A 72,089-nucleotide genomic window follows, 5' to 3' on the forward strand; every position below is an offset into this window, starting at 1 on the left:
TCTTTTTGTCTTCACGCACCAGGTGGAAAACTTGCTGTACAAAGTGCGTTGTCATATTTACACGCCTGCAGATTGTGGGCAGGAAAAACGGGCCCCGGCCTGGGCCAGAAACGCAGAGGTCGCTCTCCTCCACACTGTTGAATGCTTCTTCAAAAGATGCACACTTCTCAGAGTCTGATGCAACTGGGTTTATTGTTAGTAAATCAAAGATTACATACAATAACCCGGGCTGATCTGCGCAGTTCAGTACAATTAACAGTCACTCATAAGTAAAGATAATACATCAGATCATTCTCCAAGCATTCCCAAACCACACACCCAGAAAACACATAAGACGCACACACACACACAGACATACGAGACATACAAGACACACAAGACTGCTCAGAATCACAGTGCACTTAGACAAGACGGGTGCAGTAGGCAAGAGACAGACAATTTCTAATAAATAGTTTTATTAAAACATAGTAAGTAGTAAATATATTGTCGGTAATTTATCGAAAACCATGCTGGCTAGCTATATTGTTGTTGTGTTTTGATAAAAATATATATGACGTTATATTCCATTTGAAATTACGTCTTAAGTTAGTTTGGTTAGTTTGTACTCTTTTATACGGTCTATGGTTGTACTTTATAGATCCCTGAAAGGAAATCATGTTGTCATCACGACCGTACAATTATGATGTGAAATAAACAATATAACTTAATAGTAACAAATCTGTTATTTCCAGTAATTTTAAATTGAAATACGATATCGAAGTGACACTAGAAATAGAAGGGCGCAAGCGTGTTCCAGCTGAGCCGTTACGATATAAGCGTGCGTCGTGAGCACAGTACCGGTATGTGTAGTTCCTAAGCGTACTAAACGTACACAACGTTGTACCTTGTACTTCTCATGGGTCAATCGTGCTGCTGATATTACATTCCATGAGTCATATATGTCATGAGTACCGCATACCAATAGCTAACTGGTTCCCGACTTGTAACTAAAAATATCGCTTATTGAAAATTGCCCCATTCATTTTCCCATTGACAAATTTGCGGGAAAACGAGGGGAGTGGCTTGGTGACGTTTACACTTACCGTTTGCCTCTATTCAGGGTTCCCCCCAGAAATAACCACAACAGCCACAGACACTCAACCCTTAAAAACATTAAATTCTGTACATTCTGACCCCATTTCAACGGACAGATTTCATAAACAACTTCACATGTCCACACAATAAAGCCCCAAACTAAGGGGATTTTGCGTTTTCTCCTTCTTCTTCTTCTTCTTCTCATTCTTCTTCTCATTCTTATTTTTCCTGCCGCCTATCCCACTAATAACATGTCTCCCCATTGGACATTTTACCGACAACCGCCAAATCTTCACCTACACGACTCAATGAAAAACTTGCATACACACGCAAAATACCCATACCTTTTTACTCTGAAACATTTTCAGTACAAACAGCTAGTCCACCTATGGCCTAGTGGGTAAGGTTACAGTCTTGGCAACACAAGGTCCGATGTTCAAGCCCAGCTAGGAACGCGTTTCTTTAACCTGCTTTCACCCTCACTAATAATTGTCTACTACTTCTCAATTATTGCTTTTGCACCATATCTACCTGCCGTTCATCGAACGTATACACTGAATTATGACGTACCGTCTGCACGTTTCAAGCACAGAAGACTTGAAAGAATTGAGGAAATATTGGGTAGCATTGCTTTGAAATACATCTTATGTCATTTCGGTGAGGCAAGATAGCCTATATTGTTTGTAGTACCGTAACTTGGCGTCATTTTGATATCAATACTTTTGAGTAACTTGGCATTTTTGTACGTTGAAAACGTGTTTTTTATGAGATATTTTTTACAGTCTCTGGCGCAGCCACGTTGCCCGTTGCAACCAACGCAAGCGCAGTGGAGCGAAAGACGAGTCCACTACAGGAAAATCCACCCCCACTTCACATGGTAATTAGACACGCCCACATCTGGACAACAAGCGTGGCCTTGCAACCACAGAACCGTACTGTCATAATATTTCGAAAATGTTAATTGTGCAAGATACGTTTAGGGTTAAGATATTTACATAGAAAAATAGATAACTAGCTAGCTAGTTATATAGACAGATAGATAACAGAACTCTAGATAGCTAGACAGATATATCATGAGATAACTAGCTAGAAAGTTAGCTAGATAAACAGATAGATCGATAGCAAGACAGTAAGCTTGCTTCCCCTAGCTAAGTAAATCCTTGTTGAGGGCCCTGTGCTGCACTGTAATAGAGTGCATCCATGCAATGCTGTCATCCTGCGGCTCTGCAGAGGAGTGGGGAACAGAGCCTAGCTGCGCTAACAGGGAGCCCTGAGCTCAACCCTGCCTGTTAACTGAAAAGCATAGGCTCTGATTATGAATTTAAATGCATATTTCTGCAGCAGAATTTCTGTTTTCCAATATGAAATGCAGCTGGGACTATTCAAAAAAGTATGTGAAGAATGCCTTATGACCTTGTTTGGTAGAGAAAATTCTTTCCTATGAATAACCAGGCACAACAAGGTATATCATTTAAGAAATAGGATTTATTTCTGCAGAAAATAGTCTGGTACCTACACGCAAGAAGGTGGATAAAGCCGAACTGAAGAAAGCAGGGGCAGTCCCTGCTTTTATAAGCAAAAAGCGTTTTAACAATAACATGCATTCTTCTTTATCTGTTTGGTACATGGTTAATACATAAGCATATAGTAAGATATAACAAAGTAAATGATTGGCTGTGTCTAGTCATATAACAAAGTAAACGATTGGCTGTGTTTAGTCATATAGCATGAATACTAAATAATCACCTTGTGACTGCTTAGTCTAAACAGTCTTTGAATCAGACTTAATTGTATAGTCTTTTATCTATCAGTTGCTTTCAGAGTCCTGGGGAGCACGGCATCATAGCCAATTCCTCCCAGGCAGGATGGCAGGGGGAGAATAAGGAGGAAGTCCATGCTTGCCAATTTGGACTTATAGAAATGCATAAGAGACAGAGAAAGAAAACATGCACACTCATAGAGACACACGTGTATGCTATATTTTTAACTACTTCTTGTCCTCGGGAGGTTCGGTGCCTAGAGACGGAAGGTCCCTGCTGCAAGGCCTAGGAATTTAGTGATGTACAGACTTCAAGTTATACTAGAAAAAACTCCTCCCTTCAACTTGAAAAACTGCATGAAATTTTAAAAAATCACTTGAAGGAAAATGGCAGTTTACTCATAACTTGCTTACTTATTCATTCAAAAATTATACATACTTAAGGATTTCCTGAAACACATAAGTAGACATGGACAAAACAGCATAACAAATATAGGAAAACACTTGGGTGCCCAGGTGGTTGAAGTGAATAGCCCTGCCAGATGTTTAGACCATCAAAGTTTGCTTGGGGGATGTATTCACTAATGCTTTTCCTCCTCATTTCTATTTCCATCTGAAAGGGAAATGTTCAGTGTTTCTATGAACACTTCTATCAGCACATTGATATCATTGAATAGATACATTTAGCCTATTTCTACTTTTTAAAAGTGAGCAGTGGTATTGTACAGAGTAAATGCAGGTTTCCTATCAAGAAAAAGAGGACCTACCAAGTGTAAGTAAACACGCAGAATATTCCAGTGATTATCAACTCGATGGGTGACATCATTAGAATGCCAAATGAAAATGAAAAAATGGCACATGACATGTTGAAGTTTTCACTGTAACACAGGAAAGACAAAATGTTTCATTACAGTGTATTTGTTTTTTTGGTAATTTGCTGAAAATCAGAGCTTAAACCATAGCAAACAGTTCTTCATGCACATATCTTTTATTTGTGGATTTCCATTTTCGTCCAACATTCTTGCTCTTGTAATTAATCTAAAACAGAGAGCATTTATTGCTCTGCAATTTGGTTACACGCACGCAGTTAACAATAAACATGACTTTCTTGATCACCCGAAGTACCAAAATCAAAATTGATTTAGAAAGTAGACCACAAATAAATAATAAATTAATAAATACATACAATACATAAAAATGATTGTGTCCTGTAGGCTCACAACTGTGTGCTGAGAACCCATTTAAATTATTGAAATGTTTATCTACATTGTGGCACAATAGAAAAAGCTCTTGAGAAGAATTATTCTTTTATCATAGTATACTGTTCCTTGAATTGACAAGGTAAATACTCACATTCTCATGGTGTGCTGGATCAGTTTGTATTTTATATTTTATTCACACAGTCCTTGTGAAGACAATGTACAAGCTGTATTCCCTACTCTCTGTTTAGTATGAGGTTCAGATTTACTTTTTGTTTCATTATAACGTGTACTGACAATGACAAGAACGCTGAAAACACCTGACAGTGACACCTGTGGAATGTTTGACAATAATTACTAGATCCACCCAGAACTCGGCAGATATGCAGAGCAGTCACACCTGCTGCGTGCAGAAGTGACTTTTGCCACTTCCTGAACCTGTACTTGGTATGGACCATAGACCGTATAAAAATACGGACGAAGTGCTTCAGGACGTCACCCACTGATCTGCTGGCGCATGAAGCCCACATTTAATTGTGCAAGATACGTTTAGTGTTCAGATATTTACATAGAAAACTAGATAAAATAGATCACTAGCTAAATAGCTAGCTAGTTATATAGACAGATAGATAACAGAACTCTAGATAGCTAGACAGATATATCACGAGATAACTAACTAACAAGTTAGCTAGATAAACAGATAGATCGATAGCAAGACAGTAAGCTTGCTTCCCCTAGCTAAGGAAATCCCGCTAGCTTGTCTTCTTAAAGAAGCTTCAGAACTGCTTACAAATCTGATTTCAGAGAATCAATCAATTGAAACCCCGAAATGGTCAGAAATCGCGTTTTGACATAGAACCTTGTTTATCTGAAAATGTATTAACCGAAAGAACTGGAGAGAAGAATCCTTAGAATAGCGGTTAATACAGTTGAACGCAGTACACAACATTTTTGGACCTTTAACTTTTAAATGGTGAGATCGTATGTAGCTAGCTAATCGGAATAAAACGACACCGCATCACACCTGCCGCTGCAACACTGCCTGGCCCTATTTTTATGCGTTTCCGGGGAAATCCTTATATGCTCATACAGTAGTAGGACAAGACACATTGCACGCACTGAAATTAACCAAGATTTGGGAATTTGGGCGGAATTATTTTTAAAAATCAGACCCAAGGGAGATATTACAAGGGATTGGATTAACTAGTTAAACCATCATTTCTTGTGTAAAAAAATTATTGACTTTATATTTCCTCAGAGAAAATTGACGTCTTTTCAGGCTTTCCCCATTGACTTAACATTGGGTGGACGGGGTTTCAAGTTCTTTTTGCACCCAGGCGTTGCAGTTCACGCAGTAGCCACTGGGGTAAAGGGCTTCACTCATAGAGGCGAGTTGTTGCCCCTTGGTATGAACTTTTCTCTGCTTCACATCCCAGACAAGATATTCAGCGTAAGTGTATTCTAGCAATTAAGCTTTATAAGCTGGATCAGTTTGTGTTTTATATTTTATTCACACAGTCCCATTGTAGACTAATGTATAAGCTGTATCACCTCCCCTCTGTTTAATATGAGGTTCAGATTTGCTTTTAGTTTCATTATGACCTCCGCAGACAATGATGACAAACCTGACAGCAGCTGACAGTGACACATGTGGAATGTTTGACGCTAATTTGTGGATCCACCCAAAGCTCGGCAGATATGTGTAGCAGTCACACCTACTGCGTGCCTTTATATCAAGTGTGGCAATTTTCATCCACAGGTTTGGTACCTCAACGTATCATAAATCAATAACGGCTGCTATATTACTATATGAAGTATTTCAGAAATCAATCCATCCATTATTAAACCCACTGATTCCTGGTGAGGGTTGGGGTGTTGGGGGTTTTAAAGAACAGCAGCCTCTCACTAAGGTGGAGTTGCCTGCTGCCATTTGGGGAAACATCAGCATAGTCGTAAATATGGTAGACAGGGTTCTGCACTCTCGGTGCCAGGTGCTGGGGTGGGAGGGAGGGTCACTCTCTGACACAACGCACTGTAATGCAACGTATGACCTTAAGCTTATGCTGGGATGCTGGCCTTGCTTTAAATATACTTCTCAGTTTGCTGCACTCAGGGACATGTTATTATATTATTATTACTAGTGACATTTTATTGCCACTAATTTCTTACTCCCACTTTAATTAATTTTAGAAAAACTAAAAGTAAATCTTCTGTGCAAACTGTAATCAGTTAAAATGGTGAGTGCTGTGGATTGTGTTTTGTAATCGTACCACTTGAACAACATAATTAAGGGTCTGAATGATAGGTATGAGGAACATTTCTGGTTCTCTGGAAAAGTGTTTTGTCACTCACTGTCTCTGCGTGTATGACATTCAAACACATATTTTGCTGCAATATGTGCTTTTGGTCCATCTCCAGCAGTTTCGCCAATTTGTTGCTCTCCTCAAGATTTATCAAATTTGGGTATGTGTTTTTTAAACTCTTCAATAAAAAAAATCTTGCCCCTATTTTTCATATTTTTGGCATTTTAGAAAAACTCCTGCCTCAGTTTCAACCTCACCGGTCGTAGAGTGACCACATATTCTCAGTTCTTTTGGTAGCCAGGATTTTTTTATCCCTGCCCTTTTCAATGTCTAAGTTGTGGTTACTGAACCTGTACTTGGTATGTACTCCTCTCTGCTTCATATCCCAGACAGTAAGAAGATACTCAACTAATTTGTACTCTCGTTTTAGGGCCAGAGAGCAAGTAATCTTCTTTTATGTTTTGGTTTGGCTGTTCCTATGTTCCATCCATTATCTATACCCACTTATCCTGGTCAGGGTAACGGGGGGTGCTGGAGCCTATTGCATCATGCATTGGGCAAGATAAATGAATAAACACTGGACAGGTTGTCAATCTAATGTCCAATGTCTGGGGTCCAATGTTCCAGATAAGTAGTTTTATTTTGTTTAACAATTTGGTTTTTTATGATTTATGTTTGTTAAGCAGTACTGGTCTGAGATACGTTATTATTAGGTATAAGATGAATAGTGAGTTTCACTACCAGCTGACTTGGGGCTGAAGTGCATGAAACTGTAATGTTGTTTTGGGACTGAATAGGAGATGCATCCAGAATTTGAGGGCCCTTTTTTGCATGTTTATAGCTTATGGGAAGCGTCCATATGTAAAACTTTGTGTTGAAGGTAAATGTTGGATTTCACCTGAGTGGCCTGCATTCTTGCAATGTCTGTTGCTCATCCTTGGGTCAGCTTCTTTTTCAACCCCATCCTCTCCTCTCCTCTCCACTCCTCTCCTCTCCTCTCCGAACTCCAGAATGGGTCATCATATAATGGCAAAAACCAGAAGAGCGTTTTCCTTTGTGTCCTGTTATTTTTGTGCTCTTGTTTTTGTTATATTGATTTTCACCCTCTGTTTTTAAAAGTCTTTTAGCTTTTTCTATTGCTGAATTCATACCAGCATCATTGAATAAAAGTTTTTTTATGGTACATACCTGTCTGTGTATTTCACTGAGTACAATAAGTTATGTACAATAAGTATGTACAATATGTACAATAAGTGTCACTTTTATCTACAGAAGATAGTCCCAAGAAAGATGACATTGGCTCCTTTAAGTGAACTATCAATCTAGTGTAATTTTGGAATGGAACAGCGCTCCCTCACAGTGCAAGCAAATTTATATCTTTGTTGGAAAAAAAAGTCCCACAGATGTGTCAGGATCATAATTTCATTTCATTTATTTCCTGCAGTGCATGAACTGTGAGCTAAACATTGTGAAAGGATGCTGTTTGTTCACTCAACACTCTACATACCTGCCTAGATGCATGCATGTGACCTAATAGTTTAAAGGAGACGAGCTCCTTTGGACTGTCTTGTTTGGTGGCACTGCTGCTATCTGCCAATTTGTTGTTTTGCTCCCCTCCTACCAGCCACAGTCTGAAATGGAGGGCTTGTTGAGGGCCCTGTGCTGCACTGTAATAGAGTGCATCCATGCAATGCTGTCATCCTGCAGCTCTGCAGAGGAGTGGGGAACAGAGCCTAGCTGCGCTAACAGGGAGCCCTGCGCTCAACCCTGCCTGTTAACTGAAAAGCATAGGCTCTGATTCTGAATTTAAATGCATATTTCTGCAGCAGAATTTTCTGCAGCAGAGTTTTCCAATATGAAATGCAGCTGGGACTATTCAAAAAAGTATGTGAAGAATGCCTTATGACCTTGTTTGGTAGAGAAAATTCTTTCCTATGAATAACCAGGCACAACAAGGTATATCATTTAAGAAATAGGATTTATTTCTGCAGAAAATAGTCTGGTACCTACACGCAAGAAGGTGGATAAAGCCGAACTGAAGAAAGCAGGGGCGGTCCCTGCTTTTATAAGCAAAAAGCGTTTTAACAATAACATGCATTCTTCTTTATCTGTTTGGTACATGGTTAATACATAAGCATATAGTAAGATATAACAAAGTAAATGATTGGCTGTGTCTAGTCATATAACAAAGTAAACGATTGGCTGTGTTTAGTCATATAGCATGAATACTAAATAATCACCTTGTGACTGCTTAGTCTAAACAGTCTTTGAATCAGACTTAATTGTATAGTCTTTTATCTATCAGTTGCTTTCAGAGTCCTGGGGAGCACGGCATCATAGCCAATTCCTCCCAGGCAGGATGGCAGGGGGAGAATAAGGAGGAAGTCCATGCTTGCCAATTTGGACTTATAGAAATGCATAAGAGACAGAGAAAGAAAACATGCACACTCATAGAGACACACGTGTATGCTATATTTTTAACTACTTCTTGTCCTCGGGAGGTTCGGTGCCTAGAGACGGAAGGTCCCTGCTGCAAGGCCTAGGAATTTAGTGATGTACAGACTTCAAGTTATACTAGAAAAAACTCCTCCCTTCAACTTGAAAAACTGCATGAAATTTTAAAAAATCACTTGAAGGAAAATGGCAGTAAGAATAAGTAAGCAAGTTACTCATAACTTGCTTACTTATTCATTCAAAAATTATACATACTTAAGGATTTCCTGAAACACATAAGTAGACATGGACAAAACAGCATAACAAATATAGGAAAACACTTGGGTGCCCAGGTGGTTGAAGTGAATAGCCCTGCCAGATGTTTGGACCATCAGAGTTTGCTTGGGGGATGTATTCATGCCCACTTCTAATGCCTTTCCTCCTCATTTCTATTTCCATCTGAAAGGGAAAATGTTCAGTGTTTCTATGAACACTTCTAACAGCACATGGATATCATTGAATAGATACATTTAGCCTATTTCTACTTTTTAAAAGTGAGCAGTGGTATTGTACAGAGTAAATGCAGGTTTCCTATCAAGAAAAAGATGACCTACCGAGTGTAAGTAAACACGCAGAATATTCCAGTGATTATCAACTCGATGGGTGACATCATTAGAATGCCAAATGAAAATGAAAAAATGGCACATGACATGTTGAAGTTTTCACTGTAACACAGGAAAGACAAAATGTTTCATTACAGTGTATTTGTTTTTTTGGTAATTTGCTGAAAATCAGAGCTAAAACCATAGTTTTAGCACATATTCAGTTCTTCATGCACATATCTTTTATTTGTGGATTTCCATTTTCGTCCAACATTCTTGCTCTTGTAATTAATCTAAAACAGAGAGCATTTATTGCTCTGCAATTTGGTTACACGCACGCAGTTAACAATAAACATGACTTTCTTGATCACCCGAAGTACCAAAATCAAAATTGATTTAGAAAGTAGACCACAAATAAATAATAAATTAATAAATACATACAATACATAAAAATGATTGTGTCCTGTAGGCTCACAACTGTGTGCTGAGAACCCATTTAAATTATTGAAATGTTTATCTACATTGTGGCACAATAGAAAAGGCTCTTGAGAAGAATTATTCTTTTATCATAGTATACTGTTCCTTGAATTGACAAGGTAAATACTCACATTCTCATGGTGTGCTGGATCAGTTTGTATTTTATATTTTATTCACACAGTCCTTGTGAAGACAATGTACAAGCTGTATTCCCTACTCTCTGTTTAGTATGAGGTTCAGATTTTCTTTTTGTTTCATTATAACGTGCACTGACAATGACAAGAATGCTGAAAACACCTGACAGTGACACCTGTGGAATGTTTGACAATAATTACTAGATCCACTCAGAACTTGGCAGATATGCAGAGCAGTCACACCTGCTGCGTGACTTTTGCCACTTCCTGAACCTGTACTTGGTATGGACCATAGACCGTATAAAAATACGGACGAAGTGCTTCAGGACGTCACCCACTGATCTGCTGGCGCATGAAGCCCAAATTTAATTGTGCAAGATACGTTTAGTGTTCAGATATTTACATAGAAAACTAGATAAAATAGATCACTAGCTAAATAGCTAGCTAGTTATATAGACAGATAGATAACAGAACTCTAGATAGCTAGACAGATATATCACGAGATAACTAACTAACAAGTTAGCTAGATAAACAGATAGATCGATAGCAAGACAGTAAGCTTGCTTCCCCTAGCTAAGGAAATCCCGCTAGCTTGTCTTCTTAAAGAAGCTTCAGAACTGCTTACAAATCTGATTTCAGAGAATCAATCAATTGAAACCCCGAAATGGTCAGAAATCGCGTTTTGACATAGAACCTTGTTTATCTGAAAATGTATTAACCGAAAGAACTGGAGAGAAGAATCCTTAGAATAGCGGTTAATACAGTTGAACGCAGTACACAACATTTTTGGACCTTTAACTTTTAAATGGTGAGATCGTATGTAGCTAGCTAATCGGAATAAAACCATAAAGCATCACACCTGCCGCTTAAACACTGCCTGGCCCTATTTTTACACGGTCTATGGCCTGGCTGCGCTTACGGGGAAATCCTTATATGGTCATACAGTATTAGGACAAGCCACATTGCACGCACTGAAATTAACCAAGATTTGGGAATTTTGGCGGAATTATTTAAAAAAAATCAGACCCAGGGGAGACATTACAAGGGATTGGATTAACTAGTTAAACCATCATTTCTTGTGTAAAAAAATTATTGACTTTATATTTATTATATGTTTTCCTATGTACAAAGGTCTTAAAATATCTATATCACAAGGGAACATAATTGTTTTGACATAATACCTAGCAGCCACCACAAAACAATAGACAATAAGACAAGTTTGTTAAAAAGATGTGTAAATTTTAACATTAGTATAATTGGGCTTTTTCACTGTTGTGGATACCAAACACTGTTGATCCCTGTATAATGCGCATATTTTTATGGAATGTGAACCTTGATGCCACTCTCCATAGTTTTGTGTCAGATGCAGTTAAGCTACAAACTGTGAGCTTGACATCAACAGCATGATGTCATGGCAGTGCTATTTTAGCTGCTTATGTCATCAACTCCTTTGAAGTCTTAACATGAAATAAATGTTTCATATGAAAATGAGTTATACATTTATTACTATATATATATATACATATAGCAATATATTGCAATTTAGCCATTGAGCCAATTGGATCCCTCTTGTACGCACACTTGGCTTTGCGCTTGATCATGTTGTAAAGCTCATCTGAGGTAGCTTGACAATAATCAGTTTTAAATTTGTTTGTGCGTGTGTGTGTTAATGTGAAAGCATACTGGATGTCAGTTAAATAGGTCTTTCACTCAGAAAAACAGGTGTGTCATTTCTGTAATCAGGGCTGGATCCAGGAGCTCATGCTCATCCCTTTGGATCATGGATACTCAAATCTGGACCTCAAATCCAAATCCCTGTTTTTCTTTACCCCCAGGTAATTAACTGAACAATTAGTGCTACTGACTGGCCAGACAGTATTCTCACCTGACTCCCAGGTAAAAAGAGGGTGGGAAACCAGCAGTTTTAGGGCCATGATTTCAGTAACAGGGCTTTGTGTATAACTTAATGCATGACGGAATGATACTGCTCACTTAACCCAAAAATCCAGCTCAGGGCCTTTTCACTCAGATATTGAATAAAACCCATATAAACACAATTTAATTAGATAAACTATATATTGTAATCTCAGAATACTCTGTTATCTTGCTTGTGTTTCTATTTACATTGTCCTTCTGTGGAAGTTTAACAAATCATTTTAGGTAAAATGGAAACATATTAATGACTTAATGCATCAGAAATGAATCGGAACACAGAGCAGTGTATTAACAAAGGATTTTATGTGCATTGTTCAAAAACTTGTGCAACATAAAGTGTAAGCCTACGTACTTCCACATTTTGTTCAAACAAATATAGATATGGACAAAACATGCTACTTTTAAAAATAAGAAAGCGCTATTGTTTTCTTTGCTCCTTACATTCTTGGTGCTACCTGTGAGCTACAGGTAAACAGACACGAGTCAGGAAGGCAGGGACGTAATATTTAGGGAATGCATGACTGCCTCTTATGATTTTTGGGACCATTTCCTCCTAAAAGGAAAAATGCTTAGTGTTTCTGTTCTTGTTACAGCACTGGGATGTCAGAAATGTGAATACGCTATCACATAGTTTTGTCCAATAGTTTTGGGGACACAGACGGAATTTTTGAAAAGAGTGGAAATTCCCCAGTGGAAATTACGCCCCAGATAGGGTGTGTCCCAATACTCAATCCACCGGTCCGAATTCACCTCCTAAACATTCTTAAACACAGTTTACGGCTGCCCATGTTTCACGAACGTGGCCAAATATGCTTTATTACAAAACATTTAAAGTGTTTTTTTTTGTCACTAATTTGCTATAAAACAGCGTTATAACTGTTTGCAGACAAGCATACACAGTTTACACACATCTTTATAAGTAGTTTCTATTTCTGATCCCATTAACCTTATGGAACTTATTTTTACTTGCATTGTAGTACAACACAACAGGAACACACAAAAAAGAATTTTACTCATTTTGTAGTGTAGTACCGTTATGTTACTTGGCTAGATAAATACTCACAATGAGTCCTGAATCATCTTGAGTGTGATCAGTTTTATATTTTTTATTCACCCTGTCCTTATGTATATACAAGCATGCGTGCAGCTCCTATTAGTATGAGTTTTAGTTTTGTTTTCAGTGTTTAAGACCCCCGAGAGGTAACTTCCTCTGAAAGGGAATTTCCGGGAAACACCGCTGGCTGCCTCATTGAGAGAGAGAAAGCGTGCGCACCCACACAAACACAAAACAAAACAAACAAACATCTTCTCCCTTCCCCCTCATGGTTTCCGGGCAAAAACAATTAACTAAAACAACAAACTAAAACAACAAAGACAAAAGAAAGCAAAACAGAGCTGCAACTCTCCACCTTCTCTTCCCTCCTCATTCCTCCTCCACCCCCACCTCCCTCTTCCCTCTCCGCAGATGACTTTCTGGCCGCCTTTGAAGGAAAGGTGGCTACAATCCGGAACTCCTTCACCCATCCAGTGAGCCCCCCAACCCCCCAGGACAACCCCACAGCCACACTGACCTCCTTTGAAATGCTGGAGGACTCCGATGTATTACAACTCATCACCTCTCATCACGCAACCACCTGTCCACTTGACCCCATCCCATCTAAAGTTCTCCAATCTATCTCCAGCGAGCTCCTTCCCTATCTGTCTTCTATTGTTAATTCCTCTCTCTCCTCTGGTCATGTTCCCTCTGTTTTTAAGACGGCTCGTGTTACCCCACTACTCAAAAAACCCACCTTAGACCCCTCCGATGTAGCAAATTATCGACCCGTATCCCTTCTACCCTTTCTGTCCAAAACCCTCGAACGAGCAGTTCTTAAACAATTAACCTCTTTTCTCCATCAGAACAACCTGCTAGACCCTCACCAGTCTGGCTTCCGATCTGGGCACTCAACAGAGACTGCACTCCTAGCTGTGACGGAGGCACTTGCCACTGCAAGAGCCTCACGCCTTTCCTCTGTCCTGATCCTTCTTGACCTGTCTGCAGCTTTTGACACGGTCAACCATAAAATACTCCTCTCCACCTTGGCTGGGATGGGAATTGCCGGGACTGCCCTGTCTTGGTTCGCTTCCTATCTTGCAGATAGGACCTACCAGGTCACCTGGAAGGGGTCTGCCTCTGCTTCTCATCCACTTGTTACGGGAGTGCCGCAGGGATCTGTACTGGGTCCTCTGCTGTTCTCCTTATACACCAGATCTCTTGGTTCAGTCATTAATTCACATGGTTTTTCCTATCATTGTTATGCAGATGACACACAACTCTTCTTTTCTTTCCCCCCCTCGGCCACACTGGTCAATGATAAGATCTCTTCCTGCCTGGCTGACATCTCCATCTGGATGGCCAGCCACCATCTGAAGCTCAACCTCAACAAAACTGAGCTGCTCTTCTTCCCGCACAAGACCTCCTTGCTTCGTGAACTCTCAATCACAGTTGATGGCACCACAGTGACTGCCTCTCACTCTGCCAAGAGCTTGGGGGTGGTCCTGGATGACCAACTGGACCTCAAGGAGCACATCAAGGCAACATCAAGGTCCTGCAGATTCCTCCTATACAACATCAGGAGGATTCGACCATACCTGACGACGCACTCCACCCAGCTGCTCGTCCAGGCTACGGTGACCTCTCGCCTTGATTACTGCAACTCTCTCCTTGCAAACCTGCCAGCTTGTGCCATACAGCCACTACAGATGATTCAGAATGCCGCTGCCCGGCTCATCTACAACCTCCCCAAATTCTCCCACGTCACTCCTCTGCTGCGATCACTTCACTGGCTACCGGTCGCTGCCAGGATCCGATTCAAAGCCCTGACCCTTGCCTACACTGCCGCCAACAGGACAGCCCCCATCTACTTGCAGGACATGACTCAATTCTATGTGCCTGCTCGACCACTCCGCTCTGCAGCAGCAGGGCGTCTTGTAACCCCTCCCACCCGCCCAAAGGGATCACAGAGCTTCTCCACCCTAGCTCCCCAGTGGTGGAACGAACTCCCCGTCCCTCTCCGAACCTCCCCCTCACTATCCATCTTCCGCCGTGGCCTGAAGACTCATCTCTTCAGACTATACCTAGAATAACCACCACCATGCTGTATATATATATATTAAAAAAAAAAAAAAAAACCTTTTTTCCTGTCACTTGTTACATGTTGCCCCATCCCTGCACTTCTTGGTAAATTGTATTTGTCCTAATACTCTAGCTTAATCTTCTGCCTAGTTTGGCTTTGCAGATGTTAGACCAGGATAGTGTTCATTGTTCTCGGCTAGAAATACCACTCTAAGATACACAAATCTATTGCTAACCCCAGGCAACTGTTTTCAATTTTCTCCTCTCTCCTCAGTAAACCCTCACCTCCAACTCAGACCTCCCTTACTGCTGAAGACTTCGCAGCCTTCTTCGAAGCAAAGGTCACACTCATCCGCAGCTCCCTTGACCCTCCCGACTCCCCACCCTTCCCTCCCCCCATCCCCTCTATGACCCTCCCCACATTCTCCACCTTCTCCCCACTCTCTCTCCCTGATGTCTCCCAACTCTTGCTCTCCCACCGTCCCACCACCTGTGCCCTTGATCCCCTCCCCTCTACCCTCCTCCAGCTGATCTCACCAGAGATTATCCCCTTCATCGCCCACCTGATTAACTCCTCCCTGACTTCTGGCACCTTCCCGTCATCTTTCAAAAGAGCCCACATCACCCCCATTCTGAAGAAACCAACACTGGACCCCTGCCTCACCCAGAACTACAGACCGGTATCCCTTCTTCCATTCCTATCTAAAACTCTCGAACGTGCTGCGTCCAACCAACTTTCCTCTTTTCTTTCTAAACATAACCTCCAAGACCCTCAGCAGTCTGGTTTCAGACCCGGTCACTCGACGGAGACTGCCCTGCTCTCCGTCACTGAGTCTCTCCACGCAGCACACGCTGCATCCCGTTCATCTGTCCTAATTCTTCTTGACCTCTCAGCTGCCTTCGACACCGTTGACCATCCTACACTTCTGTCTTCCCTGACAGAATTGGGAATTTGCGGACCAGCCCTCAACTGGATTGCGTCCTATCTCACCGGCCGCTCCTTCCAGGTTGCCTGGGCCGGTGCAGTATCAGCTCCTCGTCCCCTCACAACTGGGGTCCCTCAGGGCTCTGTCCTTGGTCCCCTCCTCTTTTCTCTGTATACTAGGTCCCTTGGCCCTGTTATTGCCGCCCATGGCATGTCATATCATCTCTATGCAGATGATATTCAACTTTTCTACTCTTTCTCTCCCACAGACACTCAGGTCTCCGATCGCATATCCGCCTGCCTGAGTGACATCCAGAGCTGGATGACCAAACACCAGCTCATGCTCAACACAAGCAAAACGGAACTTCTCCATATTCCTTCTCTTACCTCTCCCACTTCTCATCTGCCCATTTCTTTAGGAGTCACTCCCCTACACCCTTCGCAGAGTGCCCGAAATCTTGGAGTTGTGCTGGACAACAGGCTGGCACTCTCTGAGAATATCGCGGCAACCACCCGGTCGTGCAGGTTCATCCTGTACAATATCCGCAGAATAAGACCACTCCTCACCAATTATTCCACACAGCTCCTGGTCCAGGCCATGATACTGTCACGTCTGGACTACTGCAACTCCCTCCTGGCTGGCCTCCCAGCATCAGCCACCAGACCCCTTCAGCTCATCCAGAATGCAGCAGCACGTCTGGTTTACAACCTCCCTCGTGACTCCCACGTCACTCCCTCCTCATCTCCCTCCACTGGCTACCAGTGCAAGCTCGCATCCGGTTTAAGACACTGGTGCTTGCTTTCCAAGCAGTCAAGGGGTCAGCTCCTGGTTATCTGCAGAAGATGATCAGACCCTACAAGCCGGCCAGATCGCTCCGATCGGCTACTACAGGGCGGCTGATTCCTCCCCCTACACGAGCAGCAACAAGGTCTCGACTCTTTGCAGTTCTGGCCCCACGATGGTGGAACGATCTTCCAGTGGAGGTCAGAACAGCAGAGTGTCTGAGCACCTTCAAACGGAAACTCAAGACGCACCTCTTCTCTGTATACCTCTCTCCTCTTCCCTAAACCCTCTCCCATAACTATTTAAAAAAAAAAAAAAAAAAAAAAAAAAAAATTTTTGGTTCAGACTATCTTGTGTCTCCTTACTGTATGCTACTATAGTAAAGGCTTTTTATCTACATTTTATTCAATGGACTTAAGTGGATCCTGAGTTTGGTTACACTGTTGTAAGTCGCTCTGGATAAGAGCGTCAGCTAAATGCCTATAATGTAATGTAATGTAATGTAATGAAATAGCTGTACAAAATAAGTAATTGTACCTTACTGAACCCGTGTTCAGCAGTTGTCTACGATCATGAAAATGCACTTCTTGTACGTCGCTTTGGATAAAAGCGTCTGCCAAATGAATGTAATGTAATGTAATGTAATGCAACTTTTCAATTCCCTGCTCGTAGCTGGCCAGATTTCCACCTGACCAGCTCCTCCAACTTTTCCGGGGCAGATTACTTTGTTACAAGAAACAGAAGTGAAATTAAACGAAACTCAAATGAAGAAACACACTCTCTGTGTGCACTCCCAGTCTTGACCCCGAACTGTGCAGCACACCTTTAAGCATCTGGGCTGATTAGCTAACGCAACCCAGGTGCGTGCGCTCTCTCCACCAGCCGGTCTTGTTTCTATGGCGTTGACAACTGCCCAATCAGAGACCCAATGTCTATCAGCCTGGAGGTAATGTTTGTCTGTCTGCCAGCTGCTAATTACTCTGCCAAATCTCCCCCGCTATCAAGGCCCCTGTGCACTGATCCCAGAATCAGGGACTCTGGCGTTTGGCCACGTAGTGACACCCTACCTCCTATCACACACCGGATGCTTCAGCCCCAACACCCTCTTCCACATTTCTGAGCCAAGCTAGGAGGGTAACGGCGAGACCGTGAGAGAGGCCAGACAGATCCTTTCAGATGCAGCACTGTAAAGCAATGCCAAAGTGCTAAATAGTTTAGATTTTTAAATCCTCTTCAGTGGCTGTTTTTGTCTCTGCTGTGCAATGGTGGCTATGCTAACACAGGGGATGCCTTTGGTCCTTCAGTCCATCAGCAGATGTGGCAGACCCTGGTGCTGTGCTGTCTGCGGCACTGTGCATGAGTTTGTAACAGATTGAGATTGCGAAGGGATAGCGAGGAACAGACCTCAGGATGTAGCCACACCACTGCGATAATTAGAAAAGCGAGGCTGTTCTTGGCAGGATCACCTGCCCCTACATCCTGACTTCAGAGGACCTGGGGTCTGCGCAGAAGTTCCGTTGATTCATTTCATGCCCACGTCGTCTTTTTTCAATTGAAAATCCTCTCTGTTCACATGAGTGCGTTCCATATCCACACAGGAACGCTCACAGGAAACGAGTTCAGACAGGAGCCATAACCTACCACCACGTTTGTCATTGATTGCTGATGACATGCTGTACAGAATCGGCAGGGTTCACTAAGTGATTAGGACAGAAATTAAATGAAAATTAGTTGCCGTAATGCTGAGATACTTGAGACATTGTGCAATAAATATTCATGTTTTAATTATTTACCGGAGGCCAGTTAGTCACACCTACTATAAAAGTTCGAAGGGGCCCAGTGGTTTACAGTGTACAGCTGGGTGGAGGCAGTTAGTGAGCGCCCCCTGCAGGTTGGCAGGGGAGAGGACGGAACAGATTGCGCGGGCCATTCGGACATGCTCAGCGTGCCTGCTGGAGAGAGCCCTGACCCCCGGACCCTCGCGGAGCCCCGTCTGCGCCCTCACCTCCGACCGGCTCTGAGATCGCAATCTGCTTCCTGGCCAGGAGCTGCAGCTGCGCTCACTGTTACTGCAGTGCTCAGAGTGCCACTCTGTGCCACTTTCACTGTCGTCTTGCTGGAGCCTGTTTACATTCATGCCATATTTCCACACCTCCTTTTTCTTGTGTTCATAAGACATCAAACCTAGTGTATAGCTCAAAACACATTTGTGAGTATTATTCTGGATCCAGGCAATCTGGATTAAAAAATCTTTAATTTGTCTCTGCTTTTTTCCCCGACTTTATTTTCTTTTGTGTCCTTCCGTCCCCTTGTTTGTCCTGTTTATTAGCTCTCCTCTGCACTGTATGTGCAGAATACTAAAATACTAGCAGTCAGTGGAGGCGCTCAGTGCAGAGAAAATGTGTGCATATGTGAAAATATGAGCATGCATGTTTGTGCGCATCAGTGTGTGTGTGTGTGTAAAATACTATCATGCATGCTTGTGTGTATGTGTGTGTGTGTGTAAAATACTAGCGTGCATGATTGTTCATATCAATGTGTGTGTGTGTGTGTGTGTGTAAAATACTAACGTGCATGATTGTGTGTATCAGTGTGTGTGTAAAATACTAGCATACATGGTTGTAGGTATCAGTGCACATGTTTTCTGTGTGTGTGCGTATGAGTGCATATGTTGTGTGCATGTTTTCCCTCTTGTCTTTATTAATACGGCAGTATGCAATCTTGAGAGCCCCGGAGGAGGCATGAGGGGCTAATTAAACAAGATGGAGATGATGGGCGCTGATGTGTGTGGCCTCCAGGCCGGCTGGCCTGGAGTTTGGCTCCATTCCTCCTCATCTTCCTCTCTCCCTCCCTACCACCTTCCTATTTTACTCCCTCTCTTTCCTTCCTGTCCCCATAGATGTCAGTGCTCCCTTCTCTCCTCGCCTTGCTAATGTCCTTCATCGTGAGGTCAGCTTCCTATTGTCTTTTATTTTGTTTAAAATCTTGGAGAAAAAAAGCCATGAATTCTCCTCTGTTCTCAGAGCCATGCACTGTGATTGATTCATACAGATCGGGCAGTTTTGAGGTGGCTGCACCAAGGCTGTGCCAGAAATGAATAATTCCCTGAAGTCTGATCGAGGCTGCCCTTGTCTTCCATATCTGCCTCTCTGTGCTTAATCCAACTCCGAGAAGGTCTTGCAGGAAGGGCACTTACCTGCTTTAAATGACATTCCAACTGTCTGCAATACTCTCACGTGACTGCACGCCATTTTGTGACCCGCCATGTTCTCCCATTACATGGTCACACTGTGCAGCATGTTGAACATGACTGACAGCCTATTGTGGAAACTTGCCTACAGGTACATCCATGGCAGTGGAAATGTGTTTAAGGACACTGTCGGTAAATCATGCGGATGGATGTGATGTCATCTAATTTTGGATCAAGGCAGAGCCGGAGAGGAAGATTCCTTGCAGCCTTGCATTTTGTGCTGTATTGGTTCATTTTTGCTGTGTTGTTTTAGTTTATTATTTTCAACTGGGATCCTGTGAGGGCGAAGAATGAAATTTTATTTATTTTGGCAAACAGCCTCCTTGCATGTTGTCTTTCTCTCAGTGCAAATAAATTTGCTGGTGAAATCCAGATAGACATCTCCCTGTGTCCAGCTGGTCCAGCCACTGTGTCTCCCCCAGTGGTATGTTCCAGCATGTGAAAAACCCTATTATGCAAACAATTTTGCCCATGGGAGAAGAGCCTCTGTTCTTCGAATGGATTCCTAATTAATTACAGCTTCATTAAAACGAGAATCTACAAATCACCAGGCCATCATTTACAGTGGGCCCCATCAGACGTGTGCCAGAAGTATGGATTTCTGCAGAGTCCTTGGGCCAGGGGCAGCCATTGTGTTTGGGTGAGTTGCATGAGGAGCATACAGTGGCATGAAAAAGTATTTACCCTCTTCCTGATTTCCTTTATTAGACAAAGGGAACCTGAGTAAGCACAAAACATATTTAAAATTATTATTTCAAACACCCATGTGAAAAGCAATTGCCCCCTAAAACTTAATAACTGCTTGCAACACCATTAGCAGAATAACTATATTATATTATATTACAGGCATTTAGCAGACGCTCTTACAACTTACTTACACAAGTTTTTGCATAGCATTCACATTGCCTCTATTTATACAGCTGGATATATACTGAAGCAATGCAGGTTAATTACCTTCCTCAAGGGTACAACGGCAGTGTCCTACCCGGGAATCGAACCACTGGCCTTTAGGTTATAAGACTAGCTCCTTACACATTATACACTGCTGCCCCTGCAACCAAACTCCAATCAAACACTTCCTATAATTTTATATCTTTCACATCACTGTAGAGAAAGTTTAGCTGCTCAACTTTGCAGAACTGCTTTAATTCTGGCAAATTAGAAGGGTTTTTGTTTCTTTTCAATCATTCAGATGTGGAGGCTTGGGGATCATCCAGGTGCTTTTTTTTGTAAATGTTCTGAATCAGTGATCTTATACATGTCTCAGGGCATTTGGGGTAGATTGTCCCCACTTTTCATGAGATAGGCATCCAATGATGTGCACATTGGTTAATGCAAGTAGGATGCAAGGATACACAGAGATAATTCATGAACTACTTTTGTGCAGGTCATGAAAAATTCGTAGTAGTGATCTGTCGCTAGCTAAACTTGAACTCTCTCTGAATGTCTGTCTCCAGTCACTCACTCACATTTCATACAAAATGACCAAGAGTGCAGTTCTCCTGAGACTCCTCATTTGTTTTTATTTCAGTACCGCTATATTATTTCCATCTAACAGGTAGCCACAATAGGTTGGTTTTCTCTGTGGAACACTGTGTTCTTCATGGTTTCAGTGGAAGTGAATAATTTCAATGGCTATAATCTCCCACAGACAAGAAATCAAACCCAAGAATGAGAAATGCTCTGGAACCTCAAAGCTCACGACTGTGAAATGGTTCTGCTTAACTGACCGATTGGTTGCCTTTGGGAATATTTATTTGTCAGTGATCCGTACCTAAATGGCATTTTTCTGTAATACCATGTATGTAATTGATTGGTAGATTACCTTGCTGCCATGCCACTGCTGCTCATTAAAAAACCATCGCCCAGGGAATATAGAATAATTATATTTGTTTTGGTAGTATAGTTTGGATCACACATAATTGTATGCAATGAAATCTAATCCTGCTGCCACAACGATAAAAAAAAACAAAAAAAAAAACTGCCGACTGAAAAAAGTTGCGAGAAGACCAAAGCAATTCTATCAAATCAGTACTTTCAGGAAACATGCAATGACTTTCTTCTTTGCCCACCCATCACTAGAAATGGCCATGGCCAGTGTTTCTCCAGATTTTGGAGAAACACTGCAGCACAAGTGACAGCTACATTAATGCCTCATGCTGGGCAGAATTTTAAAAGATGGGAGAGGTGTGAAAGACTGGACAATCTGTGAGCATCGTAGATGCCTCTGGAAGTTACATAGCATTCTAATGGATCAGGAACTGTATACACACACGCACACACACACACGCACACACACAGAAAGACAGAGGACTGTTACTGAGTGTAATGACCGGGAGTGAGAGAAAGAATAAAATGGAAATGGTATTTGTGTGTGGTAGGGACACAGTGTGAGGGGGATGGGGGTGGGGGTGGATGCACAAACATTTTATTTCTGCTCTGTTTGGCAGTGCACGAGCATGTGTTCCACTGCCACAGCGCAGAGCTGGGAATAGCAACACTGCACAGACAGTGCTTAAACAAAGAGCGAAGGAGCTGAAAGAAAGCCCTCATACTCACACATTCTGTGGGTCAGGTCAATCTATTTTAGAACTGAACCAACTCACTGTATATTTCTGTACAATTCTCAGTATTCCAACTCAATTTTTCAAAGAGGCGAGAGGATAGAAGAGAGTAAACCTTGGGGGTAGAGTGACAGGACAGCGACCATTCGAAAATGGAAATTATCTGCTGTTTTTTTCAATGGGTTGTCTGCTTTGCTCTTCTGTGCTCTTCTGGAATGTAAAGGGCTTTTTTAAGGACAGTTTCATGTTCCATGCTTACGGTGTGACCTGTTTGGCTGGCAGGGCCTATTGAAATGTTATCTTCGATGTTTCGGTCAGCTGAGAGCAAAACTCTCTCTTACCGATAGCCAATCAGGTATCTTTTTGGGTGTTAGTTAGTGTTATTTATGAGTAGGGAAGTTCCATGAGCTAAACATAACCCAAACTCCAGTCGTACATTCAGTTATGTGATTTATTTGATTAATTAATGATTGATAATATATTGTACATGAACACTTTCACTGACAGTTATATACATATTCCTAACATAAACACCCAGACCCTGATCAGAAAACATATGCTGCTTATAGTACTGAATAGACAGTTTCAGCTGAGCCGAAAGAAGTTGTTTCCTGAGTCGTTTCAGTCGGCTTGAGACACTGATTGTGTGCAGCATCTAAAGAGGGACAGAAAGGCTTAATCCCAGGCTCTGTCACCCACCATCCATCAGATACGGACTGACCCTGTTGTTGTGTGAACTTCCAGGGGTGAAGGGGGTGAGGTTGAATGGGAAACAATTGCTTTTCCACAGCCGGGGCTCCCTCACCAGGCACAGCAAAGCCACTGTGACTCTGGCTAGTCAGTGCCTGCAGGTTGTCTAATTGTGTGCGAAAAAGTGCCATGCAGGCCACTGTAGAGGGTGGGAATGAAAACAGGCTGACCAGATGCACTAACTTCAAAACAATTTAGTGGCACCAGAGGAAAGAGACAGAGCCCGAATGGAGGCAAGTACGTGAGGAGCCTTTGTGGTGTTGACAGTATTTGCCTGCCTGTTTAAAATGACTCTGTTTCGTTTGATGAATTCCAGGCCTGTAAGAGAGAATCATTACAGCCACACACATCTTCTTTCATATGTACAGAAATAGAACTGAATAATACCACATATAATTTAGCTGTCTCTGTAAAGTTATTTCTCTGCAAAAGATCATTTACGGTGTCTGAAACCATTTTGTAAGTTTGGCCAGGAAGGACATGCTTAGCTTTATCCTGTTTTTTTCTTTGGTCCTCTTTTTTCCCCTTCCCTTTCCCACCAAAAGATGAGAGACATCCGTAAAATAATTATGGCACTGTTAATGTTTTCTCTTCTTTATGTAATGACATATTTTGGAAGATTTGGATTTATAATTGTTTATCTGTTTTAATGAGCTTTGTTGATGATGAACTGTACTGTTGTTGTGGAAGCTTAAAGATGAGATTTTGAACTAATCCTTGTTGTTGACTGTTCTTCTCATTCAAAATTGTATAAAACTGGATGTTTTATTGAGATGATGCCACTGTCAGCTGAGGAAATGTGAGTGAGAGGAAGTGAGAGGCGGTGAACGAGGGAGAGCTGAAAATGTATAATTAAGCGTGTGCAAAGTAAATGACTTAAATCTCTTACATATGAATGAAATGATCCATTATTCATTAATATGCAGGATGTGTCTCTGCAAAAGTTCCAGATTTCCTGAAATGCTCCATCAAAGCCCCCGTTGTATAGAACACAAGTGTAGTAAGTATCCATTTCCAGGTCAATGGATTCTTTTCATCTTTAGTGAAGAGAAAAGGGAGAGAGCGAGAGAAGGGAAATCAAAAGGAGACCTGAATACGGCCATGATGGATGTGTGTGTGTGTGTGTGTGTGTGTGTGTGTGTGTGTGTGTGTGTGTTTGGTCAGTGCTGTGTGTGTGTGTGTGTGTGTGTGTGTTAGTGCATGTGTGTGCGTGTGTTTGGTCAGTGCTGTGTGTATGTGTGTGTTAGTGTGTGTGTGTGTGTGTGTGTGTGTGTTTGGTCAATGCTGTGTCCAAAGCAGCTGGCTGCCCAGGGACTGCCCTGAGTGTGGGTGTATTTCTTGGGACTGCATGTCCTGAGGAGCACAGTTCTGGATATGGCCACTAGGGGGCTATATTCCACATCTCGTTCCGTGTTTCTCAGACAAGAGGAATCCAAAGCTCAGACTGACTCAACCTATGAAGCAGCTTTTAAGAGAAACACATCAGCAGTGTTAACCTTCCCTTTGTGATCATGGCACCACATTGCTGGAAAGGTCTTAAAATACCATCCATGCATCTTATGTCACATCCCACAATGACACACTGTCCATGCAATATTACGAACTATTCACAGTAACCATACACTAATGTTGCGGGAATGTAATATGCTGCCTTGGGGTCGTTTCCTTATTTTCCTGCCCAATGATTGCTCAACTTGGCGTAGACCACAGCCGATAAACTGAAACATGTGGCTCTACAAATGTTTTGAGCAAGGCCCACTGTTAACAAATGGATAAAGTCAGAATGTATTCAGCTTTGTGATTCAGTTTCATTTTGGAGTTCAGTTATCTACACAACTCCACATTACATAGGCTGTGCACCTGTATTGTTACATTTGTAACTGCTTTTTAAGTACATATTATGTAAGCACATCTTATACAACAAATTACTTTATTGAAAATCTGGAAAAAGTACTGACAAATGCTGTTAATACCTTCAGTATTCAAACATATTACATAAACACAATGGCACTGTAGTGAAGAGTAACCTGATGTTGTCTAACAGTACAGAAAAGTAAAACACGACTATAAAATTAAGGAGTGAAAATGGGTGAAAGGCAGCTGTGATTAACAGTGCATAAAGTACAAAGGGGGAGCCAAGATTTGTAGCGCGCTCTTCCTGGTGATGGCTGTAAAACATGTGGAAACACTAAATGCTCTGCGACGTGTGAACAGAGTTTCTTTTCACACACTTCTTCTTCTGGATTCCGCCGTTTCCCTGTTTTCACAGGTTACAGGTAGTGTGCCTTACAACCAAGGAAAGTCTAATGAAAGAACAGGGCAGTGTTTCCAGTTGAGCTGCTGGCTGCACTGCTCAGTGTTCCAGAAGGGGAGACCCTTCACAATGCCCCCCCCCCCCCCACACACACACTCAGGAGGCTTGGACATCCAGCCCTGCAGTATTGCCTGTGAGCGCCTGCTTGTCGCCTGTTTTTATTAAAGTCTAAGGTTTTGAATGAAGCAGGCTTCTGGTCACTTGGTTCATTCAAAATCTGGTCACATCTGGTTCTACTCTTTAGCATTTATTACAGACATATACCCTCTGGAAGAAAATATATACTGCATCTCTATCATAAAGAGCCAAAACAGCTTATTTAGCTTCAATTAAAAGCAGAGGTTATTATGAATGAAATATTAAAATGAATGTAATAATAAACACAAGTAAACCCCATAAACCATTTTCATTTTTGATTCATGAAAGACTGTGAAGCACATTGATTGTACTGAATGAATCTGTGAAGCCACAACACAGGTGTCCTCTGCAGACCTCAATCCCATTTTCCCCTCACCTGGGTGTGTCGCTCATGGGTAAAGAGCTTGAGTGTGCGCCGTACCCCTTGGTCCTCTATGCAAGAACCAGTACAAATTAACCTGCCATGCCGTGGTTGCTGTCAGTCAGAAGCTGTTAAGGTAATTACATAGCCCAGCAGACTGTATCTGCTGCCTCAGCATACTGGCCAGTTCCACGCTGCGGTTGCCATAGGCCTGGGGACACCACACCACTCCAGGCCTTGACTGAGCACTTGACCACTGGACCACCGAAGGGTCAATGGGATGAGACGTCCGCCTCGTGCTCACCACTGAGGGTGAAAATGGGGGCAGTCTGCGGTAAAACAATGAATACAATGCTCTTGTATTTGCCAGACTGCAATTAGCGGGGTTACAGTATGAATGTCCAAAGACTCTGTCTACTCAACCCATCCGCTAGGCATGAATAATGCAGCTGGTGAAAGGAAATGTAAACCAAACATTTTAGGACATTTCTTTAAAAAGTAAGCACTTGATTAATTTTTTTAGTTTGTTACAAAGTTGATGACAAAGAGCATTGCCATTAGATCTTAAAAGCATTGCATGACTTAGAAGCATCATACTGTGATGAAAGCAGGGAAATTTGAATAAGCTGTGATATCAGGAGCTCCAGATTCAAAGAAAACATCCACTATGTTCTCAAAGAGAAAGGTGCCATACATAACAATAATGTCTGCCTGACCCAGTTACAGTCAGCAAGCAATGAGGTGTACAGTGACCAGGATGTCACAACCAACCACCAAGAACACTCTGCTATCACCTGGGAAGAAACGGAAAACTCAGATTGTGTCATTTTTCTACTTCAGAAAATGTCACTACTTTTAGCAGAGACAGTGTAGATTCAGTGGGTTCTAAAACCACCCTTCTCTGAATAAATACACAACTGAGGTCTTGGGAAAGGTTTGTAAAATGACATTCCTGTTGTGAGGGATCTCCTTGGCAGCTCTGTGTATTTTGAGTGTATAGGTGCTTGTGTGCATGTGCGTGCCCCTTTGTGTGAATGACAATGTGGTCACGGTTCCAGAGCTGCCCCTCCCCCCAGTGTGGGGAGCACAGGGGTGTGGGGGCCCCTATTTCATACGCTTTACAGCCACCGTCCCCCAAAGAGCTGGGTGAGCTGGGAGTGTGGGAACAGCACTTCACTGCGGGCTCAGGATCTGTAGAGGGAGAGAGAGGGGATGGGAGAAGGAGGAGCAAGCTGGGGGACAGGGGGTGGGGACAGGAGGCAGGGTATTGCTCAAAGAGTTTGGCGTTAGGATTCATAAACGCAACAACAGGTGGGACTACAATGAACTATCTGGCTTGCTCAGACCAATAAAAATTTTCTGCCATTCACAGAAAAACTGAATAATTGTATCCAATCACGGATTGCCCAGGTTAGCTTTACTCGTGTTGTGGATTCATGAAGCCTCACACTCACTGTGGCAGGGTAAGAAGTAGCCATATACATCTGAACTACAACAGTGCATCTCCTGTGGCTCCCCTCCTTAACACAGAAAGCCTGTGAGATTACAGCATGGGTCAGGATGGGTTTCTACCCATAGGCTCTACTATTGGTCAAAACATCCCCATAAACAGATAATACAGCCACCTGCCTCTTGTCTGGATCAGGGGGTCTACTGTCCAATTTGATCCCCCTAAAGAGGATTAGTGCCCGCCATCCTGCTGGAGGTCTGTACCAACTGTACACACCCTATTGGCCTGCATCCGTGTCACATACACCCCATCATTCACCTCCCAGACTCTCTACAGCACTGGAAACCTGCTGTATAGCGCACACAGCATCCCCTGCAGTGAAGTGGGAATTGTATTGGGTTTCTGTGTTAGGCAAGCAAATTTTGTTTTCGGAAAGCTACAAAGACTACTTGGAATAGATTACAAAAGGCAATGTGCATTGGCATTTTGAGGTTTTGAAAACCGAGATAAGATGGCCTATCAATAACATTGACTTTTTACATTTTCACTCAAAGTAATGTTTATATTCATTGGATACTTTTGAAAGTCCGGCTACGAAGCAAGCACAATACTCAGGTGTAGTCTAGCACACGGAATTATTGCCTATGAGAAACTTTGAGAGATCTGAGAGACTTGTTGATCTCAAGAGGTTTACTATGTTCAATTTTGGTATAGCAATTGCAATCTGGAGTGGACAAATATGAACACCCTTCATTCATAGGTAAGTTGAAGGATGAGGTAACATTCCAATTCAATGAAAAGTACCCCTAACCCCTCCATGAACGCACCGCAAACACAATACCATAGAACCGCAAACCCAAGGAAACACACATGCGCGCGCCCGAACACAGACCTGCACATATTGCACACACACACGGACAGATTGAAAACTGATCATTGCGATGCTACCGCAGATGAGCTTTACAACACGATCGAGCGCAAAGCCGAGCGTGCGCACAAGAGGGATCCAATAGGCTCAATTGCAATATATTGTAAGAAGAAAAAATAAGCAGGGTGGGGGAGAGAGAAATCATTTCCCCCTCACATACACAGTGAGCATATCGAAAAGCGGGAGAGGCGATTTGCTGTTTTTTTAAGCATTGAGGCAATCAGGCTGATTAGACAACTGCCGCTGGAGGCTCTCCGTGCGTTTTGTGCTAGACAACGTCTGTACGCGTAGGACTTTCTGCCGGCTGTAGTTACTCTGGTAGCAATGGGACCGTAGCAGACAGACTTAATGCGAATTAAAAGCCGAAGTAACTAAGCACAAAAAACAAGTCGAGAAACACGGAGTAACCATGGGGAAGCGAAGAGGAAATTTATAACTTGAAAAAAAAAACTCTGGAAGGATTTATCATTTGGATTATTTATACGTCATTGTAACATAGAAGTTAGAAATAGTTATTTCCCATTTAAAGGATTTTTTTTCTTTTTTACGTTTTGGCATATTGCTACATGCAAGTATGGACGTCAGGGAGACAAGATTTAATACAGGATGCTGGAGACTGGTGATGCTGTCCAGCTTTCTCCTTCTGCACTGGCTTCCTTTGTGTGCACATGGTAAGGAAATACGCTTTATTCGTCTACTCTGTGAAAAAATATCTATAAGCATAAACAGAATGAGAGCTGAAACCCAGCAAATCCAGCAGCCCTTTGTTGTTGCTGCTTTAGTGACATGGAGCTCCGTAATGACAAGAGTAACCTACAGCGAGGACGCGGGCTTGAAGTAGGTTAAACGCCGTATAGAGATTTGAAGACCATTTCAGGATGTGATATTTGTTTTAAACATGCAATTAAAATGAAACGGAGACTGTAAATATGCACGTTCGTCGTTCCTTGAAATAGCGTATCGATATATATCCTGTAATTCAAGCGCTGCTGGAATAATTTATTTTACACGCCACTATTACTCAGATTCACATTCCCCAGTTGACTGGCAGAGGTGCGTTTTCTAAACGGTATTACGATCCCATCACTTTTCCACCCACAACCTGGCGCGCAGCTTTGTAGGCGGGAGCGGGGAAAAGAGGTAATTGTGGCTAGTTGATGTGCACTGATTGCTCCCCCGAAGCAGCTGCACCCTCTCTATAGCAATGCCGGGGCGAAACAATAGCAGGATTAGGGCCGCGGCGCTTCGTTGAATTATTCATGCCTTTATCCACACTGACATTCCCACACACTCTTACACGGGCTTCCATGAAGCGCCTTTGCTAGGAGTGTCGTAGAACCAAAAAAAAAAAAAAAACTCGCTGTCCACCATTGTCTCCAGCCGGACACATTGGTTCGCTCCATGGTGTTACAGTTCACCAGAACAGTTTTTGCATCCATTGTTGGCTCTAAATTGCAATGTGTGCATTTGCAAATATGAATTTAATTACTATTTTAAAACTTATTTCATCGTATTTTGTTGAAAGAATTACCGAATCGATGCCTATTGCTGGTTCAAAGACGCATATGCGACCTCTGTCTACTCCAAGTGGTAGCTGTTTAATTTCTGTCTGTCAGTGGCGTTTCACCGATGCGTTCAGCCAGCCAGCCAGCCAGCCAGCCATCGCATAATGAGGAATGGCAGAATCTGAATGACATCTCCTATCTTGCATTTCGACAATTGTTCTTGTGTCTCTGAGTAATATTCCTGCTGCAATATGTAATATTTAGACTTTAACACAACGAATAGTTACCATCTACCCGAGCACACTGACGATGTGCTCATTGCATCTCACCGAGTTCCTTTCAGATCCAACCAACTCTTGATCCCATTCTTTCATATTGCCTCCCAACAACAGTAAGTGGCTAACTCGTTACGGTTCTGTAACATACAGTGTCCATCTGTAGAATTGAACCTGCGTAAAGACGGAGGACACATTTTTGTAATGAAATGTTCCTTTTGGTAAAATACAGTTACTACCCTCACTCCAGCATTCGAGTTCGGGTGCGGTAATTGTGTAATGCACTACAAACTAGAAGCACCACGGCCACAGTTCCAAAGAGATTCAATGAGGTTGACTGTGATTTTTATTTAATCTCTGATCAAATCCAAATATCTAACCAATAGTTGCCCTACGTCCTTACGTCAACCGACCACGTAATATTATTCGCCATTTTCGCCATTAGGCCTACGACATTTTATGGATTACCAATTTGGTGTAGATTTTACTGCATTATTTCAAGGAGTATTTCACTAAAACATGCGTGCTGACAGCTGCATTCCTCATAACGATTTATAGTTTTATACGTGTTTATATTTCGACAGTCCCATCTAATCTATAAAAAAACAAGTTTCTGGCTGAATGAGTAATTGAACAAATGCATGTGGTATAACTGTTCGCCAAGATTGGTTTGTATTAACACGAATGTGTATATTCAAGTAGGCTACTGCTGCTGTTGCTGATGCTGCTACTACTACTACTAGTACTAATAACATTTTCTTATTGATATATGAATTATATGTATTAATTATATGTTAATTGTACACACAGTATATAGCACAAGTTAATCTCAAAGTGATTTGCAGTGAAGGGTGACAATCCATCAATATGTGGCAGCCACATAGGTGATGCACAGCGGCCATTTTGCACCACAATGGCCACCACAAATAAGCTGATGAGAAGGAGGGATTGATTAGACCAGTTATACTGGGGGATGATGATGATTAAGTGCCTAGAATTAAGTGAACCTATTTGGGGTTTGGCCAAGACACCAGTTAACTCAGTGGTGGCGCCAGCCCATGAAATGCTGCATCTTTGGAAAGCAGGGCAATTCAAAATCTGCGTTTTACACTAATTCACTGGCGTACTGATAAAATGGCTATTTTTGCCATAATATGCCAACTCACAATATTGCCACAATAAATGTATGTCGTTCATAATTTCATTATGGACAGACGCAGGATGAAATGTTAATGTTTTGCTTTCCAATCAAAACAAATTTTCTACAGATCTGTGAATCCCATTTACAGATTTTTTGAATCCGTTCAATATATTTATGAAACCATTTTCAGATTTGTGAGTCCATTCTACAGATTTGTGAAACCGTTTACAGATTTGTGAATCCATTCTACGTATTTGTGACCTTTGCTACGAAAATACCCCGGTATGGCTTGTGGAGGAGATAATGTATCACAAACTAATTTGGAATGCACTACAATACAAAGATGACACGCACAGAAAACAAATCAAATGCGTTATATAAAAAAATTAAAAAAAAAAGCTAGAGCATGAGATCTCGTTTTGGAATTTTCATTCGAATTAAGCACTTTCTCTTTGAATCTAGCAACGCTACCAACGGTTGTGTAAATATGATCTATAAACAACACAAATGTCAGACACAAGACGATTGGCTCAAAGAAACAGGAGTAATTATTTTGTTGTGGTTCAAGTCTAGGTAATTGCCCATTGTAATCTTAGAAAAGACCTCAGAATATCTGCATTTATAGTACGCAGTATATTTTTTCTTGCATTTTGGCTTTTTTTCTGCATAAAAAACACATAATACTGCGTTAATGCAACCACTGTAATGCCTCTGCTAATTTTATTAAGAAACTTTAAAGACTACAGTAAAATGCATGGGTTTAGTGTCTCATCCAAGATACAACCTTCTACTGTTTGTAGCACACAACACTGAGCCAGGGCATTGCCTTGTCTTTTGTGCTTGACCCAGAGGGAAGACTGCCTTCTTACTGACCTACCAACAGACTAATTCTAGCTGCATCCTGGTTTTGCCTACAAACAGGGTGGCATAGCAACAATTGGAGCACATGGTGACACCCCTGCTGAGCAGGTAGCATTCATTCAACCAACTTTCCATATTTGGACAAGGAAAGTATGCAGACTAGGCTTCATGCACAGTTAGCAGGATTTGATTCTCAAGTGTAGCACATCTCTCATCATTCAAATAAGGCTGCTCTGCATTTAAATCTACTCCCAGAAAATTAATTTGTGCCTTAACTATATTCATGCATGAAGAATTCATTCGCCATTTTCATAACATTCCTGTGACATTATAGGAATCAAGTGACTGATTGTGTATGTTAATCTCAATTTCAACTGAATGAAGTTGTCACAGATGTTTTTCACAAACTTATATTTTTAATGTATGATCTCTTGCAGTAGTCTTATTCATATGCCGTTTAGTGACAGATTCTGGAGGTATATGACACAAGTCATGTACCAGATTTAAGCAAAGTGAAGGTTGCACAGCTACACTCAGGTGAATTGCTCAAATGCAGGCTTATATTCCTATGGACATGTGTTTCTGTTATCAAAGTAACACCACATTTCACATGGTTTTTCTTTTGTTTAGATTTTACATCCAACCATTGGACACCTGTCATTCCTGGGGCTCTCTCTCTCATTTCCTCTTGCTCTTTAGTTACACATCCAGTTAAGGTGTTCATGTGTAGTAAAGTGGTCTGTCCTGTGGCCTGACTGAGGGCCAGGCTCGTGCTCACTTTGTATTTATGAATTCAAGTGAGATGATCCACAAACAAAGATAACGTAGCCCAAATTGGGCAGGTTTAAGTCAGCAGGCTAACCTTTGCCTCATTGCACAACACCTGTCTGTCAACCCCCTCGTGCCCTTTGGTATGAGAGAATAAGCGAACACATCACCGCAGTGAATGGAGAGAAATCAAAAGGGGACATACTCCAGTTTTACCTTCAAACTCCATAGCCAGCTGACTTGTGACTGCCCAGCCTTACATGGTATGAGCCGATGATGTCACTCTCGCTGTACAATCCTCCAGTTCTGTCGCTGTGGTAACGTATCTGGCAGCTCACAGAGTGAGAAAGAAGTGCTGCAAAATGCTGTCTTTTTGCGCACAGTCCTCTGAATGGAGGAGGTAGAAGTGATGTGGCAGGGCTACTGTCATGATTTCACACTCCAAATTTGGGTATAAATTGAAATAAATTCTCATATTGCTACCTTCTTTACTGCATTAGGCTATGCGTCATACTTAATACGCATTTTACTGACACATCACAGATTGCCACCTGCAGAACTGGGGCAGATACACCAGAGGTGATACACCACAACTGAAATTGGGGAATTGTAGTATGTGTCACTATCTCAGGATTTTGCCTGAAGCCACTGACATTGTCTGGTTCATGAGTTATTTGTAAAGGCCGGTATCTGCAGACAGATTAAATATGCCCTAATGCATTTGCCACAGTTCAATAAATTCCTTGTTTCCCACTTCGGTACAGTGCGTGTTTCTGGTTTGGTGCTCTTTTCTTTTACAGTGTATCCTTATTGTGTGGCTTGCTGTCTGATGTTTTACTCTAGGAGAAAGATTAACAACCTTAAGGAAAATAAGTTTTTTTTATACTCACGGTGCATCTTTAACAGATGTTTTTCATTGGCCGTTAGCTGTCCCTCACTGCTTCTGAAACCAGAAACTGCAGGCATCAGTTTCAAGGAAGCTTTACGCCCATTCAGTGTACAAGAGCTCTTGAGGTTGTCTGGGTAGGATATGATTTCAGAATGCATCCGCTCGCAAAGAATCAGGACAAACTCACTAAAGACTAAATGGACGGAAATTCCATTGAAATGAAGGAACACAGTGATGCTTTTGCTATTACTTAGCATGGGAAGAATTGGAGTGGCATATACATTCACAGAGATAGTCCAAAGCAGGGGTCCTCAGTCTTATCCAGAAAGAACCAGTGTGGGTGCAGGCTTTTGTTCCAACTGAGCAGTTACACACCTGATTCTACTAATCAACCACTAGAGTAGTCTTTGCTAAGGACCCTGATTAATAGAATCTGGTGTGTCACTGCTTGGCTGGAACAAAAGCCTGCACCCACACCGGCCCTTTCTAGATAAGATTGAGGACCTCTGATCCAAAGCTTTGTCACCACACAAAAACTGCTGCACACAAGAGGAGGCCAATCAGCACTGAACATTTGCAGTAACACTTTTGCATGCCAAAGAGTAGCCAATCTTATAGCTGAGGATTCCTCGGTAATGCACTTTCTACGCCCCACAAACCAGTCACGCATATCCAGAGCAGCATGAATTAATGAAGCACTCTCTGTGGTTGTTATGTCAACCACTGAACTAAATTTATTCTCAGCTGTTATGAATCAAATTATGTAGTTTCTGTACCACGTAGAGTCCTTGGTTGGTTGGTTGCTGGAGATGGTAGGTGTTTTTCTTCTGGGTTCAGTTGAAAAACCAAGGCAATTTACGTTGAATTAACCAGTTTATGTCCCGTTGGCATAATGCTCCCAGTTTTTTATTAACCCCCTGGCTCCTTTTGCTAGAAGAAGACCATGATATAAAAGCAGTTCTTCTGAATTGACCAGATTTATACTGTTTCCGATTGATCCCGCAGCGTCTGAGACAGGAAGGTAGCTGCACACTTCCGTCTTTCTTTTTACAATCAGTCTGACATTGGGGAGATTTCAGCATTCTCTCTCTCTCTCTCTCTCTCTCTACACACACTCTCACTATCTGTCTCTCTCACTCCCTTTTCTCTCCCCATTGTTATCCTATCTCTCCCTTTCTCACCTCTCTCCCCACCTCCCTCTCTCTCCTCCCCTCTCTCCCCCTCTCTCTCTGTCTCTTTCTCCCTCTCTCTTTCCTCCCCTCTCTCTCTCTCCCTCCCTCCCTCTCTCTCTCTCTCCCCTCTCCCTCCTTCCCTCTCCCTCTCTCTCCCCTTCCCCCTCTCTCTCTCTCTCTCCCTCCTCCCTCCTCCAACCTCTATCTCTCATAACTCCATATGTGGCCATGGGTCCCCAACATCGAATGCTGTGGCCTGGCCCACTGGAGGTTTTTTTATTTTTATCTAAATGCTATGGTCTGGTGCTGCACTACAAAGCCTGGGCTGCATGAGCCTGAGCAATGTAAACCTGTGAGAGCAGCCGCGCACTGATGTCTCCCAAGCAGCGGCTCAGACATTCCCATAGCAACGTCCCACGGCCCACGGCCCACTTGTTGAGCACATAAATGGAAGGTTTTACAAAAGCATGGGCGGCGAATAAGGACATTTGGTGGGTGGAAATCCACTTAACGACGTGTAAGTGTAAGCCTTTAGCTAGACATTAAGTATGAGAAATTATTTAAGATGTGACTTAAATAATTCTGCAATTTAAGCAAAATATGGAAAATGGGCTGAATGGTATGTGAGCACTGAGTGAGTGGGTATGTGTGTGTGTGCATGCGTGTGTCCTTTTTGTTAAGTCACTTGTTTTTTTGGAAAGTGCACTTTCAGAATGCTTTGTGACATTATGGCACTACATGAGATACATTTTGATTGATTTGTGACACTCCATTTAAAATTGCAGTCCTGAAGGCTGGTGGGTTTGTCGTGCCACAGGCCTCACCCTTGCACCCCTGCACCACACGCCTGGTCCCTCGCGGTGACTCCACCCCTCTGGGGCTGTTTGCCGGTGCAGCTTAACCGAGGACAGGCTGTTGCGGCGCATTAGTGTCCGCCGCCCGGTTTGGGGGCGCGGCGAGCAGTAGACTCACTAACATAAGGCCGAGTCCACCACGGCCGTCTCCTGCAGGTAACAGACTGGCTGCCCTCCCCCTCTGCCCGTGCTCATTACCTACACCAGGCCCCGCGATTTTAGCCAACCTGCCCCCTCCCTCCTCACCCATCAGGGGCATGGGGCTTTGCCCACCCCCCCCCCTCCACTGCTGCCCAGGCGTAGGGATGGGGCAGGGCTGTGCTGTTTGCTGGGTGCAGATTACATCACCGCGCCTTATTACCTGATGGGTACATAAGAGCGCTTTCTTCATCTCATCCTCTGAGCCGGGGAGGGAGGGGTTGGGCTGGAGGAGTAGGGGGTGTGGGCATTGACGAGGCCCTGGTTCTGTCTGTTAAAATTCAGATAGGAAGGATCCAGTTCAGGGGCATTATGGGTTATTATGAGCTCGAAAGAGACACATTGAGAAGTCTCAAGGGTAACAGTGTAAAGCCCTTTCTTTTGGCCAACGCATCGTAAGCTGAACCGTTACCTCATGTGTGGATGGCCCTCATATAAGAGACTCACAGCCTTGGTGCCTCACACATGTAATTAAGTTATGGCCAGAGGTGTAACCTAGTTTCACTGATGAAACGGCTGTGCTGTTATAGAGCTGCAGTATGACTCCCCGCCCCCATGGGACTTTTATCCCACGAGCACTATGCACCGTGTGGCCAAACGGCTGTGGATACAGGCTTATGACCAGAATGATTATGTGGTGCACACAACTTCAATCCTAGTTACAACAGCAAATAGGCTCAAATTTAGCAGGAATTATAAATAGATGAAATTGTGAAAATCACCTTGGACATTATTTGTTACGTTATGGAGTAGATGGCTGTAATATAATAACCTACCACAGGTATGGGTCCCGTAAAACAGAATATTGCCCACTAGATTTTACACCAAGGAGTGTATAAAACGTAGCTTGTAAACATCATGATGCAGTGATAGTGAGGAAACTGGTGATTTGAGTGGTTTTCATTTTATTTTGTACAGGTCTACAAGTATGAATTGTGCAGTTACTGAAATGTGCTGTAGGATTTCCTTTGTTGTGAGTGCTCTGGTTTAATGTAGTGTTCCAAGTGAACAGTGCATTCATGACTCACATCACTGCTCTATCTGTAGGGATGAAAACAATGGTTCAGCGTGCATACCAGCTTCCTTTTGTTTTTTAAAGCTAGTATATTCTTTTTTGTCTTTTCATAATGCAAGCCATTTACAGTTTACACGGCTCTCATATTAAGTGACACCAGAGAGTTAGGGTGAAGCAATACAGAAACTGCAATAACAATAAAGTCAATGACATCCTGAACAACATTCAACTTTTTTCTTCCATATGAAGAGGTGGTTTCAACCCCAGTCAGATGGTGTAAGGCAATGGACCCATGAAGATCTGTGATATTTTGATCCTCTATTCCAGCTGTGAATCTTCCCAGGCAGTAGGGTTGTTGTGTGCCTGCTTTAGAGTGAACAGAAGTCCCCTCATGCTGGTGAACCCCTGATCTGTGTGGGTCAATGTAAAAACTGGAGCCTGATGCTGATGCTTATCAAACTTAGGCTTGACATTTGCTTCACTTGTGGCAGTTGGGAGTGCAATTTTGGGGGCAACAACCATGGCCCAGGAGCCCGCTAGTACTGTGTAGATATCAGGCTTGGTGGAAGCATGTTGCTGTAAACCAGCTCAAGATTTAAACAGCTACAGGTTTGGAGGAGCAGATTCTGGACTCGCCCTGAGGATTGCTGCAAACAATCAGAAATGTGTGTCCTTACACAGCATGGCAAAGACTTGGATTTTGAATCAATTCTAGTATTTATTTGGGACTGTACTGAAACTGAAAATAATTTTTTTAGAAACACATTTTAATCTAATTTCCAAGAGCCTTGAATAATTGCACCAGGGAAATATTTTCTGGTGTTTATCTCATGATGTTCTGAGTGTTTATTATTTATGTACACCAATCAGGGCCTATAACCAGGGCCGGGTGAAAGTCCCAGGGTCAGGACTAAATTGTATTTTCCTGTTATCCCCCAACCCGGGACAATAATATTTACCGCAAGTTCACAGACCTTTGCCCCCCCCCCCCCCACCCCACCTCCAGGGCCTGGAACAATGTACCCCATTGCCCCCCCCCCCCACCCCCGATGGATCCCTGCCTGTAATTATTGTAATTATTTACGCCAAATAAATACTGTAACTTCCGCATTCTTTATTTACACTAGTCAAAGTCTGTAATCTCCACCTCAGTTATTTTATTTGTCATAGCATCCGTCGTATTTTACACCAATCAAAACGTGTTACCTCCACCTTCTTTACACCAATCAAAGCATGTTACATTCACAAAATTTGAGGTCTGTTGTCCCCTTCTGAACCCGTTTTCCTTTTAAATTAGATTCTATTTATTGCAGGAACTGAAGAACGTGGATTAAAATGATTGCCAGAAAGTTACATTTTGAGGGGAGGTGAAATGAAGCCTCTAGGCTTCTAATTTGAAGCCAGACTAGTGTTTGGCTTCAGATGGCTTCTCTGGGATGCAGGACACTTCATCCTTTACATTTTATTGTGGCAACAGTGGCTGGTGTCCCTGTGATAACCTCAGCTGGTCATGCAGAAGGCGAGACAGAGGAGAGAGGAGACCTCACAGAGGGAGCCAGAGAGGTCCCATGAGCTCCGAAGAGAACAAAGCCATTCAAGTTGGGCCATAGAACAGAATTAGACTAGAATGATTGTAACAGCTGTTTGTATTCTGTGGCGGCTGTCAGGGGGTGTGGTCACGTTGTAAACTTTTACTGACTGAGATTAGAGTGTCAACATGAGTTTGGATTGGTAATGAAACTAATCGAGGCACGTCTTGCTCTGGTCCTTCTGCGGTTTCAGCATGGCGAAAGACAGCAGGAGCGAGCCACAGAGCGGCGCGATGTCTTTTGCACGGTTGAGCGAGCTCTGCAGGCAAACGGCTTTGCTTACGGCCGATACGCTTTCTGAAAGGTCACGTTCTTCCTCTTTGTTAAAATAATACACAAAGACACATGAAGCTGTAGCTGGCTTTACCCGCGTGGAGTGGGAACCTTGTGTCAGGAGGGCCCTGGCTACTCTGGCTGTCCTTTAATGGATGCCGCTGGTGCCCGAAGATCCCGCTCTCGCCTGGGCTCTCTGCGAAGGCATTAAAATTCATGCTGCGTGATGCCTCGCTCCCCCACTTACAGTAATTATTTCCTCTTCCACCTGCCTGTCTGTTATGGCTCATGACAGATTCCAGCCCAGCGGATTTTGCTTCTCCCCCTTGATTACGTGGAGATGATTTATTTATTTTTCCTTCGCGAGGCTCGTCAGATCACTTTGTCTTTGATACGTGCAGCGATGACGCCCGTTCTGCGCCCATTCAGACAGCTGGCACAAATAGCGGGGATGGGGGTCAGGTTCAATTTGGGAAAAGAATTGAAATTCAAATCACGAATGGAAAAATGCCCGTAATGTTCTGTGGAGGTTTTTCAGTTAATTAATTTAAATTCACTTCCTGAATTTAATTGAACTGGAATAGAGTTGGCCCTGGTAAATACAGAACATGGCTTGAAACACCATCTTATTCACTTGTACCTCGCTGACCCAAGCGAACAATTTGTCCCCTTTGTTGCAGTGCATCGTCCACTTGCTGTGATAAAAAAATAATATGACGGGTGTGCTGACTGAGGTTTTGAAATAAAGTCATTTTACAGGTAGGACAGAGCATGTCAGTATATCCTACATCCCCGTATACGCAGGTTAGCTGTGCCTGGTTCAGGAGGGTTACAGATTCCCGCTATCCCAGAATGAGTCTCGACCCTTGGCTCTTAATCTTAATCTCAGTCCTGGCTCTCTGCCGACCGAGTACATTAGGAAATCAGCACATTTAATCCCTCACCGGCAAGCAGCTTTGGAAAGCAGTCGGGAGCCCCATGCAGAAGCGGGCATAATTAACCGGGGGCTAAGGAGATTGGGAATCTTTTGTTTCTCTTTGTTTCTCTGGTTTGCTTTGTCTTGCTATTTTGGTTTGCTTTTTTGTTGCCGCTTCAGTGATTCTGAGACTCCCTATGAACTCAATGGGCTTCAACGTTCCTTTATGTATGAAATGACACAGAAAGACTGAATAACTGGTTTTGTGATTGGAGCAAATTTTTTCGAACTCCATTTTGTGTTGTATCGTTGCATAACATTTTTGTCTAAGTTCTGGTCTTTAGCTCTGTACAGGCTTTATTATTAATTTTAAGCTACAATAAACTTGGTGATAAGTATGAATCCTGACTAAGGCTAGGATGTTTTACCTTAGAGAAAGTGACTCATAAAAATTCTTATTCTATGCTGTTGGTGCTATTTATGATGCTGTCTGTAGAGAAAGAAAGAAAGCTTTGATGACTAATGATGCTAACATCTCCTGCAGTAGTTTTCAAGGCTTCAAATGACAAGACACTTTCCAGTGCCTGCAGCAAGAGCGGTGCATGATGGGAAGGTGTTGGACTTTACTGACCGTGACATTCTTGTTGCTTTCAGGGGAAACCTTGGGAACCAACATCACAGTGATGGATGACAAGGTGAACTCTTCTTCGCTGCCCAGCGGGGAGTCTGAGCAGGCAGCCGCGGCCGCGAGCTCTGCCGTTCCCTTTCTCCTGAACCTCGGGGCGGTCCGCAAACCCAGGGGCGGAGAGGAGGCGGGCAGTGGCATGCTGGGAGAATCTGAGATCAGCTCTGAATCCGCGGAGAAGGACCTCCTGCTGAAGATTCCGTCGGAGGGCGTGGGCGCCGGCCTGCCCACCGGCCTGCCCGTACCCCCCAACCCCACTGACGCCCAGCTGGAGCTCAAAGATGAGGAGCACACCGACGCCCCCTGGCAGGGCACCAAAGGTGGCCTGGATGTTGCCATGCTCGACCTGGACCACCTGCCACGCCCCAGCCTCCCGCCCGCGCGGTCCCCCTCCCACCCTGACGTCCTCACCGTGGATTACATCGACCCCGCCTCCCGCCGCCGTGACCTGGCCCCCCCCTCCCCCGACCCGGCCAGCCGCGAGCTCCAGGGGGGCGACTCCTGGACCATGTCAGATTTTTACTACTACGACAGCAAGGACGACGTCTTCTCCACCACCGAGGTCTACCCCGACTCCGACCAGTACACCACGGTTGACATGGCGGACGAGAACGTGATGCTGCTCACCACCACCCGCGCCTCCGTGCCCTTTGACCCTCGTCTCCCGGGCTCCTTCGGCCCCGATGACGTGCTCCCCAGCGGGGAGGACGAGGGCCCCCCTTCCGCTCCGGGGCTCATGGACGGCATCAATGGATCTGACTGCCGCCCGGACTACGTCCGGAGCAACGGCACCTGCCGCTCGCCCTGTGACCTGTTCCCCAACTACTGCTTTAACGGGGGCCAGTGTTACCTGGCGGAGGGGATCGGAGTCTTCTGCAGGTAAGGGCAGGGGTCGGCGGGCTCTCCCACCATTCCACCCCCATCCCCTCTTCACCCTGCAGATAATACATGGCTTCCTGTTTCACTGCAGATGTCTGTCCACCACGTGAGGACATGTGTACTCTGCCTTGCTAATTAGGGTCATCCCAATGCAAGTACAGCAAAAATCCCTGGTGTAAATAGCCATGGAAGTGATATAGCTCCTGATGCTATCTGTTGCTCTTGATTCTGTTTTCAGCACATGTGGGTTTTTAAAGATTCATTTAGTTTTTGTGTTTTGAGGTCCAGATGACCTCATTGTGTTTGTTGCAAATTTCCCATTGAGGCCAAATTGTTCCATGACTGTATTCCTCCTTCAGAAACCCTCAAATTACATAGGATCTTGTGGTAATATGGGGATTCGGGAAGGGGAATGATTTCATGAGTGTGGGCTGGGCTACAGTGGCCAGAAGGTGAACTGTAACACAGTAAGGAGGTCAAGCCCAGAAATAAAGCTTAATATGAAGCCTCTGAAATATCAATTAACAGAGAGGATTAGAGAGGCTGTTTTGGTGGGGTATGGGGGAAAATGCGACACAGTGTCCATATGGGCTAAGTACCCCATCCTCACAGCACCTTATATCTCTACTCAAATTCACCCTTCCTCGGTTATCTGCTCAGAACATTGATATCCGTTATTTTCCATCCATCTATCCATTATCTAACCCGCTTATTCCTGGTCAGGGTCACGGGGGGTGCTGGATCCTATCCCAGCATGCATTGGGCGAGAGGCAGGAATGCATCCGGGACAGGTCGCCAGTCCATCACAGGGCAGATATCCATTATTTTCTTATATGGAATTACTCATTCCAAAACTATGCATTTGCCCACATTTTAATACTCTTTACTGATATACAGGACAAGGCAACAGATACGGGATAAGTAAAGGCTTGTTTTCCTTACGGTCTTGATTCTCACTCTTATTTATGTGGCTGAATGTTTTTAGCCGAAGGCCTGGCAATGTACAGTCACTGATGTGTACCCAGGCAGAATGAGATCTACAGCATGAGCAGAGTACTGAGGCACAGCTTCTCACTCAACTCACTGCTGCCCCGCCCCTCTCCTTCCGCATGTGTAATGGAGCAATGTAACATGGACGCCAAACCCCCTATATGAACTGGGAGATTGAGGGTAGGTAGGCAGCTTCTAGTATGATTATCGATTCTGTGGCGATCAAGTGATGTTTACAAGGAACTAGTGATGAGCAGATCACACAATTTACACATTGCACATCACAGGCGAGAAACTTACACGGTTTTTTGTACATTGAGACAGCTGGATATTTTACTAAAGCAATTCAGCTTTACTACCTTGCTTAAGGGTACTGCCTACCTGGGTATTCAAGCTAGAACATTGGAGATTCAAACACAGTTCCCAACCATTATGCTGCACTGCCATCCAAAATGTGTATTGCTGCAACACTTCTTTTTGAGTGTTTAGTGACAGCCGTTGTATATGATGTTATGGGACTAACCCATACTAGTCCCAGAATATAATCCTGCAAATCCCACAAATTCTATGGAGAAATTAGGCTCAGAAAGGGGTATTTGGCTGCCTTGACCATTGTACAGGGACAGACTACCCCATACTCATCATACAGGATATAGTCTCATAAACACCACAAAGGCTTTGTATAAATGATAAAAGTAAAATGATTTTTGGATACTTGCAGTTTTTCACTGAGGGACAATGGGCATAGGGCACGTTGGATTTATAATGGGATGTCTTTCACCACCAAGGCCAACTGTTCCTTAGAACATGCTGCCAGCCCGTCCATGTGACACGAAGCCACATTGATGGTAACATTCTGACTCAGTGGTTAGTACTGGCACTGTTCACTGTAGCAAGGGTTCACTGAGTGTGCTTTAAATAAAAGTGGCCCAGGACAACTGAATTGGATGAATGGGTTAATGGGCCTTAATTTGAGGGTGTAGTTGAAAAATGGTCAAAGACAGAAGTACAGAGTAATACAGATGATCACTGACAAATCTGTTCTTTTAACCTCCATTCCAGCTATTTATTGCTGTTTTCCTCTCAGCCGACAAAGCAGCAGTATGACAATACGACAGCTCCAGATTGCATCAGACAGATATACGGGAACCCTTGTGAAAATATATGACCTCTCTCTGTCACTCTTTTTCTCTCTCTCCATTGGTCTCTGTATCTCTCTGTCTTTCTTTCTCCCTCTATCTCTCTCATTTCTCTGAAAAACTATGAGGGGTGAGGTAGCTTCTGTCAGTTTCCACAGTGACTAAGATACTGGAAGGCAAATGCTTGTGACTTTGATGGAGAGCATTAGAATAATTGCATCAATGTGAAATAGATCTTTATAATGGGTGGGGCTTCAGAAGCATTGCCTTGAACTTGCACCCAATGAAGGTTATCTCTCCATCCTCATAGAAATCACTCCATGGCAGCACCCATTTAGCTGTTGAACACTGACAGCAAAATCCCAGTAAATACCACCAGATCACTCTTGTGCTCCAGTCGCCACCAGAGCCTCTTAATCCACTGATTCGCCACACTCACGCCCTTGGTGGGCTTGCTGCCCAACTTGCAGAGGACCTTCTGGGGACCCCAAAATGCCAACCTGGGACACAGGGATCTGTGGGATTTTTCGAGCTTAGTACCGTAGCTATTATATACACTCACCGGCCACTTCATTAGGTGACAGGAGATCTGCTTCAAGGTTCGACGTGTTGTGCGTTCAGAGATGCTCTTCTGCATACCTCGGTTGTAACAAATGGTTATTTCAGTTACTGGTGCCTTTCTATCAGCTCAAACCAGTCTGGCCATTCTCCTTTGACCTCTGCCATAAACAAGGCATTTTCGCCCAGAGAACTGCCGATCATTGGACAATTTCTCTTTTTCGGACTATTCTCTGTAAACTCTAGAGATGGTTGTGCGTGAAAATCCCAGTAGATCAGCAATTTCTGAAATACTCAAACCAGCCTGTCTGGCACCAACAACCATGCCACGTTCAAGTCACTTATCAACTTTCTTCCCCAATCTGATACTTGGTTTGAACTTCAGCAGATTGTCTTGACCATGTCTACATGCCTAAATGCATTGAGCTGCTGCCACGTGATTGGCTGATTAGATATTTGTGTTAATTATAATATATAATAATATTATATATATGCTATGATAATGAATGTAAACCAAGCTTAATTGGTTTAGTTGGCATTATTTTGCATTTGCTGCACACAAAACATTGATTTTCTTTAAGGAATTTCCTATACATAAAAGTGGTTTTCAGTCCTGACTGTTGCAGTCCTTCCTAATATGACATGCAGCTCTCTGGGCACTGAACTAGTCGGCTGGCCCCATCCTTGCCCACTGGCTATTGGTCACGCTGCAGAGGCCAGAGCGCAGCATGCCCGCCGGCCTGTTCTGCACACGGCTCAGAAAATGAGAGGCGCATGACTGATTCCTAAAAAAATGAGCAGCCTCTTATCTCAGCTTCTTCTATCTAAAGCCCTTTCCCCTGCTCCCCAGCCCCCCTTCACCCATATCTTCCAACTGCCTGGGCCTTGCCAGTCCCTGGCACAGGGCACGCATGCCAGGCCTCATCTCTGTGCCTCTGTCGAACCCTCCATCAGCAGTTTGGAGCACGCTCTTTACACAGTTCATCTGTGGATCCAATCGATCTGTGTTGCCAAGTATTAAACTGACAGCAGTTCACAACTGCATTTTCAGAGGCAAGCAAATCTATGCAGATTCTACTGCCCAATGTTTCAGCTGATACCAATTAGGGTATGGGAAAGCCGTTCGGTTTTCAAAATGGATTCCAGCTGGCACGTGGAGTCCTGACGCTGTTACTGTAAAATCATTGCAAATTGGCTCAATGTTACAGCAGTGCTGTGATGGAGATTTCTGAGCACTGGGAAGTCATTTATCGTGTTCAGCTGATCAGAACCACAGAGCAACGTTTTATGGGTGTATGTGAGGAAGAAGTGTTCCAAATAGAGTTGTTTTCAAAAACATAGTAATGAGAGGTGATGTCTGTCAAGATGTGTCGAATATAGCCTGAGGTTTGTCTTTCACAGTGCAGAGAGAGAGACAGAGAGAGAGAGAGAGAGAGAGAGAGGTGACAGGACAGGACCCACTGAGAGAGAGAACAGCTATAGCTGATAAGACTATAAGAGAGTCTGTGTCAATCAGATTGCAATGGTTTGACACTCAAACCTTGGCCCAGGCATGCATATTTTAGCCATTTTTGACAGAAATCATATTAATTCAAATGTGTGAAAATGCCTGAGGTGCTTCCCCCGGACTTTCAGATACAGAGTGAACCCACGCAGCGTCTGACAGAATGTTAAACATGCAGAATGAGTGTAACCTTTCTACCCCCATTAAGATTCCTGTCAGTGCACTGCCCTCAGCTGCCAGAGGTGGTAAATCCAGGTTCAGAAAGTAAAAGTCCTCCCCAGTATTTTGTTCCAATCACCTGAATTTACTAATTAGCACAATCAGAAGCCAAGAGGTAGAACTAATTAGCACAATCAGCCGACTAAGTTCACGGGTGGAAGAAACACATGACAGGACTTTTACTTTCTGACCCTCAAACTTTCCAGCTCTGTCAGTTGCAGTACAGTCTTCATACAGCCCTGCCCTTTCCCCTCCTCGCTCCACCTCTGTCCTCTGCTCCCGCTTTTGGGCAGAAGCACTGCAGGGGTTAAAGAACCGAGGCTTGACTCCAGAGTTGTCCCTTAGGCCATCGTGCTGAGTGTCCCTAAAGCTGAGAGGTGCTCCAGGTCCAGGAAGAGGTCGGTTGGGTGCAGCTGAGGTTACAGCCCCCTGTGCTCTGTGGGTAGCTGGACAGAGAGGTGGTCTGACCTGGACCTGCGTGTTTGTTTTGGATCCAAATACCTTTCTGTGCTCTATTGATCTTGCCTGGTGTAATTGAGCCTGCCAATATGACCAGAAGGCGGGGTTTGCAATTTTTTGAGAGTATTTCATTGGTTCCAAGACACCAGACAAGATCAGTAAAGCGTGGAAAATTATTTGAATCCAAAACAAATACGTATTTGACCCAGGTCTGGCCTGACCAAACATGAGCACACAGAACGCACAGTCCTGTGGAGTGCAGTCCTGTGGAGCACAGCCTGCGTTCTCTCCTCTCCAATCTGTGAGCCGCACATGCCCATGATCGCTGATTCGGCGCCATGTCCCTGGGGGCCTGCAGGACCAGATGGCGGGAAGCGGGCTGGGCAGTCAGGCTAAACGATGAAGACGGAGTCGGACAGCACAGGCATGGGCCTTCACAGAACCCAACCTGGGGTTTGGTCCAGGGCGGGTCCAGCCCAGAGACATAGCAGAATATTTTAGAGAGCTTCCTTATTAAGATTTGCTGAACAGCAAGATTTTCCTAAAATGTAAATCTAATTTGCTCTATTCAGGCGATTCTTTTTCATTTGTTGCCTTTCCACCTCAATCCTTTATCACCTCGTTCAATTACCTCACACTTGCCTGAACCAATTTTCATCTCTAAGCGATGCAGACAGCTGAAAAGGTCACTGGACCTTGCTTGAAATGAATGTTTCCAAGTTCTTGCCTTCATTCACTATGTTTACAGGAATTGTGCATTCAAATTCAGATTACAGCCAGAATAATTAATTACAGCAAAATAGTTTATTCATTGTTAATTTATTGTTACTTTACAAGGCCTCAAACAATCGATCAGCAAATAAACCAAAAGATTTATCTGAAATTTGCTTGAACAACATGCATGAAAAATTAGAGATACCTTTACATACGTCTTATTAGGGGCAGTAAAACTCCAGTCAATGCTAAATTAAAATCCCAATCAAACCTGATTGACTGGGACTAGCAAGAACAATGACAAGAATTCAGAATGGTTTACAGGACAAATATTGGCAAACATCATTCAACTTTATAGTAAATACACGTTTTGCGTGTGTGTACTGATGTGAGTGTGTAATGCAGTGTGTGATGTGTCTGTGCGTGTGTGTGTGTTTAGACAGAATGGCAGTTAGAGTTTCTCCTCGTATATGGGTTAGACAGCTGGATGGATGGAGCTCTCCTGGCAGGCTGTGACTTGGCTGAGTTACTGTGTCACACATGGAGGAGCAAGTGCAGTCACCAGGGAGACTCAGCAGGAAGTATGCTATCACTGTGACAGATTGGTCAATTAACCTTGTCTCCCCCCACCGTTCTCTGCCTCCCCATTTCTTTTTCACCGTGCCCTTCCTTCTGTCTGTGGTCTCTTGCTCCATCATTCTCTTTTTATATTCCTTTTTTCTCCTTCAATCTATTTTGGCTGCTCACCCCATCCCCTTCCTGTTGCTTTTCCTCTCTTCTTCTTCCGATTTCTCCCATCTCTCCCACTCCCTCCTCTCTTTCTCCTTGTATCCATTCCTTCCCCCCCCCCCAATTTTTTCTCCTTTTCTCTTTCCTGTTTCCTCCCCTCTTGGTCCTCCGGCTCCTCCCCCAGGTGTAACGCGCAGGACTACATGTGGCACAAGGGCTCCCGGTGCGAGGCGGTGATCACGGAGTTCCAGGTGATGTGCATCGCCATCGGAGCCGCCGCCCTCATGGTGCTGCTGCTCTTCATGATCACCGTCTTCTTCGCCAAGAAGCTGCACCTGCTCAAGACCGAGAACAGCAGGCTGCACAAGCGCAGGTGAGGCAGGGAGGAGAGAGGGGGAGAGGGAAGGGGAGAGTGAGAGAGAGAGAGAGAGAGAGAGAGAGAGAGAGAGAGAGAGAGGAAAAGGGGGAGCGAGAGAGAGAGAGGGAGAGAGAGAGAGACAGGGAAGGGGAGAGAGAGAGAGGGAGGGAGGGAGAGGGGGAGGGAGAGAGAGGGGGAGAGAGGGGAGGAGAGAGAGGGAGAGAGGGAGGGCTAGAGAGGTGAGAAAGGGAGAGAAAGGGAGAGAGAGTAGAACAGTGAAGAGGGATATATAGATAGGATAACAATGGGGAGAGAAAAGGGAGTGAGAGAGAGACAGATAATGAGAGTGTGTGTGTATGTGTATGTGAGAGAGAGAGAAATAGAGAGTGGGAGGTAGAGAGAGAATTTGCATATGGAACATGGTGGAAGAGTGAAAGCAGCGGCAGAAAAGGGAATGCAGAATAGCTGTGACAGGGGTGGGGGAAACAGGAAAAGGCTGATGATGAAGGATGGGACTGATGAAGAAAAATCAGAAGGATGAAGTGGAAGAATGGTGTGTGTGTGCACACGTGTGTGTCCCTGAGTGTGTATGTGCGTGTGTGTGTGTGTGTGTGTGTGTGGGTTCTTGCGTGTGTGCTTATATTGGGGCTATGCCCTTCTAAGCTGCCGTCCACATGGGTGGACAGAATGATGTACAGAGATATATAAAGCAACACTGTGTGTTGGTTCAGGAGAATCATTGATGTGTTTCCCCCTGCCTTGAACTCAAAGGACTGAAAGATTTGGCCATTCCCTGAGGATCTGCAAGATCCTTTTTTCCCTTTTGGCTTTGATGGAGCTTTGGGTAATCTCTTAGTGTCCTGGTGTTGAATTCAAAATCATCTCATCTCATCCCTCCTCTCTTCCGTCCGTCTAATTCCCCCACCCCCCCATTCTCTCTCTCCTCTCTCTCTCTCCCCCTCTCTCTCTCTCTCTCCTCTCCCCCCCCCTCTCTCTCTCTCTCTCTCTCTCTCAGTGCACACACACTGCAGAGTCAGGGCTGCAGTTACCTGCAGCAGATGGAGGAGTGGGCGGCTGATGTATTCATGTTGAACATCATACAGCCAATTCAGCACACACACACACACACACTCCACTCACATGCACACACCCACACACCCACACACACACACACACACACACACACACTCGCACTCACATGCACACACCCACCCACACACGCACACACACACACACACCTGTACACACATGCACACACCCACACAAACACGCATGCACACGCACACAGACACACACACAGACACACAAAAGCACCAGTGTGTGCTGGAGATGCAGAGGACTTTATGCAGCTGGCCTGCATCTTGTCTTTATTCTCCTTCAGATGCCCTCTCTCCCTCTCTTTCTTCCTGTCTCCTTTTCGCTCTCTGAGTGGTCTGTTCTTTTTTTTCTCTCACCTCTCCTTCTTCCTGCTCTCTTTCCTGACTACTGTATCCTGTCTGTTAACTACACACACACCAACGCGCACACACATGCACACACATCCCCAGGCTGCACAGCTGTATGTAGGTCACTGCTCCCTAAAGACTAGCACGCAGACGCAAACACACACACACACACACACACACCCTGGCTTGCGCTGTCAGGCTGGCCTACTTTCAGCTGGACTGGATGACATCACGCTCCAGATCGTGCATCCCAGCAGCCTTGTCCAGCACGCTCCATCTCGTGTCTTTCATTCACACAGGCACCGCACACCACACCCTCTCATCACACAGTACACGCAACACACACACACACCACACACACACACACACACACACACACATGACACACACACACACACACACACACACACACAACACACACACACACACACCACACATGTACACACACAAACACACACACTCACCAGTACACACACAGCACACACACACACACACACACCACATCACACACACACACACACACACACACCACATGTACACGCACACACACACACACACATGTGCACGCATGCACACACACACACACACACACACAGGTACACGCACATGCACACACACACACACACACTCACATGTACACACACACACACACACACACACACACACACTCACTCACATGTACACACACACACACACACTCACTCACATGTACTCACACACACACACCACATGTACACACACACACACACACACTCACATGTACACACACACACACACACACACACACACACACCACTCACATGTACCACACGACACACACACACACACACACATCACTCCATGTCACACACACACAAACACTCACTCCATGTACTCCACACACACACTCACATGTACACACCACACACACACACATCACATGTACACACACACACACACACACACACACTCACACTCACATGTACACGCACACACACACACACACACACACACTCACTCACATGTACACACACACACACACACTCACACTCACATGTACACACACACACACACACTCACATGTGCACACACACACAAACACACACACAGCCTCAGTCCTCAATCTGAAGTCTTTTTAGATTCCTTAAAGAAACTGATTGATTGTTATGGCCCAGTGCTCTGATCAGTGGCACAGAAAGAGACTTTTCCTTCCTTTGGTTTATGGGTCCTTATGTTACAGATACAAACTAGACACAGCCAGTAAGCATTTGCATACACACACACATAGACACACTTAAATACAGAAACACACAGACACACAGAGGCAGACACCCACACAGCATCTTAGAATGGTTAATATTTCTGTAATGTGCAGTGTGCATTTCAGTGCATTGAAACTTAATTAAAGCCATATGTATCCCACGTCAGCCACTCTCCCACAGCCCTGATGTGGTTGCTCTGATGGGGTGGAGCCCTCCTCCCCAGCCCCATTCCCCCATGACTAAGCCAGGTGATGCATTCATTGGCAAGTGCACTCCCCTCTCATGAAGAGGGACTTTTGCCACTTACACTGACAGTCGAACATGGAATGATAATATTCAAATTGATTTTATCAGTCTGCTCTGTGTAGAAGTTTTTGGAGCCATGGTAACCGTGTGGGAGCCAAACCGCCAACGTCGCTGCCCGCCTGCTGGAACCATGTTAATTGCGGGCGAAATTTGTATTTATTTTAATTTTTGAATGAGAGCCAGTGATGGAAAATGGAGCCTCCATTGCTTATTTTGGGTTTGGCATCCTGAGATTTACCCTTTAGCATAGAACTAAACTGCAGATGGCAACTGAGCACTTACAGCAGGGCTGCCCAACCCTGTTCCTGGAGATCTATCATCCTGCAGGTTCTTATTTCAGCCCTAATTTGACACACCTGATTCTACTAATTACCAGCTCAGTTAGATCTCTTGCTGTTGAATGAGGTGTGCTTTGTCACGGTTAGAGTGAAACCTTATGGAGTGGTAGATCTCCTGGAACAGGGTTGGGCATCCCTGATACACCCCAAAATGCCAGTCTGGAGACTGCCTGAAAGACATGGAATATGTTATTGACCTCTTTAAACGTTTTGTATTGGGCAACAGCCAAACTAAAGATCTATGCACTGATAGGTGTGCCTGGTTGCATCACAGAAAGGTTGATGTTTCAGCTATGCCCTGTGAAAACTGTAAGACTTGCATTAATGTTTTCATCTGCTTTTGTCTTTTTCTGTTGTGGTGTCTCTTGCTCTTCCTGTCCCCAAATATTTTTGCACCTCCTCCTTACCTCCCTTCTTTATCTTTTTGTCTTTACTTTACATTTTTACTCCCATCTCCCCATTTTCTATTCAAATTTTGATTTTATATTTTTCCTGTTCTCCTCTAATATCTCTCCTTCCCTTACTTCTCTCGGACTTCACCCTCTCTTCCCTTTCTCATTTCATCTTGATCTCTCCTTCTCTCCTCTTTTTCCTCTTACACTCACTCTTCTTCGCTCTCTTCCTCCCCACTCTCCTCTCCTCCCCCTCTCCCTCGCCACCTACTCCATCTTCACTCCTCATTCATCCTCTCTGTTGATCTCTTCCTCTGCCTCTCCGATTGCCTCCCCTTCTCTTTCTTCCTACCTCTCTCTCCTCCCTCCCTCCCTTCCTCCTCACAGCAGTAAGTACCGGCCTCCGTCAGAGCAGCACAATGATAATTTCTCCCTGTCCACCATCGCTGAGGGCTCCCACCCAAACGTAAGGAAACTTTGTGACACCCCGCCCAGCCTCCCTCATGCGCGTGCTTTGGCTTACTATGATAACATTATCTGTCAGGTAACGTGCCTCTCGTCTCTCTTTCCTCGCTCTGCATGGGCCTGAGTGTCTCCCCTGGGGGGCTCTCTCAGGGGGGCGGGCCTGTACCCCGACTGACGCCCCGTCACCATGGCAATGACATTCCAGGGTGTGTCTCCACACAAGGCCAGGGACAGTGGAGGAATACATAAGTGTTAAATGTATCTGTGCAGGTGCATTTAGAAATATCCCAAAAATGATTTAATTGTAGTGACATGTCTATTACTTATACATTCGCATACACCAAAAATTTGCTTTCTGTTTTGTTAGACTTTATAATTTTAAATGTGATTTGACTTAATATATATTAATGGGAGATAAATAGCTCTCATTTTGACCTTTTACATTTTTTGAAGCTGCGAGTGTTATTTAATTATATATTGGCTCTGAACTAGTTGTAGCTACATATACAACATGCTTAATTTCCAATAGTAATTGACATGTATAATATGAGCCTCGTGGACCCAAATGAAAAAACCCCTGCCATACTTTTTAAAATAACCTCTGATTTGTTCGGGGAGTGGGGGGTGGGTAAATTTGTCAATGGCAGGCCTGTCCCAGAGAAAGCCCCAACTTTGCTCCTTTTTAACCACCTCTTGCATCTGGTCCATTGCTGCATGCTTCATGGACTCGCATGCGCCCCTCCAATTGTGGGTGGCCATGCGTGGAACTGCGGCTTGTCAGTTTGCACTGCTGCTATATTCGTTTGTCTGTCTGTCTGTATGTCTGTCGTCTGTCAACTTCACACGTTTATCCTGGTTCAGGGTTAGAAGCTGATGGGGTGATATGATTGGACGGTTAGTGGGGGTAGACTGGGTGGAATGATGGACATCAGATCAATGCACTCCTGTGGGTTCCTGGTGGGTTCAAACATAGAATCTTCCAGGCAGTAGGGATAAACATCTGAGATACAATATCATACCCGCTCCACAGGGGGCGCCAGACAAACCAGTGAGTAGACTAACAGACAGCAGGTAGTACCTGACAGCAGCCTTTGTAGAGCTAACTCAGTTGTAGATTTACTGTAGTTGATGGGAACTCTTATCAGGTCTGGTACTGGGTCTCCAGAACTCAAGTTTGCCTTAGTAGGCACTCACCCAGCCCATATCTATTCAGTTCTCCTTCAGATACATTTAAGAATATTTATAATTTCATAACATGGTTGTATGTTTTGACCACACAGCGTATTGCGTATTGCGTATTCTAATTAATAGCGACATTAAACTTGGATTGAAAACATACTCTGATGGACACAGCTGCTCAGCACTATGTCAAAATATAATTTGTGACCAAATGTTAATAATAGTATAGATTAATGATCAAAACATTTTCATTGAACTCACCTCAGACCCTTTTCTGTGCAGTTGTGGTGCCTGAAGGACATTTGTGCTGAATGTCTCCATTTAAAATGGAAATTCATTAAGCCAGTCAATGATTTGTTTATGATAATGGTTCTGAAATTGGAAAAAAATGTTGACCCAGTTTCTTCTCAGGGTTGTACCTACCACAGTACTGTGAAACCTTGGTGAACTTATTTGAAAACTGAAGATGAATTGTGGCGCAACTTTTATTTTGCACAAAGCTAACAAAATATGTTATTGTGTTTATGTGTAAAGTGATTTTACGGATTTAGGTGCCCTCATCAACCTAACTTAAAATAACCTAATATCTAATAATAAATTAAGATCACTTTACAGTACCAGACCTGAGTGAGTGTATGAAAGAAATGTGTAATGTGCCACGCAGGGGTGTGCAGACAGGCTTATTTTAACCACAGAAGGAGACACACGGAGTGACAATCGCTCCATCGAGACATCTTTTTAACAAAATAAAATGGTTGCCATGGTGCTAAAACATTGTCAAAATCACAACACGATTTGCTTCCACCCACAGTGCACTACTTTACCAGAGCAGCTCACTGGCTGGGTAACCAAAGCAGTGTGCTCTGACTTTCATCACACACACACACACACACACACACACACAGATTCTGCAAATCACCTCCCCCTGGGTCTCTCTCTAAGAAGATGTGTTACTTTCTGTGAAGTGTAACCCTCTCCTGACCCCCCCCCTCCCCCCCAGAAAACCATGAACAGATACACGTGGGAGTGTAAGACCAAAGAGGAGCCTGACAGCGAGGTAAGCAGACCCAAAAACGACCCCCTCGAACCCGGGCGGCACCCCTCCTCTCATTGTGCTGTTACCCTGGGGACACACCGCCAGCCCTCTTGAACCCGGGTGTCCGTTTTTTCCCGTTGCGCCACGACCTTGTCAGTCGACCTTGACAGCGTGACTCGTGCCATTTGAGTAACCCCGCACCCCATTGTGCTGTGGCCCAGTCAGTCACACACTTTCTTCCAACTGCAGCTGAAGAGAGCGTAATGCCTGGCACGGTGTGTTGCCCTGGTCCATTTCAGGTTTCTGGGCTGTGAAGTCTCGCAGAACCTTTTTTATGTACCTTTGTAAAATACAATAAGTTACCATCTCGGTTAACTTCAACTGGAGCTTAGATAATTATGGTTGTACTGTAGTTAAGTGAGTGTGAAGATTACCTTCCTTAAAATGCGCAGACAGATCAGTGGATAAGAGTTGCTCAGCAGTACACCTTTGGGTTCATTCGTCAGCTCAACAGATTTACCCCTTCCACCATGGTCCTTCCACCATGAACAAACTTTTTGACTTTTTTGTCTTGAGGCTGAGGGACCTTTGTCTGGTGTTGAAGTGTTTGACTGCCCATGTCCCCTGAAAGTGGAGCTCCTAGCTGAACAGCGGGAGGGACGCTGTAAGTGTAAATTAAGAGCAGGTTCAGAGCCAGAGGGCTCTTTACAGTGGTGGGCATGGGGTGCTTTTCCAGCCGTGATGATTTCTGTGTTTCTGAGTCACCGCGCCCCTACAGAAATGGCCCGTGCTGATTGGCAGAGATCGATACAGCGCCGGCGGCGTGATGGAAAAAAAAAACGCGCTCGCCGCTTCCCCGGTCCTCGTGACCTTGGCGTGAGCCCTCGGACGGAAAGCAGTCAATATTAGACGCGGCTCGCCGCGCGGTTCTGCGCCCCGGTTTGATTAGTTCCGTGCTCACAGGCGCACATGGGATGGGTCAATACCAAACTGCAGAAGAGCAGCCTGTTTCACAGTTCATGTATATCTAATCTTTTCTGCATGGCTAATGGAGATTGCGTTCTGTTTCTCGTGAGTGTAGATTTTATGAGTTTTGAAGGCACCTAAGACTGTTCTATGAGACCATAAACAACTGAGTTTGGTTGTATTTTTTAGCTCAGACCTTAAATGGACCAAACATCTATGACCACTTGATACTTGACTGTATCTTCCAACAACGGATTCACTGCAGTTTTGTACAATTACTATTGTACCTTTTAGTTAACAGCAGTGCTCATGTTTGCTTTCTTCGCCAGAAGCCACCTTTAGCTTCAAGGCTTTTAAAGTAAAATTTTACTCTCTGCAAGAAACTAGCATTCACACACCTGCCCCCATTTCTCCAGCCGTGGTGTGAGTCCAACCACCAGAACCCAGAATAAGTGAAAGAAATTTAAGGACCGGGTCCAACACAGCACTGTCCTTCCTCACTTCCTGAGACCCTGCCTCTCCATCCGTTCCCCTTCCCCACAGTCTAAAAACGTAATTGCCAAGCTCAGCTTCACACTGTTTATCCAACTGACCCAACTCCCTCCCTGTTTAAAACATGCCAGGGTGTTCAATGTACGTGTGACAACTTTCTACTTTTCAATTTTAGGTCCCCAATGAGCAATGCACTGTAGTATCCTATCTGTCCCCTAATGTAAGACTCTGGAGGTGCACTGTACCCAAAACCTGTCCTGAAATTACTTGAGCATTTCAGGTTATGTGCATTGCTCAAGGGTATGCTACAATCCAGAGCCAATGCCCCCTTAACACTACAGCTCACTGCAGTGTAGTGATACATGAACAATGGGTGTCCAGTCCACTTAAGAGGGACTGCAAGTCTCAAGGGCACCTTGTACAGAACACAGAGAACATGTTTCACAAAATGAAACACCCAAAGAATAACAATTCTCTTCAGAAAACTCCCATCAGCAGGTGGTGGGCAGTGTCTTTCAGGGGAACAGAAAGCTGTTTCCTCATGTTTTTACACATCAGCTTTTGTCTGACAGACAGGTAGTCTTTAAGTCTGGAAAAGGAGCTTAAAGTGTCCCTGGCAATTTTTGGACATTTATGCATTGCCTTTTGGTTAGTGCATAAATGCAAGCTTTATACATGCACTGGGTGTGATATATTCTTGGATAATACATTTGTGTTAAATGTCAAAGAAAAGGATTCACGCATTTGTGGTGTTCCTGTGATACCCCTCAGTACCGTTGTCCCTTTGAAATAAAGAACAGCACTGTATCCAGAACGCGCTGAAACACAAAATTTTCCAGTTTCACGCCGACGGAAGAAACGAAGCTCCGTATCCCATAAGCCCGGAGGTCGGGTGCGCCCACATCCTGCCCGAAGTCACAATCTGACTGCAGCTCAATGGGTAAATCTGCTCCCATCCGTCTCCTTCACCCTGAAGGAACAGCGCGTTGAATTCAATAGCGGGCGAGCTCGCACATTCCCGCCCCGCTGCGCGCGGATCCTCCCGAGATCAGTTTTTTTCGGATGTGCGAGCCCGCGAACGGCTCGCGTCGCGCCGAGGCAGGGACGAGCGCGGAATGAATGCATTCCCGATCTCGCAATTATCGTCTTGAGCACAACGCAGGATGCGAGGAGACTTCGCTTAGCTGAATGCAAAGACTTAGCAGGCTTTGTGGCTGTTAAAAAATGACATGAAAAGAAATGGTGTTGATAAGGAAGTGAATCAGTCTCAATGATGTAATTGCTTTCTTTACAACAGGAGCGGTGTACTGAAATGAAATGCTTTCTCCCCCCCCCCCCCCCATTACTGCTCTAACCAGGATATGTACGGTTAGTAATTACAGCGAAACTCATCCGTTCTCTGCTGGAATCGTAATAAACGGATGTTCTTTATGGGTGTAGGGCTGCAAGCCAATCTCACCTGCTGTGACACTATTGGGTTACTTGGCCCAGGCGAGGAGGGGCGGGGCTGGGACTGGTTTGAGGAGGAGGGGCTGTATAGGGGTATGGTGTCTGTGTTTGGGGTGGGGCTATGCATGTGCGCATGTGTCTGTTTCTGGGGTGACGGGGTACAGGGCAGTCCCTTGTGCAGCCCTTGCTCCTCTTCTGTCCTACCCCCAAATATTCAGCCTCCCTGGGTGTGCTCAGATCACACCCAACTCGGTCACAGACCACCCAAGTAACAAATGCACCGTTCTGCACATCTCTCTGGGGACTGGCATGCTTTGCAACTTAACAGGGCACTCTAGGTATACAAGAGCACTGCTCAACTTTAGTAAGGGCCGGCTCCACTTTGTGTCTTTAATTCCTGTGAGGCAGTCTGGTCTCTGCTCATGTTAATGCCTCTTCAGTAAGACCCTCCAGGCATTGTCAGAGGCTCTGTGCCCATGCAGACTGGCTTGGCTGCATGTCTTGTGTTGCGCTGCTTGCTGGAAGCCGCCTCTCTTGGCTGTTTTCCTTTTTTCCGCTCCTGGCATCGCGGACGGAGTGGCGCTCGGCTTGGTTGGCAGCATGCACAGCACCTCTGAGGATCTCTCTGAGCCAACGGGGTGATGTCACTGTGAGCGCAGCCCCACAGCGGCCCTCCTTTGGCTTCAGGTCAAATGCTAAGGGGAGCAGTAATAGGTCCGTGCCCCACGGCCCGGCCAATAACGTGCATCCATCTGATGATGTCATCTGCACTCCTCCCTTCTAACACCTACTGCTGAGCTTGCTAATAGAAATACTCTTTGCAGATGTGTGGAACAGCTCAGGGGGCAAGTCCCTGTTTGTTTTTTCCAGGCTGAAATGCACAACTTCAAATGTGGCCCAGTAATACCAATGGACAGTGTAAAACACACCATTACAGGACTGAAAAGTAGAGCTAGGTGATGGGTGAATTCCATGTTTTAAGGTCATATTATGCAGTAGTCATTTTAATGCTAGCAAATTCTTAATGTTCACATGTACACATCTAATCCAATGAGATTTGAGATTAGAGATTTGCAAATCAAAAATAAAAAAGTTAAATTCTTTTGAAGCTTTATTTTATAATGCTTCAGAATGTAACCACAAATACTGGAGTGCCCTGTGCCCTAGAATAAAGTTGTAAAATCTTTTAGAGACATACAAACTACGTAATCTTAAAATTCGGCGCGTAAGCAGAAAAAGGGTGTTTGCAGGCTGTGCAGTGTGGAGGTGTGAAAATGGCAGAGCACGGGTGTCGGCGTGGGGCTAATGGGGGGCGGGGCATGTCGTTCCACAGGACGACCCTAACTCCCAGAACAAGCTGGAGGACCCCGTGAAGGCTCCCCCGCCCAAGGAGGACGAGCCCCTCAACATCCAAAACTCGCTCACCCCCAAACACGAGAACAACCACCTGGCCAGCGAGGAGAACTCTTCGGAGGTAAACTCGCTGCAGAATAACATGATGTAACACCGCAACCCGCGGGCGCCACTGTCTCCCTCCCTGCTGCTGCAGCTGCCGCCTCCTCGCCACGTCACGTCACGTCACGTCACTCCAGAAACTCGACAACCGCTGGCCGCCCCAATGCCCCCCCCTCCCCCCTTTGCCGTTGACCCCTGACTCTCACTGCTCTATCCCTGAAACCTCGCCTTGTCCTGCTCAATACTGGCATGCGTTGGTGTATTTTGTACAAATGGAAAAAAAAGCTAAAGATTTATGAACAAAAAAAGAAAATTTTACAAAAAAGAAACAAGAAGTGAAACATAAACTCCCGAGAGGTTTTGGTGTTTGTTTCAGTGCGTATGTATCAATATATGAAACAAAAATGCTTGGATTGATATATATATATATTCAAAAACACAATGTGTCTTCAATTTAATTGATGTGATTTCTAATCCTTTGATGTATTTGAGGTTTTTTTTGTACTTTTTTGGGAATACAAAGGAAAACAAAAAAAATATCAGACAGTTGTTGAAATAAAACTTTTTAACATTAAAGGCATTGTCCCTGTGTGTTCCTGATCTAGGCTAGTCCTCATCCCTCTCTGTCTCTTGCTTGCTTTTTTGCGATTGTGCATGGCTTTGACACTTCCCTGAACAGCACGCTGAAACGTTTAAGTAGATATATCTTTTTATTCAGGATTTTAGTGTCACCATAGACTTTTGATCCATGTTTTTTTTAAATATGTTTTTTCAATAAGAAAATTCCAAATAAATATTGTGAAATTGACTTGAAACTGACACACTTGCTTAGCAGTAATGGAGGTTAGCAGAAATACTGTTCAGATATTTTTGGACTTAATTCATATTTGTGTTGCAATTTGAGTGAATAAAACACTGCCACTGTTTTTGTTATGACTGGACGCTGAGTAGTCAGCACCATGGACAGCTCCACTTGCCTTGACCAGACAGCCCAGAGCTGGACATAATTATCTCCTGCATCAAAATACTCCTGGTGTACTTTCCAGCATTGCCTCCTCTCTAACATACCCAATCTGCACAATCTCCCAAGTACACACCTTGCATTTACAAGGATCAGTGTTGTGCTGGACTAGTTACTGCATGCATGTGTTACTCAAATGAATGTAGAGTGAGCCAGCTGCCTGGATAATGATAAAGATCATGTCTTGCGCACACTTAAGTCCTATAAATACACTTGTTACTGTATAATTAACATGGCTTCCCTCACAAACATGTCTCTTCTGTGTGGATTTCCTTTGACACGGTTTCAGCATCATTCCCTCCCTCTTAAAGCGCACACAAGGCTGTTCATTGAATACAACTGGTTTAAACTGCCATTATCATGATTATTTTTTATGCATTTCACATTAATTATAGCTCAGGATATGGATAATTTGATGTGCTAAACACATATCAAAGCCATGGACCTTACAAGGCTGATTCATAAATACCTGTTAGACCAGAAGGACCCTGGCATGTCTTTTGCTGTCTTTAATTGAGATGTAATTTACATGCAAACAACTCCAGATACCTGCATTTTGATTGTGTCTTTCCTCTTGTTATGTGGGCAAGGGTAATAATGTGTTGGTAGCTCCGTAATAACAGAAATCCTGTTGGGCTCGAATCAGTGTGTTCCTTCACAAAATGTCCTGCGTTCACACTGCTGACTCCAGCAGCAGCCGGTCTCCATGTGTGCATGCTCCCCTCTCTCCTGGCATCCCAGTTCCCGTCTGAGCTCCTCCAGATGCACTCACAGCCCGGCAATCATCAATCACCGATCACGTGATTGAATAAAACATCGTCAGAATAAAACATCAGCATATATCAGTTGAGCATCTACGTTTTATTCAGCATATACACTACATGGCCAAAAGTATGTGGATACCTGACATCCAGCATCTCATCCAAAAGTTTGGGCATAAATGTGGAGTTGGTCCACCCTTTGCTTCTATAACAACCTCCACTCTTCTGGGAAGGCTTTATACTGGATTTTGGAGCATTGCTGCAGGGATTTGCTTCCATTCAGCCAGAAGGTTGTGGTCGGGCAATTAGGCCTGGCTCTCAGTTGGCTTTCCAATTGATCCCAAAGGTGTTGGATGGGGTTGAGGCCAAGGCTCGGTGCAGACCAGTCAAATTCTTCCACACCGTTATTGGCAAAACCTTTTCTATATGGACCTCGCTGTGTGCCTAGGAGCATTGTCATGCTGAAACAGGAAAGGGCTTTCCCCAAACTGTTGGTGAGGCACAAGCTTCTAGAGTGTGATTGAATGCTGTAGCATTAAATTCGCTTTCGTAGAAAGTGTAGATGGTTTGTCGGCTAAAGCAACTGATACAATGTACAACTGCAACATTACAATGGAAATGTAGCAAGCGACTGCCATATCCAATCTCCAGTATATATAGTTATATATACAGGGGTTAAAATGGGATTTGGGAGGTGGGTGGACCCTGAGATCCGGTGTGAGGTGGGTGAAAAAAGGTACAAACCAATGAATGTCTCAGCTCAAAATAGTTGTATCTTTAATGTATTGTGCACATAATTGTAATTAAGGAAAACAATGTTTTAAAAAGCATGTATACTATTGAAGCTTTTACATAATATATATCAAGTTTATTGAGTGTCATTAATGCTGAGAATTTTTCCACCCACGAAAATAATCGGTCATCCTCCTCTTGTCCTCAATTTGTTCTTCCTTTATCCATCTTTCTTAAACTGGTGAGGCGCAAAACTTTCCTTCAAACTAGGCTAATCACTGATCTCAAACTGTTTTAATTCATTTTCAGTGATTAACAAGCATGCACACATCTGACTAATCAATTGGAAAGGGACACAGCTTCTTCGCATTGTGTTAGGGAGATTAAATGATAAATGCGATTTAGAAAAATTCGTTTTAATCACTTAGCAGTGGTGGAATCTTCCCCTGATTTTCCTTGAGTATCAATACAATTAATCCACAAAATAGGCTATTCAATACTATCATATATAGCCAGCTCTCCCCAAATAGGCAGTTTTAACGAGTAGCCTACGCCTTATAGCCTACATTTATTTTCATTTGCAGTACGAAATTGTGCACATTTTTAATCAACATTATTTGCAGATACGTGCACTTCTTTCTCCGCACTCGTATTCATGGCAAATATCTGCAATGCGTAGATTGTAGTGAAGTGACGGTTTTGTTTTTGCTGGTTATTCTGAAAGCTAACACGGTAGATAGTATCTTGTTTAAGTGTAGATTACTTGGTGATTAAAACGGATTTTTAACGGATAAATGATTTAATCCCCCTAACACGGTATGACGCTGTGTGATAGGCTACTTGCCATTTGATTAATCCGATTGTTGGCACGCTTGATTATAAAGGAAAATCACGAATGAAAACAGGTTGAGATCAATGATTAGTTTAAAGGAAAGTTTTGTGCCCCACCGATTTCAGCTCACCAGTCGCCGCTGAATAAAACGTTATGTAGCCTATGTGCGAAATATTCAATCCTAGTTTAGCTGTTGACCAGCAACCAGCTGATTTTGCTCAAGCAATCAAAGTTGCGGTTAATAATAGCCGGCGTTCGCGGGGGCTGTTTATTAATCTCTCTTTAAAATGTTGCATAGATGAAATTAGTTAATTAATTAATTAATGTTAATGAAATTACCTACACCGTCAGCTTCCAAACAATCAAGACAATCAATGATATTTTTCTTTCTGTGCCTGTCTTTATAAACGACTGTTCCTCCCAAGTTTTTTTCTTCGGATTTTTGATTGGTTGAGCGAGTAACTGGCTAGAGGGAGCACATGGACTGGAGCCTACGAAAAATGGACTGTATTGTCATAGAACTGCCGGTCAAAATTATTTATTTATTTACCAAAGGTAGGTGGACGCCGTCCAGTCCGCGTCCACCCCCAATTTAACCGCTGGTTATATAGTTACATAGTTAATATACACGAACTCATGCAATCCCACCCACTTATTAAAAATGTTAATAACCTGCGCACCCATAAATTATATTTCCTCCAGTCCATAATTTCTACAAAATACCCAGTGGCTACAATATTTCCTGCGATCTACAGGTAGGTGAAATTAATTGGATTTATAACCTGGACAGAAGTTGTAAAGCTCCTGTTCCTGTGTAGCAGAAGTTTACATTGTTATTTAGAGTAGGACTGTGGTACTATTTATGGTAGTATCTGTAACAGTTACATGAATGAACACGTAATGTGTAGAGCTGAATAAACCTAAAGCTTAGAAAAACAACCATTTAGTTTTACCAGCTTTCACAGTTGAGATACGTGAGACTGATCAGCAGTCCTGCACATGCGTGTTTTAACCACAGCGTCATTCATCATTTCTCTCACACTCTCACCCATATCCACTCCAATGCTCCTATACTTGGGTGAGCCAATAGCCTACAAATGCCCTGTGTCAGGCTTGTATGACAGTTTTTTCGGTGTCTATAAATCTATAAAATTTGCTTTCTGTGTGACCTATAGCATCAAACTGAATACAACCTAAAGCCATGTAAATGTGTTTTCATTTCAGTCATTATTCTGCTTTGTGGAGTATCCATGCCTGATATTCTCCTGTGTCTTTATATGATGTGCATATAACTGGATCGGATCATATAACAGCCTGGAAAGAACAGTCTGCGGATTTGGGAAACAGTTTATTAAATGGAAAAGTAGAGTAGCCTGCTGAAGGGGAACAAAATGTGCTTATTTATGTTTTCATTTTTGCGGCATGGAGTGTACTAGCTTCAGTTTGCCACATCCGTGGCTTGAACTGTAATCAGTGCCACTAAACAGGCCGCCATTATTTTCTGCATCTCTGCACTGCTAATAACCGCCATTCTTCACCATGTTCTTTCCAAGAACAGTCGTCTTTGCCTGTAGAGGTTTCTCACGTTTCCGACAGCCCTGGATGTGGCAGAAAGTAAATAAATAAAATCTCCAGTGCATAATTGTATTTGTAAGATGGCTTCTTGGAACGGTGTGTTTTTGATCTTCGCCACAGAAAGAAAAAAGAAGAATTCTAGAGTGTCATTAGTGAACATCAAAACCAAGCTGGCAATTTTCATAATTACTGAACCAACGTGTGACTTGATTCTCTGCGGCATATTCCAGACACCTCTCTTCTACTCTTATAACTCCCTGCTCTGGAACCGCACAAGCGCTGAGGTTTTAACAGGCTGTCAGTTGTTGTATGACTACATTTTTACATGCTTTAATTTATTGAAAAGTTGCGTTAAAATATACTGTACTGAATTCTAAAACATAAGGCAGGCAGATCTCCATGGTGATACAAGTACCAATATGTGTTTTTATAATTTGTGTTACTCATGCACTACCCCCATCTCCCAGCACACACAAGCACACACTCATGCACACACATGCACACAAACACACACACATTCAGGGGCGGATTTTGAGGATCTAATTTAAATCCATTTTCACAATAGAATTTCTCAAACCCTGTTGGGTGCCATGGTAACTGCCTGTGCAGAATGCCAGTGCTGAAAGGAACAAACAAATGTTCATGAGCAGCAGGAAGTGTGAAGGCTTGGCTCAGGAGCATATGTTCATGCTAACACCGGGAGCGCTGTTTAAATCCTCCAAATGCTCCTGGCTCTCCTGGGCTGTTTGTCATTAATTCACCTTCCTTACCTGTGTAATCCCCGTTGATGCTGCAGCAGTCAGTTTGAGCTTCTCTGATTTATCATTGTTCCGTCAGTCTCATGGAACCAAAAGACCAAATCAACACGTAGGCAGTCGAAGAAGGAAAATTTGCTTCCCTGCCAGTGACATTGAGTGACATTTTCAATCGTGGGCGGTGTTCTGTTTCTGTGCTTGTTCACGACAGCCTCAGAGAAAGGAGAATGGTGTTAAAGATCCATTTTGATTTCTTCCATCTAACATCACCGCGAGCCCTTTCCCCATTTTACAGCACACCTACTGTACACGTGGGCTTATGTTCACTGTGTCAGTTCGTGCGTGCGTGTGTGTGTGTGTGTGTGTGTGAGAGAGAGAGAGAGAGGAAGACAAAAAGAGGGAGAGAAAGAGATGGCTGTGGCTGATGCATCTTATTAGCATCACAAAATCTGAATAAAACTGGTTGCATACTGAATCTTAATAAGTCACTCGAAAACTGTCATGGTCCATGGCCAGCAGTACGAGTATCTGTCCTGACTACATGGTACAGCTGTACTGCCCATAACAGGCTGTAAATGATCACCATCTAATAAGGATATTAATGCCGCCTACATCGCTGCAGTCATAGGCATTGCATTGCCAAATGGATCACCGCGTTGCTGCGTGGGTTGCAGTGGAGGAGGGGCACTGAACAAATAAACCTGGGCTTGTATTCATAAAGCATTTCAGAGCAGATCTAGAATCAGGCACACTCTGTCCATCTCCCATCTTTATCCCTATGAGCAAAGAGGCAAAGCTGATCCTAGATTTGAATGAATGGGGCCCTTGGCATCGGGCTCTGGGGGTGGCATCCTGCGTTTCAATGCAATGTTGGGTACTACCTGGCACTGCTGTCACAGTCAAGCAAGGTGTAGCGCTTATTAATCTAGAAAGCTCCAGTAAAAATATGTGAATTTTAATGGACTTCACCCTCCGTGAATGCCATGTGAGAGAGGGAGTGAGAGAGTTGTCCTTTGTCCAGGTCCTCCAGGGCCCTGGGTTCCCGTGTGAGAGCTCGACCTCGCGACTCAGGTTGGCTTTAATGAGCAGCTGCTCGTGCGCCCGGGCTGAGCGGGTGGAGGGCTCTTTAAAGAGGCCCTGTGAGCCCCACTCTCGGCTCGGAACCTCCCGCTGTCCCCCGCTTTGAAATGGGCGTGAGTGAAGAGCCCTCAGAGCCCTGTGAGAACATACGAGGCCTCCAAACCTCACCTCGCTCCTCTCTCTGTTAAACCCCACCCCTCTCCCTGCCAAAGTCTCTTTCCCTCTCTTCAAAAGCTCTCATCAAGCTCATCCATCGTCATAGCAACCCTGCCTGATGCAAAGTAAAGTGAGACCAGGATTTTATCTAGCTAAAACAAGATTGTTCATATGTACAGTATCTCTCTGTAATATATATGGAGTGATGCACGAGTACCAGACATGCACGCACATTTGAATTGTGTTATTGGTTTGCACAGTCCTCATTTTAATCTCCTACATTTTTATTGATTATCAGACATGTGCCACAGAGAAAAATTGAGTTCATATAGCAATGCCTCTCAAATGGATTTGTAGACTGACCAACTGACTGACTGCATGGTGATGCTGGGCCTGTAGGTCATTTGATTCAATGCTAAGGTATCTGCAATCACTTTCCTATGACTTATGGGTGCAAAAAACAAGAAAACAAATAAACGCTTCTTGTTTTTTGAGTCAGTAAGTACATCAATATAGTTTTTATTTTCATTGTTCTCAGGGTGACCAAGGATTTTGGAGGATAGCATGATCACGGTCTACTTAAATAGTCTTTGTTCTTGCCATGGATGTTTTCAGAAATCATGCAATTTGTGATGTGATACTCATGCATAGATCTGACATGACGCCATTTAAGTTATAAAATTATGTCACTGAGTGTGAAGGCAGGTGATTGGCTACATTGTCCTTGAGGATCCAAGAGCAAGTGTGTGTGTTTGTGTGTGTGTCACTGACAGGGCGGGGTCACCATCGACCTGGAGCTGCTTCTCCCCAAAGAGGCTAAGATGAGGCCTCACTCCAGCCCACCCCTTCACTACAATGTCTTCCTCTACAAACTGCCCAAGTCTCCAGAGCTAGCCAGGGGGAGGAGTCAGTCCAGAGACCGGGAGCAGCGCCCCCACCCCCCGCCGTCCCCGCGCTCGGGCTACAGCCCGGTCAGCACTCGCTCCCTGCCCCCGCTGCCCACCAGGGGGCCCGGCGCGCGAGCGGGCAAAGCATGTACCCCCTGACCCTGGCACATGCACCACCCAACCTGGGCACAGGCACAATCATCTTTGACTAAGACACAGTTACACACCGACTAGCACACACTGGAACACCGACCGACACGTTCATGGACATTCTGATTGACTGTCATACAGGAAGTATCTGCTATACTGTTTTACACACTGACTGGCACTGAATGGCCTGGTAAATATGGCCCCCAATTGGCCCAGTGTTGGCCTTAGGTACATTTTTATCAGGGCTGATAAAAATGTTCAAACCCATGCCAACAGTAATGGCCCAGCAAATCACCGAAGTTGGCCCTCAGTGTAGTATATGTTTTGGCAAACATCTCTTGTTTAATTTTTCAGCAACTTTAATGAAACAATCCCTCCTCAATGACAGTCACATGTTTGATCGTTTTTGGACCGTTCTCATTGCGTTCCAATACTGATAGAGATATTATTGATGAAGCAGTTTGATATTACTGGACCAACACTGCTTACTGATAGATTAAACATGGTTGATTACAACAGAGCCCAATATGCTAAAGATGGAATCCAATGCTAACTGTCACACACCATATCCACCAATATCCAGCACTGGACCGACTGGGTCATGTTTCCAGGGGAGTGACAGCTGGATACACTGTTTAACACACTGACTGACTGAAATACTGTTGTACACTGACCAGCATGCAGAGAAACTGGATGCCAATCTGACATCACAACAAAGGGTACCAGGAGACTGGTACACTGTGTTTTATTGATTTACCCAGGCATTCTGGTACAATAAGATGCCCACTGTATATAGAACTTATAAATCTAGGCTACACAAATAATTATACTGTTACCTCCACCACTTTGATGTGCCATGTAGCATGTAGGAACGGTCACCTGACTGTAAATGGTACACTATGCCTGATTCTGTAAGAGTAAAACATTTTCTCTGACTGACCGAGTTTTGCCCGGGAAAACCAATAGGAACATTTGTTCTCTGCGATGTATATCGACAGACAAATGTAGCACTCCACCATCCCATGACATTGCGGTACAAGCTGTGACATACTTACATACACACAGTGAGCCTGCACAAACAACAGCCTCCTATAACAGACACAACATTCACACGGACAAAACACAACAGCCTCCTACACTCTCAGAAAAAAAGGTACCATTCAGTACCTAGAAAGATACAATCGCTTGTCACTAGTACCTTTAGAGGTACAGTTTTGTACTTGAACAGAATTTGTACCCTTGTATACTTTTATTTCTGAGAGTGTATAACAGACATAACATTTACACAGAAAAAAACACAACTGCTTCACAATAGCCCTGACATTGACAAAGAGCTGCTTGTCCATTTTGACTATGGCACGGGGCGTGTTCTGATCTTTATAACCCCTTTTAATTCAAAATAAATCCAAAAACATACAATTCATTGGCACTTTGGGTGTGCTGCTGTCTCTGTTCTTTAGCCTGGGAGATGAAATGGAACAAGAGAGAACTGGTGAGGTGAGTTCTGGGAAATGAAACAGTTTAGCCTCTTTGTGAGAGGGGGAGGGAAGGGGGGGGGGGGGGTGGGGGATTTAATAAAGGAAGGCAGGGAGGGGGAGGGTATTGACAGAAAGCTGTGAGAGAGTGGGTGAATTTTTGATTGGTAGACAGAGACAAATTGATGGATGCTGCAAAAGCGGAAAAAAGGAGGGTGGGGGGCAGGAAAGACATGAGATCTGCAGTTATCATAATGATGGGCAAGGAAATCCTCTTATAGGAACAGGTACGCCATGAATAACATCTGCTTTCTGTCATTCACAAACACATCATGCTGTGTGACCAGGGCACGGAACCAGCATATCTACCTTATGAAATTAAGGAAAGGGATATAAATGGGAATTCCATGGTGGACTAATCTGGAATAGAGGAGATTGGGGTTGATATTTATTTCCCATGAGTCTATGCGAGTTAGGCAGTGTGAGACCCGGGGCCATGGCGGCCGGCGCACGGCGGTCATGGAAACGAGAAACACAGGATGATTGGAGGAGAGGATGGAGGTCACCAGTGGCTGTGTGACCCAAATACGCAGAGATGTGGGGGAGAGGAGAGGAGAGAAGGGGAGGGGAGTGCTGGACCATTGAAAATCCTGTTCAGTGCACGTGCAGGGGAGGAGGGAGGGAGGAGGAGGAGGAGGAGGAGGAGGGCTGGCACATCACACCATCCTGGGCGATTGCACTGCTGAGCAAGGTGACGTAGCGGGATCTGGGGAGAATCAGCTGTGATGGCAGCGCACTGGAGAGAAAATAGGTCACAGGATGTGTCTGCATTTGCAATGAATTTCAAGAGCAAGATCACGTTTTACGGCTTTACAAAATAGCAAGCAGGGTTCCCTGCGCACTATGCAAATATTCACCTTTTAATTATGTGCTATGCAGAAAACAATTCACCAAACACCAAGAGAGAAAGGCTTGAAAAAAAAATCAGACAAATTCTTGTTATACAAAATGTGATGATCTACTATTCATCCAGAAATGTGTGTTTCCTTCCTACACATAGCTGCTGTGGTACATGTACGACAGTGTTAAATGATAAGACACCTGTGACCCATGCATCAGTCTGAGCCTCACGAATCAGTGTGAATCATGTGATGTCATGTAATGTAATGTAATGTGCTCTGACCAAATCATGTGCACCTGAGTCAGGACCACAGAAGGCCAATTCCCATGTGGCAGCAAATGCATCAGATTATCCGCTCTGCTTCCTTCTCCAAACATAGCGATCCTCAACGTCAAATAAATGTGGCACTTATTGTGTAAAAATCTCCAAAGCTCCTCCCCTCTGCCCCACAGACATATCACTGCTGACCCTTCACCCCTTGCCCTCTGCCCTGTGCCCCCTGCCTCCGTGCCCCCCTCTGAGAGTGACGGATGGTACCAGGCCAGCAGGCCTCAGCGCAGTGAAAGGTCCGCTCTGGCTCCTGGGCTACGCAGCCCTTTGTGACTCTGGGATTAAATTAGCACACTCCATTAGCCAGCGCGAGACACAAAGACCCAGGGGAGCCGGGCGAGGCAAAGACGCCCTCTCTGCATCACCAGGGGACCCACGGGGGGCTCACACCCTCATAACCCCCAATTTTCCCGAAAAAGAAACCTGCTCTGCCTGCACACTCAAAATACAACGGGGAGGCAGAGCCAAATGACTTGCGGACACTAAAGGGGAAACATTACACTACTGATTATCACTAACACTAAACCTGAGAGAAACCAAACTCACTGATAATGCACTTCAGCTGGAACAAGTTCAAGTGCTCAGCAAACAAACCCGACTCAATATTTTCAGGACCAATAAAAAGAAATGCTAGTTAGAGTGGTTTATCTTCTATTGAGGTCATAAAAGCAATATGCCTCAGTTTCAGGATGAGAAAACAGAGCAGGTCCGATGTGCCCTCTAGTGGTTACATAGCGCCAACTGTGTGAAGTAGTTTCTTTGATATGCATTTTGGCTTTATTTTAGATTAATATTAGGTATGAGTTAGGGACAGGATGCAAACTAAATAATTCTAAAGGCTCACTGCATTCAAGCAATTAACCCACCACATCAAGAGTCCACAACCTTATCCAGAAAGGCCCGGAATGTTGTGATATTGCTTGGATGTCTCAACCAAGCAGTAACACACCTGATTCTACAAATCAAGGTCCTTAGCAAGGAATCTAGCGGTTGATTTGTAGAATCAGGTGTGTTACTGCTTAGCTGGAATAAAAGCCTGCGCCCACACTGGCCCTTTCTGGATAAGACTGAGGACTCCTTCACCACACAAACTCACACAACCCAATACTCTTATAAAGGCAACACTGGCAACATTAAGCACAAACACAGCAAACACAAGATGCGACTGTTGTACACCAGTTTGATGTTAATATAAGAGGCCGTTTTTCTTGAATTTGGTCAATATGCACAGAATTTTAATATTCAAATGAATGACTATTCAACATCCACCTATTTAACTGCTAACAGCCACCTACCTACAGTATATGAGTTATAAAGCTCTACGAAAAAGGCCACAGAAGAAGGCTGAAATGACTCATTTACATTGTGCAAACAGACAGGAACTGGAGAGGTGATATCTGCAGGCTGAGTTTGGCCTCCCTCAGTGTTTCACAGAGTCCCCTTTGTGTGTCAGACTCCTTTCACTTTTTCTTCAAGCCCTTTTCATGTCATTCACACACCCCCCCTCACATACTCAAGTCCCCACACATTCTACCTCAGTCCTTTATGCGTTCACCAAGTGCTGCAGCTGAACCCAAAGGACTGGCCTTTAGCTACAATGGCCCACCACAACCCCCCCCCCCCGCCGCCCCCTTCCCCCTCTCTCGGTTTCACTGCTCTCATTTCATTACCATAAATGCAGCTCTTTCTATGTACTAAACTCAAATATGCTTTAAAGACAACCGAAGACATTAAAAGTTTGAAGATTTAATTCAAACATTCTTCATAACTCATCGTGTGAAAAGATACAAATGGGAACATCTCTTTTTACAAAGTTTAATTTTTAGCATTCTGTTAACTTTATTGTAAAGAGTGCTCCTAATCACAGAGAATTGTGCTAAGAAGACAAGAAAATGTTATGGTTTAAAATAACCATTTTTCTAAGCAGGGAGATTTCATGAATTGCCTACAGCCTAAATAAATTGCTTTAGGCGATTTATGTTAATCAGCAAAGCAGTTCTGGTGATTTAATACCAGGGATTACCATGGAGTTAGCTATGTTAGCAGGTACATTATTTTTGTCTTCATGCACCAGGTGGAAAACTTGCTGTACAAATTGCGTTGTCATATTTACACGCCTGCAGATCAGTTATTAAAATACTTGGTAGATTTGTTAATCACCGCTGACAGTGTTAATTTTTATTCGGTAGAAAGTGACTTGCGAACGATCTGTCAGCTAGCGTCACCCAGCAAGTGAACACCACAAACGGCGATGGAGTAGCTAGTAGCAGTTACTGGCTCATTAACTGACTGCGGCGAAAACCTACGACGATAACTTGCTCGGTTAACAGCAGGTCTACCAGACAGTTATATGAAAATTAGCCTAGTCAAATCACCAGTAGCCTACACATCTCTGATTGATTGACCATCAGTGTAGTCGATGTTCTTCCCCTGTAGTTCATATTGCTAATGCGTGAGCTAACCACGGATAGCTTACCTAGCTCAC

General features: G+C 44.0%; 1 protein-coding gene and 1 long non-coding RNA gene across 12 annotated transcripts; both read left to right on the forward strand.

Annotated features, from left to right (window-relative positions):
- The first annotated feature begins 15,240 nt into the window (after positions 1-15,240).
- On the forward strand, positions 15,241-17,079 carry LOC135261437 (uncharacterized). Its single transcript, XR_010331934.1, has 2 exons — positions 15,241-15,711; positions 16,226-17,079. It is a non-coding gene; the product is annotated as an uncharacterized LOC135261437 (long non-coding RNA).
- Positions 17,080-28,470: 11,391 nt separating this feature from the next.
- On the forward strand, positions 28,471-59,525 carry LOC135261438 (chondroitin sulfate proteoglycan 5-like). Of its 11 annotated transcripts, none has more exons than XM_064347740.1 (7): positions 28,471-29,166; positions 40,606-41,515; positions 48,012-48,200; positions 52,295-52,451; positions 54,552-54,608; positions 56,885-56,985; positions 58,828-58,947. In XM_064347740.1, the coding sequence occupies exons 1-6, from the start codon at positions 29,070-29,072 to the stop codon at positions 56,969-56,971; spliced, it is 1,497 nt and encodes a 498-aa protein (XP_064203810.1). In that variant the 5' UTR covers positions 28,471-29,069; the 3' UTR covers positions 56,972-56,985; positions 58,828-58,947. The 11 variants fall into 11 exon arrangements, with proteins under 11 accessions (XP_064203810.1, XP_064203814.1, XP_064203804.1 ...); XM_064347744.1 differs by having other exon boundaries at positions 28,472-29,166; positions 52,295-52,373; XM_064347734.1 differs by lacking the exon at positions 56,885-56,985 and having other exon boundaries at positions 28,473-29,166; positions 52,298-52,451; positions 58,828-59,525.
- The last annotated feature ends 12,564 nt before the right edge of the window (positions 59,526-72,089 follow it).

The sequence above is a fragment of the Anguilla rostrata genome, chromosome 8, assembly GCF_018555375.3.
Source record: "Anguilla rostrata isolate EN2019 chromosome 8, ASM1855537v3, whole genome shotgun sequence".
NCBI classification, from domain to species: Eukaryota; Metazoa; Chordata; class Actinopteri; order Anguilliformes; family Anguillidae; genus Anguilla; species Anguilla rostrata.

Coding starts and splice junctions, on each gene's coding strand:
- LOC135261438 (XM_064347733.1), top strand. CDS start 29,070: ATGGACGTCAGGGAGACAAGATTTAATACAGGATGCTGGAGACTGGTG. Junction 41,516..48,011: donor GGGATCGGAGTCTTCTGCAG/GTAAGGGCAGGG, acceptor CTCCTCCCCCAG/GTGTAACGCGCAGGACTACA. Junction 48,201..52,294: donor AGCAGGCTGCACAAGCGCAG/GTGAGGCAGGGA, acceptor TCCTCCTCACAG/CAGTAAGTACCGGCCTCCGT.